Here is a 72,089-nt window from a genome sequence, read left to right on the forward strand (position 1 = left end):
TGTCCAAAGGGTCTGTTTTGACTTTTGTTTATGCTTTCAGTGTGCTGCAGATTGCAAGCTGTGGGTTATGTCATGATGTTGTTTCATAAAATCATAGAATCATAGATCCCTACATGCAGAAGGAGGCCATTTGGCCCACCAAGTCTGAGGAGCCTTGGTAAGTTCCTACAGTGCATCTTGTAAATGGTACATGTGACTACCAGTGTGAGTTGGTGGTGGAGGGAGTGAATATTTAAGATGGTGGATGGTATGTCAATGAAGTTGGTTGCTTTGTCCTGGATGATGGTGAGCTTCTTGAATGTTGTTGGAGCTGCACTCATCCAGGGAAGTGGAGAGGATTCCATCACACTCCTGACTTGTGCCTTGTGAATAGAGGGCAGGAGGTGAGTTACTTGCTGCAGAGTTCTTAGCTTTTGACTGCTCTGCTAGCCACTGTTTTTATATAGCGAGTCTTAAGTTTATGTTTAAAACTTATTTATTAATGTCACAAGTAGGCTTATAATTAACACTGCAATGAAATTACTGTGAAAATCCCCTAGACGCCATATTCGAGTGCTTTTTCGGATACACTGAGGGAGAATTTAGCAACGCCAATGCATCTAACCAGCACGTCTTTTGGACTGTGGGAGGAAACCAGAGCACCCAGAAGAAACCCATGCAGACACAGGGAGAACGTGCAGACTCCACATAGACAGCAACCCAAGCCGGGAATCGAACCCAGGTCCCTGGCGCTGTGAGACAGCAATGCTAACCACTGTGCCACCATGCCACTCCTCCAGTCTAATTCAACTTCTGGTGAATGGTAACCCCCAAAGTATTGATAGTGTGGGATTCAGTGTTGATAATGCCATTGAATGTCAAAGGGCAATAGTTAGATCCTCTCTTGTTGGAAATGGTCGTTGCCTGGCACTTGTGTGGCGTGAATGTTACTTGCCACTTGTCAACACAAGCCTGGATATTGTCTAGGTCTGGCTGCATTTGGACGTGGACTGCTTCAGTATCAAAGGAGTTGCAAGTTGTGCTGAACATTGTGCAGTTGTCAGCGAACACCCCACCTCTGATGAAGCAGCTGAAGATGGTTAGACCTTGGACCCAACCCTGAGGAACTCCTGCTGGAATTTACCAAGACTGAGATGATTGACCTCCAATGACCATAACCATCTTCCTTTGTATCAGCATGACTCCAACCAGTGAAGCGATTTCCCCCTGGTTCCCACTGACTCGAGTTTACTCAAGCTCCTTGATGCCACACTTGGTCAAAACATGGAATTTGATATTGCGAAGAGACTGAATTTATCTTGGGAGAGGTTTACTCAGACATGTTCCTTTTCAATTCCCAATGTGTGGGAGTGTGTGGAATTGTGGATGTGTACTGACATGGGTTAATTTAGCTTCCTAATAGTGTGGTTTCTAATCTTGTTCCCAGCCCCGTTCCTTACTGACTCCAGCTTGATCACCAAAATAGTGTTAAAATGTTGTTAAGATCCAGAATTCACTTGGTAAAAGGGTGGTGGAAGCTGATTTGTTGATGACTTTCAGAAAAGAATTGGATAAATGCTCAAAGGAGAGACATTTCTTTATGACTATGAAGAAAGAGTTGGACAAGTGAAATTAATCTGGTAACTTTTGCAAAGAGACGATATTGACATGATGGCATCTGTCGCTACTGTTCATTCTCTGGATCAACATTCCCCTGCCCCATTCTCTGCCCCTCCATCCTGAAGGGAACAGTTCCTCCAACACTTCAGCCAAGTGACCACTTAATTTGAACAGGCCTGGGCTCCAGACTATTCAACTTTGGAAGTCTTCATGGTTCTGCTCTAATCCAATGCCACACATTTGTTCTGAGTGGATATTGGATTGTGGCAGGAACCCTGACTGACTTTCTCCTTCCAATGTCACCAGTGTCATCAGTTCCTGTGACCTCAGTATATACACCTCAGACAGATGGGACACTGACCCGGAGCTCAATCTGGGATCTTTCAGCTGACATGATCCCAGGCAGAAATTTCTGTTTTGAGAAAGATAATGCACTTGAGACAAGAATGGCGTACAGAAGTAAATTTTTTTGAAGAAAGTGACCTATTAGAGAGGTCTTCTGAAAATGTTTGATAGGCTGGAAATAGAGAATATGTTTCCATTTATGGGCAAAAACAAAACGAGATCCTATAAATACAAAATAGCCCAATAAACTAATAAATCCATTAGGGAATTCAAGCGAAACTTCCAACGAGTGGTGTGAATGTGGAAGTCATTGCTACAAAGAGAAGTTGGCATCAATAGATGGAACACATTCAAGGGTAAGTTAGATAAATAAAAAAGAACAGGAGGATATGTTATTCGGGTGTGGTGAAGAAAGGTGAGAGTTGGATTGGAGCATTAACACCAGAATAGATACGTTAGGTTGAATGGTCTGTTTTTTTGCGGTAAGTACTTTGTGCTACTTTAATTTGGCATGGTGGTGCAGTGGTTAGCACTGCTGCCTCACAGCGCCAGGGTCCCGGGTTTGATTCCCAGCTTGGCTCACTGTCCATGTGGAGTTTGCACATTCTCCCTGTGTCTGCATGGGTTTCCTCCGGGTGCTCCAGTTTCCTCCCACAGTCTGAAAGATGTGCTGGTTAGGTGTATTGGCCATGCTGATTTCTCCCTCAGTGTACCTAACAGGCGCTGGAGTGTGGCGACTGAAGGAATTTCACAGTAACTTCATTGTGGTATTAATGTAAGCCTACTTGTGACAATAACAAATAAATTTTAATTAGGTTTGGTTATTTGACAAGCAGAAGCACCTTAATGTGGGACTGCTCCTTTAAGGACAGAAAGCGTGATCCCAAAGCAATCCTGTTTGGTGTGTCACTTTAAGGGGTAAATCCTTCAGGAAGCATCTTTTAATATTATTCCTGGCTGCTTCTTCCTTTCCTCCACTCCCCAACTGCAAATAGTGTTACTTCCTCTCCAGCTACTTTGCGGTGCTTTTAATGAGTATTTTTAATGTTTTTTCACATGGAGGAATGCGAAAGTGAAATTTTAAAAATTGGCTAAAATCAAACTGCACTTCTTTCACTTAAAAAACAACGCTTTAGGAGAGGAGAGTAACTAAAAAGAAGCTTTAGATTCTGAAAGGTACCCAGGAGCAGAGGAAGATTAACACCATTTTTGCTGCGGTTATTAACAATATTCCTTTTTGGGGAAAAATAAATATTCACCAATGAGGTTTAATATTTTTGGCCAACCTTGTGCAGACTTTCCTCCTGTGGCTGTATAGTGTGATTCTTAACTGGAAAAACACACAGTGAATTCTCAATGGGAGCAGGTTGCCTCGATAAGGTCCACATTGTTACAGACGCTGACTGTCCAGCTATATAAACCCAGCAATTTCAGAGCAGCTAGGGCTAACCACTCGGGCCTGCGAAGAAACCAATAGTTCCTTTGTCATCCGTCAACACTGTTGATGCCAAACTGCAGTTCAGCAGACAGCCCCACACAAAATGAATGCACTAAACGGTGCCGTTGTTTCTCACTGTACATCAGGCTGTACCACAGATCACCGGATCTACGTATTAACATTTTAGAACAGGTACGTCCTGTTTGTATAGGGTTTTCCAGCTAACCTTTCTGTGGATCAACAGGAGATGCCCAGGTCCACAGACATCCCTTTCCCTTTGGACTAGCTGTTGATTTGGGATAGGAACTAGAGAGGAAATATATGCCACCTTCACCCGTGGCTGGGATTCTCCGGTGCCACTGCAATGAATGGAATTTTGCTTCCATGCCAAATTCTCCATTCCTGCTGGCAACGGGGCACAAAGGGAAATTATTGGACAGGATTCTTTGAAACAGGATTTACTCCCATTTGGAAATAAGTGGAGGTATTAGCAAGAGGCAACATGGTTTTTGTGTCTCACTAACTTGATTGAGTTTTTTGAGGAAGTGACGAAGATGATTGATGAGGGTAGGGCAGTGGATGTTGTCTACATGGACTTCAGTAAGGCCTTTGACAAGGTCCCTCATGGCAAACTGGTATAGAAGATGAAGTTCGCATGGGATCAGAGGTGAGCTGGCAAGAAGGATACAAAACTGGCTCGGTCATGGAGGACAGAGAATAGCAGTGGAAGGGGTGTTTCTGAATGGAGAGCTGTGACAAGTGGCGTTCCTCAGGGATCAGTGCTGGGACCTTTGCTGTTCGTAATATATAGAAATGATTTGGAGGAAGATGTAACTGGTTTGATTAGTAAGTTTGCGGACGACACAAAGGTTGGTGGATTTGCGGATAGTGATGAGGACTATCAGAGAATACAGCAGGATATAGATAGGTTGGAGGGGTGGGTGGAGAGATGGCAGGTGGAACTTAATCCAGTCAAATATGAGGTATGCATTTTATAAGATCTCATAAAGATAGGAAATAAACAGTAAATCTCAGAACCCTTAAGAGTATTGATAGGCAGAAGGATCTGGGTGTACAGGTTCACAGGTCACTGAAAATGGCCATGCAGGTGGAGGAGGTAGTCAAGAAGGCATATGGCATGCTTGCCTTCATCGTCTAGGGCATTGAGTTTAAAAATTAGCAAGTCAGGTTGCAGCTTTATAAACGTTAGTAAGGCCGCAATTGGAATATAGTGTTCAATTCTGGTCACCACACTACCTTCTGGATGTGGAAACTTTGGAGAGAGTACAGAAAAGATTTACCAGAATGTTCTCTGGGCTGGAGGGCATTAGCTATGAGGAGAGGTTGGAGAAACTTGGTTTGTTCCCACTGGAACGACAGAGGTTGAGGAGCGTCCTGATAGAAGTCTACAAGATTATGAGGGGCATGGACAGAGTGGACAGTCAGAAGCTTTTTCCCAGGGTGGAAGAGTCAATTACTAGGGAGTATAGGTTTAAAGGAAATGTACTAGGCAAGCTTTTTACATAGAGGGTGCTGGGTACCTGGAACTTGCAGCCAGGGAGGTGGTGGAAGTAGATACAATAGTGAGTTTTAAGGGCTGTCTTGACAAATACATGAATAGGGTGGGAATAGAGGGATATGGTCCCTGGAAGAATAGGGAGTTTTAGTTCAGCCAGGCAGCATGGTCAGGGCAGGCTTGGAGGGCCGAAGAGCCTGTTCCTGTGCTGTAATTTTCTTTGTTCTTTGGATGAGATCAGAGAATCCCGCCCATAAGGGAAGAACAAAACACAGCAAGTTACATTCATATGGAGGCCTCAGACACATTAACAGCTTAGAGTGCTTTCCAAAGAGAAGGGGGGATAGAGACATCAATAAAGATTGGGTGAGAAGGGACATTGTGCATGGTGGTGACGCTCTCTCTCATCTGAGTTGTACAGTTGTGAGTTTGGGCCCCACACTAGTGGCTTGATGACAAAATCTAGGCTTGTGCAGTAGTGGGGCGGCATAGTGGCACAGTGGTTCATACTGCTGCTTCACAGCACCAGGGACCTGGGTTTGATTCCTGGCTTGGGTCACTGTCTGTGTGGAGTTTGTACATTCTCCCCATGTCTGCGTGGGTTTCCTTCGGGTGCTCCAGTTTCCAAAGATATGCGGGTTCAGTGAATTGGCTAAATCCTCCCTCAGTGTAACCAAACATGCACTGGAGTGTGGTGACTAGGGCATTTTCACAGTATTTTCATTCCACAGAGTTAATGTAAGCCTACTTATGACTAATAAATAAACTTTAGTTTTTCTTTAGTGAGGGAGTACTTCACTGTCAGAGATGCTGTCTTTTGGTTGCTTTCTAAAACCAAGGCACTGTGTGCCTTGCCAGTGGATGTAAAAGAACCTGTGGCACCATTTCAAAGAGTGCTGTCCTATTGTTTTGAATAATTACCCTTTCACCAACATCAGATTACCTGGTCATGATCACATTGCTGCTGGGGTGAGCTTGCTGGGTGCTAAATTTCCTGCAATGGGAATGGCACTTTGAAAAGCATTTCATTGGCTGCACAGTACTTGGGGACAAACAAATTTGTGAAAGGTGCCACATAAATTCATGTTGCTTTGTCTTTAAAACAGAGCTGAATGCACATGTTTTGTAAGAGGTGTTTGAAGGAAGGGAGAGAGAGTGGATGGGGATAGGGACATTGGAGAGAAGCCCAGATAGAACACTGGGCTGCAAGGTCAGATTACGATGGTCAATTGGGGAAAGAAGGGAGCAATTAAGGAAAGCAAGCTGGGAGAGTTGTGCTTGTATCTCATCATCATAGATCATCATAGAACGTTACAGTGCAGAAAGAGACCCTTCAGCCCATCGAGTCTGCACCGAACACAATCCCACCCAGGCCTTACCCCCATATCCCTACATATTACACCCACTAATCCCTCTAAGTCACTCACAAGGTGACTCAGATATAGTTCTGTGTGACTGGGCAGAAGCAAACCCACCAGTGGGAATTGATGACAGTGGTAGTTGTGTGGGGCTAGGAGGAGGGGGAGAGAGGGGTTTCCTCGGTACCAGTGGTTCACATCCCCCCTCCAATCTCCAGGATTTAAACTGGTTCCCCTCCTCCTCTTGCACATGACTATGTGTAATATATTGTTAATTTAACATCCACTAACCCTCTGAAGCTAGCAACCATAAACTCGCACCTGTGTAGGCTTTCTCACTCTCTGATGGAAAATTCTAGCAAGTCCGGGAAGAAAAGGAACTACTTATTACCCTAAGAATTTGAATGTTTATTTGGACCTCTTCTTTTCTGGGCTACATTTGGACACTTTCTTAATTCACTTGTTCCTTGCCTGCAATTAAATAATGTGATTAAAATGAAAAGACTAGGGCTGGAATTCTCCGACCTTGTCCACAGCTGGGATTCTCCAGTCCCACTGCAGTGAATGGAGATTTTGGCTGAGCACCAAATTCTCCATTCTTGCTGCGGGTGGTAGCAGGGCATGAACGGCTGGAGAATTCCGGTGGAAAGTTTTTTCTTCCTTCTCCCCTAGCCTTCCCCACCGCCCTGTGAACTTCGCGCTGACGTTTTCGATTCGGCGCGCTGCCTCGAGTGTGATCTCTCAGAAGTGAAAATCTTAAGTCTGAAATTTGCCCAATGCTGACAGCACCAGTTAGGAATGACTAACTGTGGACTCCCAACAGGAGCAATAGCAGCAATGTGCATTCATAGAGCATCTTTAAGGTAGTTGACCCCAAACTGCATGGGAAGGGTATTAGAAAACGTGCCTGTAGGTATAATCAAAGAGTGAATAAATGGTGGAGAGGTTCAGGTGAAAGGCCAGCACTCAGGATTGAGGCAGCTGACAGCATGACCACCAATGGGGGAGTGACTGAAGCATCAGCTCCTCTTTTCACATAGAATAGAATCGAATCCCTTCAGTGCAGCAGGTGGCCATTCTGCCCATCAAGTCTGTACCGACTGTCTGTAAGAGTACTTTACCCTGACTCTATTCCTGTAACCCCACACATTTATCCCATTAATCTTCTTAATCTACACATCTTAGGACATTAAGAGGCAATTTAGCATGGCCAATCCACCAAACCTACACATCTTTGGACTGTGCGAGGAAACCAGACCACCCAGAGGAAACCCACGCAGATGTGGGGAGATTGTGCAGACTCCACACGGACAGTGACCCAAGACTGGATTTTCTCTTTCCGAAAATGAGGAAATGAGGAAATGTGCAAATTCCACTGTGGTCATAAATATAAGATAGTTGCTAATAAATCCTATGAGGAATTCAAGATCTCCTTTACCCAGAGGCAAGATTGTGGAACACATCATTATATGGAGCAGTCAAGACCAAGACAAGAGTATCAATGCATTTGAGGAGAAGTTAGACAATGATATAGTGGGCAAAGGAATAGAAAAGGGGAGGTGAAGAGGTGTGGGAGGAGGTGTGTATGGAAGACAAACACTGATACAGACCAGTTGATCTGGATGAACTGCTGCTGGTCTGCAAATTTCATGTAATTCTACACATTTCCAATATTTTCTGTTTTTTATTTCAGAATTTCAGCATTCAAGATTCTTTTTATCTCAAGCACATCTCATTTGTTCATTTTTTTTTCCTATAGTATATGCGTTCAGGAAAATTGCAACAACGGCTAATTTACAGTAACATTTATAAACTGATAACAAGTTCCTCTTCATACACATTAAAAAGTTCACATACTTGATTTCATTCCAACATGCGGTGATTACATCCATGGCTGGTGCTGAAAGTTATAGCGAATTTCCCCTCCCTCCCCAAGAAAACTCTGTACAATATCAGATTCTGCCTTATAGGGCAGACTGGCAAATTGAGCACATACCCATGGATGCCAATGTGGTGAATGCCACTAGTAAATGTGAAATGTACCACTGTGCACAGGCATGACACAGGGCTGAGTCATGAAGTCTCCTCCTGACCCGATCCCACCCTCATCCTCTCTCCCCAAGATAATAGCTTGGCCACAGGTGAGAGTTGGAAGAGTACCAAGGCAGTGATGACAGATAACAGGAACACATTATCCTCCTGGCTGGCATGAGGAAGGAAATGATGGCCAAACCCTTTATTATGAGGCGGCCAAATGGTTTCCAGTCAACCTACTGGGTTGAGAGTCACCAAGGTTTTCCATTGGCACCTCTGCAATTCCTTTGCCCACTTCAGCCTCCCTAAGCCTTTTGGTGGACTGGAACATCTGGACTGCTGCTGATGAGGGCTGAAGGTTTGGTGTCATTCAAGTGGGATCACCTTGCACGTTAGCATCAGTTACCAATGTCACACCACAGATGCTGATGTCCAATGTTAGAGTGGGAATGAAATATGGAAACAAAGGAATGGGAAAGAATAGTGAGCTCTTCAAGCCATTTCCCGCATTCAATTAGACTATGGCCCATCTTTGTTTCAACCCCAATTACCCATCTTTGCTCCCACTCCTAACATAGCACCAAAGTGAATATTCTGCTCACGTGTCCTGAACTCTTCCACTCCATCTACACTTCCCACTGCCTCAGAAAAGCAGCCAGCATAATCAAAGGCCCTATACACCCCAGGCATTCTCTCTTCCACCTTCTTCTGTCAGGAAAAAAGATACAAATGTCTGAGGACATGTATCAATCAACTCAAGAACAGCTGCTTCCCTGCTGCCATCAGACTTTTAAATGGACCTACCATATATTAAGCTGGTTTTTCTCTGCACTTGATCTATGACTGTAACATACATTCCGTACCCTTTCCCTTCCTTCTCCCCTGTGTACTCTATAAACAGTATGTTTTGTCTGTCGAGTTGAAAGAAACAATACTTTTCAATGTATCCCAATACATGTGACAATACTAAATCAAATCCTGTTCCTTCTCTCCTATGTACTCTATGAACAGTATGCTTTGTCTGTATAGCGCAAGAAACAATACTTTGCACTGCATCCCAATATATGTGACAATAATAAATCAAATCAAATCAGAAGAAATAGATTCTTTGTACCTGCCCTATCAAATTCCTTAGTAATTTTAAGTAGCTTGATTAGAGTCAGCCTTCTAAATGAAATAGAATATCATCCAAGATGATACGTGTCCTCTTAATGTGATCCTTTATGCCCTCATGCATCCCCTCCAAGGCCATCTTAGCATTCCTGAGGTGTACAAAACTGAACACAATTCTTGAGCCAGCTAAGATCTGACCAAGACTCTATACAACTGAAGTATCATTTCCTCACTTTTGTATTCTAGCCCTCTCAGGGAAAAGGGTCAACCTTTCATCAGATTTGTTCTGTCTTTTTTTTGTACTCGTGCTAACTTTTATAGAGTTGTGTACATTAATGCCCAAATCCCTTTGCTCATCCACAGTTTCTCATTTCTCGCCAATAAGGAAGTGCTCCTCAGATCCTTCCAGTTCTGCCCCCTGGTTCTCACACCAATCAGTGCTTGGATTGAGCCTACTTATTGCAGTGGTGGAAAGGGAAAAGAGGGACATCACATTCTGATAGCTGACCCATTGCTAAACTTTCAAATTACATTCCTTAATCCTGTCATGACTAGGAACATCTCAACACTAAATGCATTAACAGAAATTCTACATTATCTGTTGTTACCCAGAATATTATTGCCAGGCATTAGTGTGTGCCTTTGTACTGCCCATAAGATCCATAGAAACCCTACAGTGCAGAAGGAGGCCATTCAGTCCATCATCTCTGCAATGACTGTTCTACAGAACATTCTACCTATGGCTCTATTCCCGTAACCCCACATATTTACCCCACGATTCCCCCTACCCACATATCCTGGAACACAAACGGACAACATAGCATAGCTAATTCACCCGTCTTGCACATCTTTGGACTGTGGGAGGAAACCAGAGCACCCGGAGGAAACCCACGCAGACACAGGAAGAACATGCGGACTCTGCACAAACAGTGATCCAAAGTGTGGATCAAACCCAGATCCCTGGCACTGTAAGAAAGCAGTGCACTGTGCCGCCCTCAAACTTCATTTAGTTTCTCATGATCGACATCCAAGAAAATAATTTTGCAGATGCTTTGTAAAGAAATATTTGACTTTTAAAGCCAATGATGTATTTCATTACTCAGCTTTTACCCTCATAAAAGGAGTGATTAAAGTTCACCAATTCACAATTACTAGAAGGAAGACAGTTTCATCTTAGACAGCAGTTGGCGCAGCCAATCTCTTCCCAGTTAAAGGGACAGCACATTGTAAAATATTTGCTGAGGACTTGAAGCAGTGGGTAGATTACTTTAATCGCTGGGACATTGAGTGTTGTGGGAAGTTTTGGCAAGACTCAACCACTTCAAAACTTTCCCGTTAAGGCCATAAAACTCTGTATTGGATTGTCTGCTTGCTGATGTCAATAAGTGCAGTGATACATTGTAAGACAGGGGCCCTGAAACTGATATTTGTATGCAAGTGGTAGATAAGTAACGAAAACCAAGAACAAAGCCACCTCCAACAGGAAATGTACTGGAATGTGTTTCTATCTGTTTTGAATGGAATGTGGACAGAACCAAGGCTTTGGAACCTCCAAGTCTACACAAGGAGACTGTTAGGTTGCCTCAACAGAGACTAGTCACTTGTTGGTTATCAGACAACTGACAAATGTGATTTGAACCCATTAAATTCCCAGAGGTGTTTTTGAATGGCAAAGCAAGCAACACAAATAGTAATAAGATTAGAAAGTGCACAGTGGCAATTCTATTGACGAATGTATGGATACATCCCACTGAATGGTGAATTATGTCTCCCCCAACAGCTTCTCCCCTCCTTCTCCACCTCCATTCGGAGATTTGGCACATTCTCTGTATTTGTAGCTGGTCTCCAAATAACACTTTCTAGCACCTGTTGATGTGTGAGTTATTATTGTATCATTGCCTGTGCAATGGACGTTTGTCTTCGGAAACAGTGTAAGGAGCTGCACTGGGCACACGCGCCAGTATCATGGTCTGTGTTTCCAAAGCCCAGTTCCCTATGCCAGGCACAACCCTCAACAACTGTTCACTCCAGATCCTTTGGGTGAAGACAGAGTGTTAGAGGATGGAGCTTTGATGGGCTGAATGGCCTTAATCCTGACTGCATGCACATTCTTAATTCTGATTCAAATCAATTGTATTGCTCTTTCCCTGTGCTCTTCGTAGTCAAAGTAACAGAATTTTCAAGGCTTTTTGTGGCTTTGAAGAGACATTATGGCTACAATTCTCCGAACTCGTCTGTGGCTGGCATTCTCCAGTCCCGCTGCAGTGAATGCAGTTTTGGCTGAGTGCCAAACTCTCCACTCATGCTGGCAGTGGTGGTGGGATGAACAAGGTTGGAGAAGCCTGGCTGATATACTTTGAATCACAATGTACATAGAGCTTTGCCGCAGCCAGATATGGTCTACTTTCACACCTCGGGTTTTGTCACATATAAGGCCTGATATTAACAGTGTAAATGAATGGTTTTTGGAGTGAGTTCAACAATACAGCGTTCTGCAAGATGAGCAAAGTGGATGTGTGGTCTGCCTGCCTCTGTCTGGGAGTGTTTATCCCTTCCTCTTTCCCAAGTCAGGAGATAATTTTTTTAAAATTTCCAGCAGGACTAAGATTAGACAAACATTTATTTGGTGTTCAAGCCTCTGGACCGTGTTGGTTTAAATAAGATTGCTTATTTGCTGACAGAAGTTTGAAAGCTGTGTGATTTATCATTTCACTTTAATAGGAAAGCAGCTGTTTAATGCATCGCGATTGACATGGATTTGGCGGTGGGTTCTGATTGAAGCAGACACTGAGCAGAGCTCAAATGCTACCTGTTCCACTTGCTCCCTCACGTAACAAAAGGTTAGAATGTCAGACCACGATGTTGTGGTTGCAGGTTTGAGAGTGCAAGTGGTTTGTAAATGGTTTAGGGTTTTTTTTTATAGGGTTTTTTTTTAACAAGTCTCGCGCTCATCAGCAGCGTGGATTTGTGGAACTGTCCCCCAAGGGTCAATGCTGATGGCCCTGACGATCTGCAGAAGATTCTCTGCAACATCACATGCTATCCCATCCCCTGATGGGTGGTGAGTGAATGGTGCCATCAGATCGACCACCAGCACATTGGCAAACATTACCAAGGCCTCAATTTCTCTCTGAGCATTTGGCCAGTGGTACAGAGGGCCAATCGTGATAGTATTCTGGATAATGTAATGTCTGCATGATCAGGAGGCAATATTTTAATGGGTTTTGCTCCGAAATGAGCAAAGCAACTGTAACATCAGCCATTGGATGTAGAGCAAGGAATGCAGTAAGTCCCATGGTAGTGAAGAGAACCTTTCTGGAGCCATGCCTCAGCTTAATCTCCCTGACTCCCTTGACTCACGCCCTTCCTACCAGGATTACTCCCTGGCACCGTCTCTGTTTCAGTTAAGTGGGCAGTGTTGGGCAAGTGGATTGCGATGGTAGTGTGAGCTGCCAGTCGCATGGACAGTGTGAGTCACCAGTTGGATTCTTGGCACCGAATCACTGCAGTGAACGGGAATGCCATCCAGAAGGAAACACTTTGGAACCAATTTATTTGCTTGAGTTAATTTGGAGGCGATGCTGAAGCTGGCTTAGCTTCAACAGTGATTTAGTTTCTGCACCATCGAATATTCATGTTTATTTATTACCAAAGGTCTTTTCAGCAATTGGAACCATCAGAAAACCAACTGTACCTGCAATACTCAATATGGCACAAGTCCCGTATTTGTACCTTTTACTGATTGCCCAATAATTCAGTCCAGTGCTACCTGCAACCACAGGACTCCACTACCATATCCTCATACTGTTTATAGACCACATTATTCGCAGAGTCTATGTACAAAATACTAATGGGGCTTAGTTTTGTGGGTACACAGCAACTAGGTGGAGTCGATTCTGGGTCCATGGAGTTCATCAGTGTCTGGATAATGGCATGGTTTGTGGGTTCTAAGTGAGACCGAAGGGGAAAGTCACAGACCCCCTCACAGTGATACGCTTCATAGTCCAAAGGAGCAATGATCCAGTCATCCCAGCCCATCTCCTTGAAGTTCACATGGAGAGGTCTTCTAGTGCATCTTGGCTTGGCCTTCTTGCCTTTTGCTTGGCGGGATGAGTGAGGGGCTCTTCTCTTCCTCCTCTGGTTGAACAGAAATTCATAAACAGTCTTGTCATCCTGCCCAGATCTGGCTTTGACTTCATTGAAGAACAGGTCTCGTTTTTTGGTCCTGCCAGACACCAACAGGAGAGCTTTCTCCTTGGTTTGCCGGCCTGCTCTGCCAAAACCCAAGCTTCTTAAATCCACTGACCTGCCTCTGTCCAAGGCCTCCAGTTCAAAGCAAAGTTGAGTCAACAGCTGCTCCTTCCTGGACATTTTGAAGAGCTTCCAAATGTTGAAGACTTCCCATTTGGGTGCATCCAAAATATCAACAGAGCGAGAGTCCAGTATGATTGGCTTCTGTCTGTCTGCGGGGCACTTGGATATTCTGAGATTGTACACACTTCCTGGGAGTCGTGACCTCCTAGGATCAATCGGTCGGGTCCTCAGGATCCGTAACTCCGCTCCCAATAACCCTTCCTTTTCCATAGCACTGATGTTGAAAATGTACTTCTGTTTCCTCACAAAAGTGTGGCGATCATCTGAGAAAAGAGAAGATAAATCAGACATTCAAAAAGAATTAATAACCAAGAAAAATATCAGAAAAATTAAAAGGTACAAAACTCAGTCATATATAGGTTAAGTTATTGGACTAGTAAACTAGACAAAATAATTGTGAGCTCAAATTCCACAAAGACATTTTGAGAGTTGAATCCTTCAGTTTAAAAACACCTGGATTTTTTTAAAAACTACTAACTTTCATTAAAGAAATTGGATAAATATTTATAAATATAAAATAATAATAAATGGCGGCACAGCAGCACAGTGGTTAGCACTGCTTCTTCAAAGCTCCAGGGACCAAGGTTCGATTCCCGGCTTGAGTCACTGTCTACGTGGAGTTTGTACATTCTCCCCAGGTCTGCACGGGTTTCTTCCAGTTTTCTCCCACAGTCCAAAGATGTGCCAATTAGGTGCATTGGTCATGCTCAATTGCCCCTTAATGCCCTGAGGCGCGTAGGTTAGTGGGATTAGCAGGGCAAATATGTCGGGATACAAGGATAGGGTCTGGGTGGGATTGCTTTTGGTGCAGACCCGGTGGGCTGAATGGCCTCCTTCTGCACTGTAGGGATTCTATGATGTTATGATTTCTAATTGAAAAGGAAATGAGTTTGCAGGACTTTGGGGAAAGGGCAGAGTCATGTAGCTAATTGGATAGCTTTGCCAAAGAGCTGGCATTAGCTCGAGAGGCTGAATGGCATTCTTGTGTGGGTTGTATAACTCAATGATCCATTCCAACACCACCACTTGGTGAAGCCCAAGAAATGCATGTTAATTGTGCTTGAATCAAAATCCATTATGTAAAGGGGAATGGATATATAAGCCTGAATTCTTCAATGTCAGAAACCTCGCCACTCAGTCAAATCTCCATTCACTGCAGTGGAAAATCCCAGCCCCGGGCAAGGTCAGAGAATTCCAGCCATTGTCATTGGTGGTGCCAGCTGTGGTTCTGTGGAAGGACAGTCACCACAGAAGTTTGAGGGTTTAGGCTGTATCTATAAATCTGTCATTATCTTGCTGCTGTTTGTGGGACCTTGGTAGTTGTAAATTGGCACCTTCCTAAATGACAACAGAGATTACATTTCACAAGTGCTTAGTTGCCTGGAAAGTGCTAAGGGATGTGCTGCCATGGGATTGTGAGTCCTTCCTTTCGAAACCTTTTAACGTTTATGAAATAAACACCTAAAAGGGAGAAAGAAATGACAGCTAGAATTCACGTGAAAGCTTTTTTGGGTCTGTTCCTATCTCTGACCACCAACACTGGCACTGCTTTATCAATCCACGCATGGATAAAATATGTAGGAGAGCAAGCAAAGAGAAACAGCAATGAGGAGAAACAGAGGAGGTGAAAAAAGACAGTGAAAAGTCTTGAATAATGATTCAAGTTACATCCCACAGACATTAGGACACTATAACATAGCCCCTCCAAAATCAGTGTCTACAGACCTACACAGAGAGAGTTTTGACGCAAATAACAGGATATATCAGATAAATATATGGCTGAAGAGATGGTGTCAGGGAGAGGTTTCTGATTCCTGGGGCATTGGGACCGATTCTGGGGGAGGTGGGACCTGTACAAATTGGATGGGTTATACCTGGGCAGGACAGGGACTGATGTCCGAGGGGGACTGTTTACTAGAGCGGTTGGGGAGAGTTTAAACTAATATGTCAGGGGAAGGAAACCTATATAAGGAGTCAGAGAAGGAAGGAGCAAGGACAAAAACAAAATGTAGAAAAGGGAAAAAGAAAGGTGATAGGCAGAGAAATAAAGGGAAAAGTTCAAACAGGGCTATAGAGAAAATATTTGGAGCAAGGCAAACAAATGTTAAAAAGACAAGCTTAAAGACTTGTGAGTTAACGCATGGATCATTTGCAATAAAGTGGATGAATTAATTGCGTAGATAGATGTAAACGGGTACGATATAATTGGGATTACGGAGGCATGGCTGCAGGGTGACCAGGGGTAGGAATTGAAAACCCCAGTGTATTCAATATTTAGGAAGGACAGGCATAAAGGACTAGGTGGTGAGTGGCACTGCTGGTTAATGAGGAAGTTAACACAATAATGAAAAAGGTTATTCGCTCTGACAACATGGGTAGAGTTGAGAAATGCCAGGGGTAAAAAAACATCAGTAGGTATCATATATAGACCCCCAAACTGTAATGATGATGTTGGGAATGGCATTAAACATGAAATTAGTGATGCATCTGATGAGGGAATATCAGTGATCATGGGTGATTTTAATCTGCATCTAGATTGGGCAAATCAAATTAGCCACAATGCCATAGAGTAGGAATTCTTGGAGTGTATACGGGATGGTTTTCTTGACCAATATGTGGAGGAACTAACTAGAGAGCAGGCCATCTTAGACTGAGAATTGTGTAATGAGAAGGAAATCATTGCCAATCTAGTGTTTTGAGACCCCTTGGGAATGAGTGGCCATAACATGATAGAATTTTTTATCAAGGTGAAGAGTGAAGTAGTTGATTTAGAGACTAGGGTGCTGAATCCTAATAAAGGAAACTATGAAGATATGAGGTGTGAGTTGGTCTTGATAGATTGGGGAGAGTTACTTCAAGGGATGACAGTGGATAGGCATTGGCAAACATTCCACGAATGCATGGGGAAACTGCAGCAATTGTTTATTCCTGTCTCACACAAAAGCAAAATGGTAAGAGGGCTAATCCATGGCTTACAAAGGAAATTAGAGAGCGTATCCGATCTAAGAAAGAAACATATAGAAAAATAATAGGTCTGAGGATTGGGAGCAGTTTAGAATTCAGCAAAGAAGGACCAAGGGATTGATTAACAACAGGAAAATACAGTGCAAAAATAAGTTTCTATAGATATGTGAAGAGAAAGAGGTGAGTGAAGACAATTGCAGGTCCCCTACAGAAAGAAACAGGGGAATGTATAATAGGAGACAAAGAAATGGCCGAGCAACTGAATTGGTTTGTCTTCACAAAACAGGACACAAATCAGATGCCAGAAATGTTGGAGAATGCAAGATTTTGTGAGAGGGAAGAACTGAGGGAGATCAATATCAGTAGAGAAATGGTGCTGGGAAAATTGATGGGATTGAAGGTGGATAAATCCCCAGGGCCTGATAATCTACATCCCAGAGTACTTAGGGAAGCAGCTCTAGAAATAGTGGATGCACTGGTGGTCATCTTCCAGGATTCTATAGACTCTGGAACAGTCCCTGCAGATTGGAGGGTAGCTAATGTCACTCCAATATTCAAAAAGGGAGGTAGAGAGAAAACAGGGAATTATAGACCAATAAACTTAATATCGGTAGTGGGAAAAACTCTTGAATCCATTATCAAGGATCAGACAAAGTCAGCATGGATTTATGAAGGGGAAATTGGGCAGCATGGTAGCACAGTGGTTAGCACTGCTGTTTCACAGCTCCAGGGTCCTGGGTTCGATTCTCAGCTCGAGTCCCTGCCTGTGTAGAGTTTGCACGTTCTCCTTGTGTCTGCATGGGTTTCCTCCCAGTGCTCCAGTTTCCTCCCACAGTCCAAAGATGAGCGGGTTAGGTTGATTGGCCATGCTAAGAAATTGCCCCTTAGTGTCCAGGGTAGCAGAGGTTAGAGGGTTTAGTGGGTATAATATGTAGGAATATGGGAATAGGGCCTGGGTGGGATTGTGTTTGGTGCAGACTCAATGGGCCGAAGGGCCTCTTTCTGCACTGTCGGGTTCTATGAAATCATGCTTGACAAATCTATTGGAAATCTTTGAAGATGTAACTAGTAGAGTTGACATGGGGAACCAGTAGATGTGGTATATTTGGACTTTCAAAAAGCATTTGACAAAGTCCTACACAAGAGATTATCATGCAAGATTGAAGTGCACGGAATTGAAGGAAGTGTATTGAGATGGATAGAAAACTGGGGTTGGCAGAAAGGAAACAAAGAGTAGAAACTAATGGGTGCTTTTCAAATTGACAGGCAGTATCTAGTGGGGTGCCACATGGATTGGTGCTGGGCCCCCAGCTATTCACAATATATATTAATGATTTGGATGAGGGAACAAAATGTAACATGTCAAAGTTTGCAGATGATACCAAGCTGAGTGGGAGGGTGAACTGTGGCGAGGATGCAGAGATCCTTCAGAATGATCTGGACAGGTTGGGTGAGTGGACAAATCAATGGTAGATGCAGTATAATTTGGATAAGTGTGAGGTTATTCACTTTGGAAGCAAAACAAGAAGGCAGATAACTGTCTGAATGACTGTAAATTGGGAGAGGGGAGTGTGCAGTGGGACCTGGGTGTCCTTGTGCACCAGTCACTGAACTTAAGCATGCAGGTGCAGCAGGCGGTAAAGAAGGCAAATGGTATGTTGGCCTTCATTGCAAAGGGTTTTGAGTTCAGGATCAGGGACGTATTGTTACAATTATACAGGCCTTGGTGAGGCCCCACCTAGAGTATTGTGTACAGTGTTGGTTTCCTTTTCTGAGGAAGGATGTTCTTGCTCTCAAGGGAGTGCAGCAAGGGTTTACTAGGCTGATTCTGGGGATGGTGGCACTAATGTATGAGGTAGATTGACTAGGTTAGGATTGTTTTTGCTGGAGTTCAGACGAATGAGGGGGGATCTCATGGAGACTTAAAGAATTCTAACAGGACTAAGCAGGGCAGGTGCTGGGAAGATATTCCTGATGGTGGGAGAGTCCAGAACCGGGGGTCACAGCCTGAGGATTCAGGATATACCATTTAGGTCAGATTTGAGGAGACATTTCTTCACCCAAAGAACAAAGAACAAAGAAAATTACAGCAGAGGAACAGGCCCTTCAGCCCTCCAAGCCTGCACCAAGCATGCTGCCTGACTGAACTAAAACCCCCTACCCTTCCAGGGACCATATGCCTCTATTCCCATCCTATTCATATATTTGTCAAGAAGCCCCTTAAAAGTCACTATCATATCCGCTTCCACTACTTCCCCTGGCAATGAGTTCCAGGCACCCACTACTCTCTGTGTAAAAAAATCTGCCTTGTACATCTCCTTTACACCTTGCCCCTCGCAGCTTAAACCTGTGCCCTCTAGTAATTGACTCTTCCACCCTGGGAAAAAGAATGGTGAGCCTGTGGAATTCAATACCGTAGGAAGTAGTTGATGCCTGTATTGAAGAGGCACCTGGATATAACACTTGGGACAAATGGAATCAAAGATTATGGGGAAAAAGCAGGATTAGGATATTGAGTTGGATGATCAGCCACAAGTATAACGAATGGTGAGCAGGCTTGAAGGGCCAAATGGCCGCCTCCTATCTTCTATCTTTTATGTTTCTATGTTTAACTTCCTACACAGCTGTGTGTTTATAGGAAAACTAGACTTAAAACACATGCTCACAGAAACAAGATCACAAGAATTCAGAGCAGGAGTAGGCCATTCAGCCCTTTGAACCCACTCTGCCATTCACTAAAGTCATGGCTGATCTGATTGTGATCTTACCTCCACTTTCCTTCCTACCCCATAATCCTTAACTCCCTTATCGATCAGAAATCTATCGAACTCAGCCGTGAATCTATTCAATGACTGGGCCTCCACTGCCCTCTGGGGAAGAGAATTCCACAGACTAACGACCCTCTGATAAAACAAAATTCTCCTCATTTCAGTCTTAACTGGAGACCCCTAATACTGAATGTCTTCAACTGATGCCCATTCCCCCCACTGCCCACTAACATTGTCACAGCTAAGCTGCCATTGGAAGCCCTGGCAATGTCAATGTTCAAGTTAAACTGATCCCAGAAATGATGGCATAGTCACCAGGAACACAGTCAATTGTCATTGCCTGTGACAATTCAATCCAGTATGTCCATCCAGACAGACCTTCTGTACAACCAACACACATAACCTTACACTCTACCAGTGGATGGCACTAGCACATTCAGTAACAACCAACAAAATTGGGGTGTTTAAAATAAAGAGAGGACCTATTTCCTAAAGACAACAACCAGTGGGAGAGACAGTTCTGTTCTGAAAAATATGGAAGGGTCGAGTTTTCAAAGACTTATTTCCATTGCATAATCTCATGCAACACAAGTGGAGAGTAGAGGATCAGATGTGGCGTTTAATGCATCCAATTTGTGGCATTTCTGAATTTGCAACAATCAAAATTGATGGCAGAGAATATAGGCTTGCAGCAAATGTTTCTCTAATTCCAGGAGGGCTTACAGTCTCACTAATTTCATTCTCCCAAGAAACCTTTTCTCTTGGGGCACAATCACAATGGATTTACTCTAACAGTACGGTATAGACACTGATAGATGCTCATTCCCCAGCATTAGCTTTAAGAAGCACTTTGAGAGACAATCCCTGAACAACAGTGCTGGGAACATGGAGGTCCTAGGCTGTAAGCCCAAGTGTGAAATAGTGTGAAAGCTCACTTTGTCATGTTGTCCTTCCCTGCATTATTTAATGCTGAGCTATTAGGAAATTCGAGGAGAGTTAAAATTTAAGACCAACACTAAAATGTTTAAACCTCACAAATAGCAACACTTCTGTATTGTTCACCTAGATGAAGTGATGCCCAGTGGTTTCATTTTTACAGCTGGTGGCACAGTGGCACAGTGACCCAGGTTCAATTCCAAGCTTGGGTCACTGTCTGTCTGGAATTTGCATGTTCTCCCCGTGTCTGCGCGGGTTTCCTCCGGGTGCTCTGCTTGCCTCCCACATTCCAAAGATGTGCAGGTTAGGTGGATTGGCTGTGCTAAATTGACCTTTAGTGTCCAAAGATATGTATGTTAAGGGGATTAGCTAGATAAATGTGTGGGGTTGCAAGGATAGGGCAGAAGGTGGGCCTGAGTAAGATGCTCTGTCAGAGAGTCAGTGCAGATTCAATGGGCTGAATGGCCTTCTTCTGCACTGTAGGGATTCTATGATTCTATGTTCTGGAAGCTACTCCCCTGTGGTTAAATACTTTAAATTCTGATTGAAGAGATACAATTCACCAGTAAAACAAGCTGATGTTCGTTTGACACAAAACTGCACTCAGCCCTTGGTAACAAGACTGCAGTTCTCAGGGGTGACATCAGCAGCTGTTGGCTAAAAGCCATTGGCTTGTTTGTTTGTGTATTTTGTATCATTATGAGCATTTTCTTCCGCTCTTTGTTGGAGGGATTGGCAAGCTGATTACCAATCTGCTGAACCAGGTCACGAATGCTGCTGTTGTGGCCAACAAGTCCTAGAGTGGGACTTCAATCCAGAATTCCTGGCCCGTCAACTGGTGAGACACAAATCCTCTGCCCTGCTGGCTGTGAAAGCATGGCTGAGATAATCTGCACACATTCCGTCATTCCAGGATAGTGGACAAGTGTGAGAGAATCAGACAGGGAAGACCACAGTCTGAGGATGTCACCAGCCACAGGAACAAACCATGGGAACCATCTAGAATACATCGCATTGTGTGGCCCATTAACTGAACGTTGACACCACGCCAGTTCCTGTTTTCAGCTGTGTGGATTTTTCTGCTACTGGTGCACTCCCCAAAAATGTCCCCATTAAGACATTTACCACATGTGGTAAACCACGATTCATAAAATCATCCATTGCTATGTGAATGCCAGGCGTGTATCATAGCTTTACAATTACTTTGGTTTCCTTCACTGGCCGCACTATGTTAATTATGGATCATGGATTCTGAAAGTATTCAAACACCCATCTCCAATATATGGTTCTCTTGTTCAATTTGGCAATTCATGCACACCCTTCCTCCACTCTCATCCTCACTGTTCCAATGTTTAATGAGTCACCCGAGCCTAACATTCTTTTCCACAACCTTGTGGATCTCTGCCCTTCCTTTAATTCCTTTCTCCGATGATCTACAGCTTTGGCAGCAGCATCACCAATGCTTTTTACATTACCTCAGTGACTCCCTGACTGTTTTCAGTCTTCCCGTTATCCTGTGCCGTGTATCTTGACCCTACACCTCAGTTCCTCAATGCAATAAGATGATCCTTTGGAATCTATATGATCACATGGCCGGAGCACAGCAATAGGTCTTTCAGTTCCTTGAGCCCTTTCTGCTTTCCAATTAGACCATGGCTAATTTGTATTTTAACTCCAGCTACCTGCTTTAGTTCTAGAGCCACGAATACTCTTACTCAACACAAATCTATCAATCCCAGTTTTTTTAATTAACAATTGTCTCCCAGCTATCAACATCCCAAGGGTTACCATTGAACAGAAACTGAATTGGACTAGCCATATATATACCGAGGCTATAACTACATGTCAAAGGCTGGGAATCCTGCGGCAAGTAACTCACTTGCTGACTCCCTAAAGCTTGTCCGTCATTTAAAAGGCACAAATCAGGAGTGTGATGGAATACTCCCCACTTGCCTGGATAGATGAAGCTCCAACAACACTCAAGAAGCTTGTCATCATTCAGGACAAAGCAGCCCACTTGATTGGCACCACATCTACAAACATTCAGTCCCTCCATTACTGACGCAGCAGTGTTACCATCTACAAAATACACTAGAGGAACTCACCAATGCTCCTTTGCCAAACTCAAGACAACTACCACCTAGAAGGACAAGGGCAGCAGATACCTGGGAACACCACCACCTGCAAGTTTGCCTCCAAGTTATTCACCATCCTGACTTGGAAATACATCATCGCTCCTTCCCATTGCTGGGTCAAAATGCAGGGGGTTCTCTCCCTAACAGCACTGTGGGTATACCCACATCACATAGACTGCAGCAGTTCATGAAGACAGCTCACCACCACCTTTTCCTGTCAAGGACAGTTAAGGATGGGCAATAACGCAAAAGACATGCGGTTTAGGTGGATCGGCCATATTAAATTGCCCCTTAGTGTCAGGGGGGTTAGCAGGGTAAATACGTGAGGCTGCAGGGATAGGGCCTGGGTGGGATTGTTGTCGGTGCAGACTCGATGAACCTAGTGGCCTTCTTCAATGGGACTTCTGTGAAATGTTGGCCTATCCAGAGACATCCACATCCCTTGAATGCATAAAGAAAACTTCAACAGCAGTTTGGAGAGAGTACAGATTTGCTGTGTGTGAAGGTGATGCTAATTGATGCACAGAATGGTTGAACTTTTAATTTTAAAGCTACATTTCCTACTTTGTTCAGGACTCCCCCACCTGAGGAAATGGATCCTCTTTCATTATTTTAATACCCAAATTTTACTGTTTGTTAGCGAATGTGCTAGTGACATCTACTGGCAAAGTAAAAGTTGTAAGCATTAATTAGGGGAGGTAGTGGTGTGGAGTGGTTTCTCACTGGAACACAAATCCAGGGAGCCAGAGTAATCCTTTGGGAACCTGGGTTCAAATCTTACCACAGCAGATGGTGAAATTTGAATTCAGTAAAAATCTGGAATTAAAAGTTCTAGCGATGACAATGAAACCATTGTCACAAAAGCCCACTTGGTTCATTAATGTCTCCTTAATGGTCAGATGAGGAAAAATCACAACACCCAAGAATGTGCTGTACTAAACATGTCTGCTGCTTCCAACCAGCAACACCCTCATTGTGTTAACACATCAACCTGAATGCTTCCCTCTGAGCTGGGAGATCGTAGATTCAACCCTGATTCAAGGTTTGTTTAGAGTTTTAAAGTTTATTTATTAATATCACAAGTAGGCTTACATTAACATTGTAATGAAGTTACTGAGAAAGTCCCCCGGTCGCCACATTCCAGCGCCTTTTTGGTGGTTACACTGAGGGAGAATTTAGCATGACCGATGCACCGAACCAGCACGTATTTTGGACTGTGGAGGAAATCGGAGCACCTGGAGGAAACCCACACAGACACGGGGAGAGGGTGCAGACTCCGCATAGATAGTGACCCAAACTGGGAATCGAACTCGGATTCCTGGCATTGTGAGGCAGCAGTGCTAACCACTGTGCCACCAGAGCACATAGTCTGGAGTAACAATGTATTGCAGCTAAAGGGAACATTGCTTTATTGTACATGTTGTCTTCCTGAGATCCTATTCACCTTGTGAGGTGGAGAGGTTTAGCAATGTAATGGTTGGAGAAACTGGGACTGGTTGGAGAAACTGGGACTTTTCTCCTTGGAAAGATGGAGATTAAGGGGAGACATGATAGGGGTATATAAGATACTGAAGGGAATAGATAGAGTCAATAGTGATAGGCTGCTCCCTAGATTGGGTACAATTACGAGAGGTCATGATCTAAGGGTGACGGGGGAGAAGTATAATTTGGATGTGAGAGGAAGGTTCTTCACACAGAGGGTTGTGGGGGTATGGAACGCACTACTGAGTAGGGTGGTGGAGGCAGGCACGTTGGACTTGTTTAAGGTCTACTTAGATAGACACATGAGCGAAACAAGGACGGAGGGTTATAGTAGGGGGTATTAAATAGGGTCAGAGCCTCGGGAGACACCGGAAATGCAGACTTACATGTTAACGTTTTTGTCTTTTTATTCCGCAGGTGGAGGTCCACCTTGTTGTCAAACAAGGGGTATGCACACGGTGGGTCGTGCGTGGGCTGCTCTTGGAGGTTCCGGGAGTGGCCTAGTACTTCATGTCGGTGTGTGTGCTTGATCGTGGACCGGTAGACGGGCGCCGCAACAGCTCAGTGACTATCACTGCTAGCTGTGCAGATACATGGATTTGGGCCTGTGTCTGTGGGAGTTTGCGCATTCTCCCTGTGGTTGCGTGGGTTTCCTCCGGGCGCTCCGGTTTCCTCCCACACCCCAAAGATGTGCTCTTAGGCTGATTGGTTTACTAAATTGACACTATTCTCCCCTGAATCTGGCTAAGTTAGGGGTTCCACTCGCAGACACGCAGGGCAGGGTAGGTGTAGGAGGATGCGACGGCGCGGGCTCGTTGGGCCGAAGGGCCTGTTTCCCGTGCTGGGTTGTTCTTTGTTCTTTGTTTTTGTTTTAGAGTTAGAGCCTTGGCAGATGAAAGCACAGTCTCTGATTAAAATCAGGGATAGATTAGGAACATAGTGTCCCCATGGAAGGTTGTGAAGGGGTTACACAGATACAGAGGGGTAAAGCCAGGGTGGGATTTAAAAACAAGGTTGAATATTTTAAAATGGAGGCGTTGTTAAACTAGGAGACAGAATCTGTGCGATGGTTGCCTGAATTGTCCTTGTGTGACCTGGACCACTGGGGTGGCCGGGATAACTGTGAGGGTTTTGGGGAAGATACCACAACTAGTTCGATGCCTTTCCTATTGTATTTCCAGTGGGAGTCATCACAGTGTAGACAATAGATGCTGCTTTGGTTTGTGACCATTCCCAAGCTTAGGAACACAATGGCCATTTCTATTAATCCAACTGAAATCAGTTCACTGCAGATCAATGGCTAAAACTGCAACATTAGTGGTCTGAATGGATCAGTTACAGGCACAGCCGGGCGGCACAGCAGTTAGCACTGCTGCCTCACAGCTGCTTCACAGTGCCAGAGATCTGGGTTCGATTCTGGCCTTGGGTGACTGTCTGTGTGGAGTTTGCACATTCTCCTCATGTCTGCATAGGTTTCCTCCAGGTGCACTGGCTTCCTCCCACATTCCAAAGACGTGTGGGTTTGATTGATTGGCCATGCTAAGTTACCCTATAGTGTCAGGAAGATTAGAAGTGTAAATGCATGGGGATACGGGATGGGGCCTGGGTGGGATTGTTATTGGTGCAGACTCGATGGGCTGAAAGTTCCCATCTACCAGCACTTGGCCCATAGCCTTGAATGTGCCAAGTGCTTATCCAGGTACTTTTTAAAGGATGTGAGACAACTTGCCCCTACCACCCTGCCAGGCAGCGCATTCCAGAAAAATGGCCTCTTCCTGCACTGTAGGGATTCTTCACCTAAACTTTTGATTGATAAATTGTTAAGGATAACAACAGAAATGTAGATTTCTGTGGGCAGTGCTAGTGTATAAACATGTCAAGATCACATTCCCCTCTCTCTGCTATTTTAACACTTATCCATTTATAAGGAACAATTTAATACCTCCATAAAAATAGCACAGGGAAATGATAACATTGCTCAGTGTAATTTCCAGATTGTTATTTGCAAATTTACTGCTATCTTTCCCATGGGAAAATTCCCTGTTAACACTCTGCCTCGGATCACACGTGAAAAATGAGCACTCGGACCAGTTTGATAAATATATAAATGTCTCGTTGTAACTTTGACAGGCAAATTACGGTGGGAAATCAGGAAAACCCCCACAGAAATTCTTTCTGCCTCATTGCTTTGATTTTCTTTTTGAAAATGGGATTGAAAAATGGAGAGAAAAAAGAGATGTGAGGCGTCTCGATCTGCAATGAAATTAAGAGCATGAAACATGGGATGAGGATGCCATTCGCCTGATCAGAGTTATCCATGGATCACTGGTGATCAGCAGTGTTTACAGAATCCCCATTGATAGCATCATGTTTTATAAACCCATTTATAATCTCATTAATAGTGAACTAAAGCTTTCCCCACTGTGTGTGTGTGTATGTGTGTGTGTGTATTTGTGTGTGTGTGTGTGTGTGTGTGTATTTGTGAGTGTGTGTGTGTATAGTTGTCATTGGCAAGGCCACTTATCTTGTGTCTTTTTGGTTGCTTTGACAAGTTGGTGGTGAACTCTCTACTCGAACTGGGACAGTCCGTGTGATGAAGGTATTCATTGGGGCACTCCTGTATTTCCAACCAGTGAAGATGAAGGACATGATAAAACTTAGAGAGAAAGCTGAGAGGTAATGATCAACAGTCAGATTTAAAACTCATGGTTTACAATCAAGAGACATATTTCCACCGTCCACGTGAGCGTGTGACTGTAGGCAATATTTGATTGTGATGGGTGTAACGACTGCTCATTGTTTTCCCCTGTTGAGAAACTCATTGATTTAAAAATATTCATCCTCGTTTTCGAATCTCTCCATGGCCTTGACCTTCCCTATCTCTGTAAACTGTTCCAGACTCACAACCCTCTGAGATTTCCACATGCCTCTCAATTCTGACTTCTGAAATATTCCATAATTTAATCGCTCCACAGATTGAGCCTTTAGCTGCCTAGGTCCCAAACTCTGGAATTCCCTCTCCAACCTTCTGTCTCTCCTCCTTTAAGATTCTCCTCAAGACCGACCTCTTTGACTGAGACATTCCAAATACTCAGCAGCAATGCTGCAATGTGATTGCTTTTGTTCAATGGAAGTAATTACAATCATTTATACTTAGATAGCACGTTTAATGTCCCAATGTGCTCCACCAGTGCATTTTAAAACAGAACTTGACACCATGTTACCATAAGAGAAGGTCAGTGACTGAGAGGTGACCTCTGACCCGACAATCATTGGCCAGAATTCTGTCTGTGCAGAATTACTGGCACGTTTGTCACCACTAAATATTCGTACAAACCAGGAGCCACAAAATTCATGAGCATGTAGTTACTGGGGGGGCATGGTGGCACAGTGGTTAGCACTGCTGCCTCACAGTGCCAGGAACCCAGGTTCAATTCTGGCCTTGGGTGACTGTCTGTGTGGAGTTTGCATGTTCTTCCCATGTCTGCATGGGTTTCCTCCAGGTGCTCCGGTTTCCCACCACAGTCCGAAAGAGATGTGGGTTAGGTGGTGGATTGACCATGCTAAATTGCCTCTAAGTGTCCAGGTGAGTGGCAGGGTAAACACATGCGGCTACGGCGACAGGGCCTGGGTGGGATTGTTGTCGGTGTAGGCTCAATGGGTTGAACGGCCTCCTTCTACACTGTAGGGATTCTATGATGCTATTCTATGAAATTGTGATTGCTTAAAACTTCCCCCCTCAAAACAATGAGCGGAATTCTACAATCTCACTCGGGTAGGGCTCATAAAATCCCACTGAGGCCAACAGAGAGTTCTGTTCTGTGAGTGGGGCGGGTGAGGTGACAAAATCCCGGCCAATGACTCCAAGAACAAGGAAGCTTGTGTGGAACATAAACATCAGCATGGACCAATTGGGCCAAACTGCCTGTTTCTGTTACACTCTGATGAAGGGTCATTCAGACTCAAAACGTTGGCTCTGTTCTCTCTCCACAGGTGCTGTCAGACCTGCTGAGATTTTCCAGCATTTTCTGTTTTTGTTTCAGATTCTAGCATCTGCAGTATTTTGCCTGTTTCTGTGCTGAAACCGTGACATAATTCCATATGCAATACGTCTGCCTCTTGCACCTTCTTCAATGCCAGATATACCTCCCCACAACCCCTCATTGCAAACACTGCACATGGGCTAGTATGGCCAAGTTGAAAACTTAACTCCTTTGTGTGTTCTTAGCCAAGTCCTCACAGCAGCAATGCTGCTGCCCTTTGTTGCGTTGCTTTGCTGCTGAGGTGAAGGTCCTTAGAAACCCACCCTATGTGAGTGGAACTGAGACAGTGCTTTAGTTGACTTGCCTGTAGTGGCCAGACTGTCAGGTGAAGAGGCCAACACATTGCTGCAGCCATTCCCTGCTAACGTCGCACTGAAGGATTAATGATTGCAACATAATTGCTCCAAGTTTATCAGATGATAAATACGAGGTTGATTGCTAGGAAATAACAGTCAGTAATATAAATATATATTATACACAAGGTACTAAAATTTCCTGAAATTTACTCTTGAAAAAATAAACAAGTCAGCCAGCAATCTAACCAACCCTCAGGTCAGGAAGCCCCCTCCTACATCACTGCCACTATCTATGTCTAGGAATGCCAGGAGGTACACTGCAACACTCTGTTAGGCTGAGAACACCAAAGGCATGAATAAGGACCCCCCCGTCTCATTCAGTCCAAGGTGGTAAATAACTCTGTGTTCCTCCAATTCTGACTTCTTTGCCATCTCAATTTCTGTTGCCCCACCATTGGGAACTGTACCTTTAGCTGCTGAGATGCCAAACTCCAGAATTCCCTCCCTAAACTCTGGAATTCTTATCCCAAAGGCTCTGGAATTATCTCCATGATCTCTAGCATTCCAGTTCTAAGCTCTGGAATTCCCTCCCTAAGCTCTAGAACTCCCTCCCTCTGTGTTCCATTCTCTTCCTTTGACACTCCTTAAACTTTACCTCATTGACCAAGCTTTTGGTTACCTGAACTAGAGTTCCTTTATGTGCCTCGATATTAATTACCTTTCAGAGGGTAAAGCTCCTGTAAAGTATATTTCAGTGCATCAGAGATGCTGTATCAGGTAAATTGTCTCTGTCGTTGCATAGATCTGCAATTTCCTCTTAACCAACCTCAATGTAACCTGTTAGATCACAGGAGGATTGAGGCTGGATGGAATAGCAATAGCTTTGCAAGAACCCCAGAGCGAAGGTTCAGTATGGGACACCTACATTTAATTAGACAATGATATTGGCACCAACTTAATCTGGGGTCAAATCCGCACACACGCAATTGTAACAAGGGCATTTGTGCAACAGATATTTGGCCAAATGACCAGGGATCAGTTGTCAATGTTGTATGGTCCTTTCAATCTGCCCTCTTTGGGTATCAACTGACCCATGATTATGTACGATTCCAGGGGTGTCCAGTCCTGCCTTTGCCCACTCGAGAGGAGCAAGACTTGGCAGAGGTGATGTTGAACTTCAGGTTTAGTTGTGCTCCCCCCCACCCCCTTCAGAAATGCCATTAATGATACCGCCCTTCAAATCAACCCTGAAAATTATTTAAACAGGAAAATGTCCTGTTTTTTTCAGACAGTTCATTCTCCCATTCCCCATTCGATTTACTCATGATACAGGTGCTGATGATGTTATTTGCTCTTGTTTGTGATTTCCATTAAAAGGTTTGTTGAACACCCCTCGCTGCTGATGCTGCCTTTCAATGTCTTGCTTTTTTAAATGCTTTTCACAGGATGTGGACCAGCATTTATTGCCCATCCCGAATTGCCTTTGAGTAGGTGGTGGTGAGCTGCTGCCTTCTTAAACTCGCTGCAGTCTCTGAGGTGTAGATACACTCATAATGCCATTGAGGAGGAAATTCCAGGATTTTGACCCAGTGACAGTAAAGGAACATTGATATATTTCCAAATCAGGATGGTGAGTGGCTAGGAGAGAAATCTCCAGGTGGTGGTGTTCTGAGGTATCTGCTGCCCTTGTCCTTCTGGGTGATAGAGGTCACAGGTTTGGAGGGTTTTATCGAAGGAACCTTGGCAAGTTGCTGCAATGCTGCAATTAGGGATGGGCACTGACCTAGCCAATGATGCCCCCCCCACTTAAATGAATAAAAGAAATGGTGTATGCTACTGCCACTGCGTACTGGTGGTGGAGGGTGCTGGCATTAGAGATGGTAGATGAGGTGCCAATTAACCAGGTTACTGAGTCCTGGAGCCAAGCTTCTTGAGTGTTGTTGGAGCTGTACTCATCCAGGCAAGTGGGGAGTATTCCATCACACTCCTAACTTGTGCCTTGTAGATGTAGGACAGGCTTTCCTAGTGATATAGTAAGAGTTTATTGTGCCTGTTTGTGAGATTATATATTTCCCTGGAAATTATAAGGTGCATTCCCATTATATAAATGTTTAATGATTGGAACAAAATGGATTACTGCTTCTGTCAAAGTCACAGATAAAGGGATTTTATCCATTGATAATTGGATGATTTCCTGGTTGAGGCTGAGGGTACTGCAAAGATGCTGAATGAATGCCTTCCATCTATCTTCACAAGAAAAGAGGGCGATGCCAATCTAGCAGTAAATGGATGAGGCAGTAGTGATGTTAGAAAACATAAAGGCACAGTGGTTAGCACTGCTGCCTCACAGGCCAGGGACCCAGGTTCGACTCCAGTCTTGGGTGACTGTCTGTATGGAGTCTGCACATTCTCCCCATTTCTGCATGGGTTTCCTCCAGATGCTCCGATTTCCTCCCACAGTCCAAAGATGTGTAGGTTAGATGTATTAGCCATTTAAATTGACCCTTAGTGTCCAAAGATGTGTAGGTTAGGAGGATTAGTAAGGTAAATGTGTGCAGATAGGGTGGAGGAGGCAGCCTAGGTGGTGGCCTCTCTCTGTACTGTAGACACTTTATGAATTTGATGGATTTCTGAAAGCAGTTAGTAAAATTAAAAGCTACTCGGTTCACTTAAGATCCACCCTGGATCACTGAAAGAAGTCTGGGTTGAATTTGCTGAGCTCCAGCCACGATATCCTCTTTGTAATTTGGAGAGGACTAGAGGATTGTACATGTAACACCTTGGTTTAAAAATAAACCTGGCTACTACAGGCTTCAACCTAAACTTGCTCATAGGGAAAGTTGTAATAAGAATATTCAGGAACAAAATTAGTTGACACATGGAAAATTATGAGTTAACAAATAAAAGATAGTATGGATTTGGCACATGGCAAGTAACATTTTGATTAAACTGGTTGAGCTCCTTGATGGAGAATGTAAAGGGTTGATGAGGGTGGTGCAGTTGATGGAAGGCACTTGATAAAGTATCGCATAATAGACCTGTTCACAAAATGAAAGCCCGTGGGAATAAAGAGACAACGGCAGTACGGTTACAAAATTGGCCTAGAGACAGGAAGTAGATGGTTATTTTCCAGACCAGGAGACAGTGGTGTCCCCAGAGGTCACTGCTGGGATCACTGTTCTTTAGATCTGTGATCTGGATCAAAGTGTGCAGATCAGACAAAAATCAGAAATGTATTAAACGTGGTGAAGAGTGTATAGCAGCCTTCAGGGCAACACAGGTTAGTGAAATGGACCAATACGTGGCAGATTAAATCTAAGGCAGGAAAGTGTGAAGTGACTCATGTTGGTCAGAAGAATAAGGAGAGATATTCTGAACGAAATGATAACATTTTGAAGGAGATTGGGGAACAGAAACCTGGTAGTGCCTGGATACACGTCATTGAAGGTGACATAGAACATAGAACATTACAGCGCAGAACAGGCCCTTCGGCCCACGATGTTGCGCCGACCAGTTAAAAAACAATGACCCTCTAACCTAAACCAATCCCTTTTCGTCCATAAACCTATCCATGGATCTCTTAAACGCCCCCAAACTAGGCGCATTTACAACTGCAGCAGGCAGGGCATTCCAATCCCTCACCACCCTCTGGGTAAAGAACTTACCCCTGACATCCGTCCTATAACTACCCCCCCTTAATTTAAAGCCATGCCCCCTCGTGCTAGCTTTCTCCATCCGAGGAAAAAGGCTATCACTATCCACCCTATCTAAACCTCTAATCATCTTATATGTTTCAATAAGATCCCCTCTTAGCCGCCTTCTTTCTAGTGAAAACAACCCCAAATCCCTCAGTCTCTCCTCATAGGACCTCCCCTCCATACCAGGCAACATCCTGGTAAACCTCCTCTGCACCCTCTCCAAAGCCTCCACATCCTTCCTATAATGTGGGGACCAGAACTGCACACAATACTCCAAGTGCGGCCGCACCAGTGTTGTGTACAGTTGCAACATGACGCTGCGACTCCTAAATTCAATTCCCCTACCAATAAACGCCACGACACCGTATGCCTTCTTAACAACCTTATCAACTTGATTCCCTACTTTCAGGGATCTACGTACACATACACCTAGATCCCTCTGTTCATCCACACTATTCAGAGTCCTCCCGTTAGCCCTATACTCGACACATCTGTTATTCCTACCAAAGTGAATTACCTCACACTTCTCCGCATTAAACTCCATCCGCCACCTCTCGGCCCAGCTCTGCAACCTGTCTAAGTCACCCTGCAAACTACGACACCCTTTCTCACAATCTACCACACCTCCGACTTTGGTGACAGTTCTGATTTTTTTTAAATTTTGATTTGATTTATTATTGTCACATGCATTAACATTCAGTGAAAAGTATTCAGATATGCAGATAAAACATACTGTTCGTAGAGAAGAAAATAAGAACATAAGAAATAGGAGCAGGAGTAGGCCAACTAGCCCTTCGAGCCTGCCCCGCCATTCAATAAGATCATGGCTGATCTGTCTTGGCTCATGAGACAGTGCAGAGTGTAGCGTAACAGTCATAGCTAGGGTGTAGAGAAAGATCAACTTAGTACAAAGTGGGTCTATTCAAAAGTCTGACAGCAGCAGGGAAGAAGCTGTTCTTGAGTTGGTTGGTACGCGACCTCAGAATTTTGTATCTTTTTCCCAATGGAAGAAGGTGGAAGAGAGAATGTCCGGAGTGTGTGGGGTCCTTAATTATGCTGGCTGCTTTGCCGAGGCAGCAGGAGTGTGGACAGTTCAGCACCTCCATGAATTTCTCAGGAGCTGCCCGCTCAAATTGACAAAGCAGTGGCAGTCCCCAACATGGCTGCCACCGTCCTGTGCTGCTGATACCACACAGGCAGCCCCTGAGCACTGGGCTAGCTTCCTAGCCAATTAGGAAGTGACAAGAGACGTCACATGACAGGTGCAGGCTGAGCACTGAGTTGGAACCCAGAATTCATCCAGATACAGGTTCTCAACCCAGAATTGAAAATCCCCTGGATTTGCCCTGACCTCAGGAAAATACAACGTTTGCTTATGGGAAGCACACAACAAAAATCTCCCAGGATGTGTCATCCCCACCAAGACTGAATGGTTTTTGAAAGCGAGTAAGAGAAGATGCCAACTAGGGACAAATTACATTGTGAAGAGTTCCAGAGTTGAGTTGCCGATTGTCAGTCCATGCTTACACTCACAAGCAAGAAGTGGTCACTTGGCCAAAGTAGTGAAAGGCCTATTGAGTGCTGCAGTCAATCTGTGCTGACCAGGGAAAGCACAGGTGGTTGGGTCTAGCTGTTCCGAGGCATTCCATTGTAATAATCTGTGTGTGGCAAATAAACCTGTTTGGAATTTAAACTGGTGTTGTGGGATTTCTTTCTGTGGCAACACCACCAGGCTAAATGGGATAAACCTCAAACAGATCCAGCAACTCAGCACTGGACGGCCATGAGGCGCTGTGGTCATCAACAACAGCAGAATTGTACTCAACCATAATCTGTAATCTCATGGCCCGACATATCCCCCACTCCACCATTAGCATCAAGCCACTGGATCAACCCTGGTTCAATGGAGCATTCAGGAGGGTATTTCAGAATCAACATCAGGCATAGCTAAAAATGAGGTGTCAACCTGGTGAAGCTACAACACAGAACCACTTGCATGCCAAACAGCAGAAGCAGCAAGTGACAGGCACAGCGAAGTGATTCCATAACCAATGGATCAGATCAAAGCTCTGCATTTCTGTCACATCCAGCTGTGAATGGTGGTGGACAATTAAACAACTCACTGGAGGAGGAGGCTCCACAAATATGTCCATCCTCAATAATGGAGCAGCCCAGCACATCAGAGCAAAATATAAGGCTGAAATATTGCATACATCTTCAGGGAGAAGTGCCAAGTGGGTGGTCCATCTCAGTCTCTTCCGGAGGTCCCCACCATCACAGATGTCAGTCTTCAATGATCCCCTTGTGAAATCAAGAAACAGCTGAAGGCACTGGATACTACAAAGGCTATGGACCCTAATAATATCCCAGCCATTGTAATGAAGACTTGTGCCTCAGGTGTTGTTGCGCTAAGCTGTTCCAGTACAGCCAGAACAGTGGTATCTAGCCGGCAATGTAAAAAATTGCCCAGGTATGTCTTGTTTACAAAAATCAGGACAAATCCAAACTGACCAATTACCATCCCATTAGTCTGCCCTTGATCATCAGCAAAGTGATGGAAGGGGTCATCAAGTGGCACTTGTTCACTGATGCCCAGTTTGGATTCCGTCAAGGTCACTCAGCTCCTGACCTCATTACAGCCTTGGTTCAACATAGACAAAAGAGCTGAACTCCAGAGTCAGGTGAGGGTCAGTATCCTTGACATCAAGGACAGAGAGTGTCATCAAAGAGCATTAGTAGATCTAGAGTCAATGGGAATTGGGGGAAAACTCTCCACTGGTTGGAGTCACACCTGGAACAAAGGAAGATGGCTGTGGAAGTTGGAGATCAATCATCACAGCTCCAGGGCATCACTAGAGGAGTTCCTCAGGGTCAGTATCCCAGGCCCAACCATCTTCAACTCCTTCATCAATGACCTTCCTTCCATCATAAGATCAGAGGTGGGGGTGTTTGTTGATGATTACTCAATGTTCAGTATCATTCGCAACTCTTTAGATACTGAAACAGTTTCTGTCCAAATGGACAATATTCAGGCTTGGGCTGATAAGTGGTAAGGAACATTCAATGGCCATCCCCAACAAAAGAGGATCTAACTATCGCCTTTTGACATTCAATGGCATTACCATCACTGAATGCCCCACTATCAACATCCTTGGTGTTACGATTGACCAGAAACTGAACAGGACTAGCTATATAAATACTGCAGCTACTGCAGCTACAAGAGCAGGTCAGAGACCAGGAATCCTGCGGTGAGTAACTCATCTCCTGACTCCACAAGCCTATTCACCATCAATAAGGCACAAGTCAGGAGTGTAATGGAATACTCCCCATTTACCTGGATGGGTGCAGTCCAACAACACTCAAGAAACTGACACAATCCAGGAAATGTAGCCCTCTTAATTTGCACCCCATTCACAAACATTCACTCCCTCCATCACTGACGCTCAGTGGCAGCAGTTTGTACTATCTACGAGATGCACTGCAGGGACTCACCAAGGTTTCTTAGACATCTTCCAAACCCCATGACCACTACCCGATGCCTGGGGAACACCACCACCTGGAAGTTCCCCTCCAGTTCACACACCATCCTAACTTGGAAATACATCGCTGTTCCTTCACTGTTGCTGGGTCAAAATCCCGGAACTCCCTCCTTAACAGCGCTGTGTGTGTACCTACACCTCATGCACTGCAGCGGCCCAAGAAGACGGCTCACCGTCCACCTTCTGAAGGACATCTGGGGATGGAAAGTAATTGTTGGCCTAGCCAGTGACACCCATGTCCCATGAACGAATTAAGAATAATAATTCCACACATTAAAGTAGATGCATAGGATTCAGAGCAATGTCTGATAGAGGAGGGGTGGGATTTTCCAGCCCTGTTCGCCCCAAGACTGGAAAATCCAGCTCAAGGTCAATGAGCCTTTGTATGGCTGCTCCCACCACCCCCCCCTTCCCCCCATGCACCCCCCCCCCCCCGCCCCCCCCCCCCCACCCCCCCTCCGCCTCCCCATGACTCCCATGACAGGCGGGGTGGGAAAATTCTGCCTGAAGTCTTTCCTGAACTTGCTCATGAGATTATCCAGCTCCCTCTCTATTTTACCAGCTTCGTCATCGATCCAGAAGGAATCCTTTTGATCCTCTCAGCAATATTACACAAAAGAAAAGATGAATGCATTTCCTAAAGAGGAAAATGAGCTGCATCTCAACACCCACATTGAAATATACAAAGCCCTCTGAACGGGGGAAAGTGAATAACAGAGCTGTCACTTTATCCATGGGTTCAAATGATGTCATAAACCATGAAACAGAACCTTTGAGAAGCTGTCTGAACCAGGGTAACCTCATTATTCACTCAAACCATCCATTATTATTCCAATCTGCATTCATGGCTTTATGAAATAAATCAATATTCGCAGCGGTTAAAATCCAATAAGCAAAGAGATTGTGGTACACAATTGGATAAATTCCCTGATCCACCATCCCAGTTATTGACTGAAAGCGCACAGGTTACAGAACAGAAGAATCACTGTCAGGCTAATTTCCTCACTCACACCTCTCTCTCTGGCAGCACAGTGGTTAGCACTATTGCCTCACAGTGCTAGGGACCCAGGTTTGATTCCCAGCTTGGATCATTGCCTGTGTGAAGTCTGCATGTTCTCCCCGTGTCTGCATGGGTTTCCTCTGGGTGCTCCGATTTCCTCCCACAGTCCGAAAGATGTGCTGGTTACATGCATGAACCACGCTAAATTCTCCCTCAGTATAGGTACCAGAGTGTGGCAACAAGGAGATTTTCACTGTAATTTCATTACAGTATTAATGTAAATTTACTTGTGACACTAATAAATAAAGTTAAACTCTCAGCAGCTCAATATTGGGAGTACAGTTTCCCTAGACAGAGACTCTCTGGGAGGAGATTAGAGGATTTCTTTTTTGTAACACATGGTTAGTCATTCAGGGAAAGAACATATGAACATAAGAGCATAAGAAATAGGAGCAGGAGTAGGCCATCTGGCCCTTCAAGCCTGCCCCGCCATTCAATAAGATCATGGCTGATCTGTCGTGGCTCAGTTCCACATTCCCGCCCTCTCCCCATAACCCTTAATCCCCTCTCTTATCAAAAACCCATCAACCCACTTCTTAAAAATATTTAGCGAGGCAGCCTCCACCACTTCAACGGGCAGAGAATTCCAGAGATTCACCACCCTTTGAGTGAAGAAGTTCTTCCTCAACTCCATTCTAAACCGCCCCCCCTTTATCTTGAGGCTGTGCCCCCTAGTCCTACTGTCCTTTCTGAGCGGGAAGACTCTCTCCACCTCTATCCTATCCATCCCATTCATCATCTTATACGTCTCAATGAGATCTTCCCTCATTCTTCTAAACTCTAACGAGTACAAGCCTAGTTTATTCAGCCTCTCCTCATAGCTCAACCCCCTCAACTCCGGTATCAGCCTAGTAAACCTCCTCTGCACTCCCTCCAAGGCCAAAATATCCTTGCGTAAGTACGGCGCCCAAAACTGCACACAGTACTCCAGCTGCGGCCTCACCAATGCCCTATATAGCCGCAGCAAGACCTCCCTACTTTTATATTCAATCCCCCTCGCTATGAAGGCCAGCATCCCATTCGCCTTCCTGACCACCTGCTGCACCTGCAAGCTGGGTTTTTGCGACTCATGCACAAGGACCCTGAGGTCCCTCTGCACCGTCGCCTGCTGCAGTTTTTCTCCACGTAAGTAATAATCCTTCCTACCATTATTCCTACCAAAGTGGACCACCTCGCACTTGCCAACATTAAATTCCATTTGCCATTTCCTGGCCCATTCGCCCAGCCTATCTAGATCCTTCTGCAGACTCTCCACACCCTCCGCACAAGAGCAAGAGGCGGCACTAACCTGGATGCTCAGCAAAGGAACTAGCATAGACTTGTGGGGTCAAATGGTCTCTTGCTATAGCAGGTTCATTCACCAGCCTTGCCGAGTTAGCTGGATCTTGGCCCAGTGCTGGGGAAAGTATAGGAAAACTCCAGAAATGTACATCATCTCGAAAAGATGATTCAACAATGAACTTGCAAGAGTTTCATGACCCCATTAAATTGGAACAGACTTGATGGGCCAAATGGCCTAATTCTGCTCCTACTTCTGATGATCTAAACAGCTCTGGTGGGGATGTTCGCTGATGATTGCACAATGTTCAGTATCATTCACGGCTCCTCAGGTACAGAGGCAGTCTGTGTCCAAGTGGATAACTTTCAGGCTTGGGCTGAGAAGTGGCAAGTCACATTCATGCCACACAAATGCCAAGCAATGACCAGCTCCAGCAAAAGAAGGTCCAACCAGGTGTGATGTCATGTTCAGCTGTGCAATATTAAGATAGGGTGCAGTAGTTTGCATTCACCCAGTTCCGAACCACAGCCCCAGTCCATTACTTGCTGACTTGTTAGAGCCAGTGACAATGTAAGTGACCTCTGTTTCTGACCCCTGATTACCCTAGCTGGGAATATGAATGAAAACTCAGCGACTGTATTCGGCAATGTGAAACTGGCAACTTTCAGCTTCTCACTTTACACATGAAGCATGGGCAGTGGTTGGATTCAGAGTAAGTTATTGGAAGGCCACTACAACAGAACATCAAAATGTTGAATGAGTCCAGTGGTGGTGGTTACAGATCACTCCAAGTTGCTGCGCATCATACAGTTTTCCATGCATGTTGTCCTCTAGAGCTATGGACAGTGATGGTCGAGGCTCTAATTTCTTTCCATCACATGGCTGACCAGGCATCCCTCCCACTCTTAGTGCCCCCTATTTGTGTGTGTTGGAAGGATTTTGCAGGTTGATGCTTTCAGCATGCTTTGGCAACATTATGAATGCATCTTCCTTGGCCATCAAATCCTCGAGGCTCGAACCCAGAGCTCCTGGCTCAGAGGCAAGGAATGCTGACTCACTGCACCACAAGAGCTCCATACAATACCGTTACTGTAAATAACAGTCAAAGGATGCTCAGAGTTTAATATACATTGTACGTTGAATAATGGCGAGCTCTGGGCTAGGATAATCAAATGATAAAGCAGTGTGGGCTCCTGTTCTTTTTGGGAGATGAGATCTATCTATACTGGGCAAATAGGCAGTTGAGGTTTAGGTCAATATTTAGTACTTTTGCTTAACTCTAGAATCAGGGAGAAATTCTGCAGGATTCCCCTCAGGAAGACAAACTAATGTATGGATGTGTATGGATTGTTGATGGATTTATCAGTCAGTCCTCACTCCCTACTTCTTTATTTCTTCATTTAAGACAGATACCGATGTATTGTGCATTCCTCATTGCTGCCTTGTGATAATGCCTCAGTTATTAAGGCGGGGGATGGGCAGGGTGGGATGGGGTACACCATTCTGCAGAGCCTGGCTCTCTCCTCTCTGCATTCACAACACTTTGTAAACTGAGCCCCCAGAGGAGGGAGGGTTGAGCTGGATGAACCTTGTTCAGTTTCCAGAAGACCGCAGTTGGGAAGCCTGGTTCCTGGATTACTGGTACGAAGTGAGGGGTGTCCAATGTTCTGTGGCGAATCCATGATGGAAGCACCCCACTAATTGCTTCATCACATCTTCTGTCTCTGAGAACCGGTGAAGGATCATGAGCTCCTTCTAGTGGCCACAATGGAGCACAGCAGTGACAGAAGTCTCAGGGCAGATTTGCAGGGCCAACAAGGTGAGGAGGGAAAAGAGTTCAGAGGAACTGAAGGAACGGTAACGGGAGAGCACCATTCAGACTCTCGAACCTGCTCTGCCATTCAATATCTGATATTCGACCTCAACTCCACTTTCACCCCTCCCCAAATCCCTCGATTGCAACAGATCAGTAATGTCTCTCTCAGCCTTAAATACATTTCAATGATGGGAGCATCCGCAATCCTCTGGGGGAGAAAATTCCAAAGATTCCTAACATTTTCATCCCAGCCCTAAATAATCAGCCTGTTACCCTGAGATGACGCCTGCCCCTCTTCTAGGTTCCCTGGCCTTGGGAAACAACTTCTAGCTTCTACCCTTCAAAATATTTGATGTTTTAATGAGATTGCCTCTCATTCTTCTCAACTCTAAGGAATATATTCCCAATTTACTCAGAGATCTGAGCACTGGTTAGCCCTTTCATCCCAAGGAACCAGTCTAATGAACGTTCTGTGCACTGCCTCTGATGCAAGTATATCCTTAAGGAGACCAAAACTGCGCCAAGTGTTCCAAATATGGTCTCAGTAAAGCTCTGTACAATTCTAGCAACACTGTGTTATTCTTGTACACCAGAGAAATGGATGCCAGCACGCTATTTGCTTTCCTAATTGTTTGTTGTACTGCAATGCTAACTTTCTGCACTCCTTGTATAAGTACACCCAAGCCCCTCTGAACATCAACATTTACAAATTTCTTTTTAAAAATATATCCTGCTTTTCTCTCTTTACTGTCTCATACTTCCCAAGGTTATACACCATCTGCCACCTTTGTGTTCGCTCACTGAACCTGTCCACATCTCATTGCTGCCTCTCTGTGTCCTACTCACAACTTACATTTACACCTAAAGAGAAAATGCTGGAAAATCTCAGCAGGTCTGGCAGCATCTGTAAGGAGAATCCAGATGACCCTTTGTCAAAGCTAAAAGGCATAGAACGCGGGAGATATTTGTGTTGCAGGGTGAGGGAATGAAAGATGAGTCATAGCCACAGAAACCAGGGGAAAAGACTGCTAATGGCAGTCCACAGAGAGAATAAAGGGTGTGAATGGCCAAAGGGCAGAGAAGCTGTAAGCTGTGACAGATGAAGATGATTTTACATTCTCACCTAACTTTGTATATCAGCAAGGTTGGATATATTACTCTGAGTTTCTTCATTTAAGTCATGAATATGGATCATGAATAACTGAGACCTCAACCCTAGTGCTTGTGGCACTGCCCTGATTACGACCTGCCAACTTGAAATTGCCCCATCTTACCCTATTCTTCCTCTACTGTCCAGTAACCAGTCCTCTCCTCATACTGAAAGATAACCACAACTTGATCAGCCCTTATCCTCCAAATAAAACTTCTGTGTGGCACCTCATTAAATGACTTTTGGAAATTTAAGGATAACGGGTGAGATTCCCCGGCCTCCCAGCTGTGTGTTACTCGCCGACAGGAGGTGACACGTTGTTTGCCAGCGATGGGATTCTCATGAGAATTCCCATTGATGTCACCACATGCCAAAGGGAAGCCCAAGGGTGTGGGTGCGCTGTCAGCGGGAGTGGAGAAATTTGCTGGCATGAATGGCCAGAGAATTCCAGCCATTATATCTACGAGTTCCTCTTTATCTACTCTACTCAAAAAACACCAATAGATTTGTCAAAACAGGGTTTCCCTTTCATAAAACTGCTGACTTTGTCTGTTCATACTATGCTTTTCTATGTGCATTGTTGAGAATTCCTTAATGACAGATTCCAGCATTTCCTCAATGACTGATGTCAGGCTAACTAGTCAGTCATTCCCTGTTTTCCCTCCCTCCTTTCCTATGTAATAATGTTACTTTTGCCAACTTCCAATCCGCTGGGACCTTTCTCTATTTGGGGAAATAGGGCAGACATCCAGTATTTCTGCAACTCTCTCTTTTAGAACCCTCGACTGACGGCCGCAAAGCAACATTACCCTCAAAACATGTTTTCTTTGATATTGAAAGAGCTGCAGCTTGGTAATAATTGAAGGAAAGGTCATACAGGCAAGTGATAAATATCTCCCGCTTGCTATGCCTTTTAGCTTTGACAAAGGGTCATGGGGATTCTCCTTACAGATGCTGCCAGACCTGCTGAGATTTTCCAGCATTTTCTCTTTGGGTGTGAATGTAGGTTGTGAGTTGGATACAGAGAGGCTGCAATGAGATGTGGACAGGTTCAGTGAGTGAACATCAAGATAGCAGATGGAGTATAACATGGGTAAGTGTGAGGCAGTAAGGACAGAAAAGCAGAGTATATTTTTAAAAAGAAAGAATTCACAAATGTAAATAGAATAGGATATGTGGCAAATCAATCAGCATCTGTACAGGGGTTATGACAGGTCATGTTTGAGGTTTTATATGTTGTTACTTGCAATTGGTTATATTTTCCAGTGTGGTGTTGTAATCCTTCTGATCTCACTCTGCAGCTTATTAGGAGTCGGGGAAGAGTTTAACGTAGTTTAGTTTATTTATTAGTGTCACAAGTAGGCTTACATTAACAGTGCAGTGAAAATCCCCTAGTCGCCACACTCTGGCGCCTGTTCAGGTACACTGAGGGAGAATTTAGCAGGCCAATCCACCTAATCAACACATCTTTCGGACTGTGGGAGGAAACTGGAGCACCCAGAGGAAACCCACAGAGACGGGGAGAACATGCAGACTCCGCACAGATAGTGACCCAAGCCAGGAACTGAACCCAGGTTCTGGCACTGTGAGGCAGCAGTGTTAACCAGAATGGAACCTGGATCGTGTGTCCTCTGTTTCTTTGTGATTACTTCGCGCAGTGTGTTTATCTACCAAAGTATTGTGTACTGGCCAAAGGAAAGGCAGTTAGGAAATTTAGTGGGATAAAGATTCTAAAATCTTACAGCAGCTTGGGCTCCGTCCTTTCAGCTGTTTAGATGAAAGATCCCAATGACTGTTCGAGGCTTGTTAAAGGTTGAAGGGGTGTGTTGTGTCACACGGATGTAGTCCTGGCTAAACATGCTCATAAAACACAGTGCTACATCCAGCATTGGTCAGGCTCGTATTTCAATTTTTAAATCCTCTTAGTCGTACTGATAACTTTTTTAGTGTGACGTCTAAAACGTGCTGACTAGATCCATTGGCCATGCTAAGTTCTCCTTCAGTGAACCTGAACAGACCCGGAACGGGTGACTAGTGGATTTTCACAGTAACTTCATTGCAGTGTTAATGTAAGCCTACTTGTGACACTAATAAAAAAATGAATCCGGCCCAGTGACTGGGTCTTGCTGGAGATACATGGTGCACATGGAACGAGAGCATGATTAGGTAGAGCACACACATAATCCCTCTATCACACAAACACATACACACAATCCCTCTATCACACACACATTCACACACTCACACAATCCCTCTATCATACACACATTCACACACTCACACAATCCCTCTATCATACACACATTCACACACTCACACAATCCCTCTATCACACACACACACACACACACACAATCCCTCTATCACACACTCACATACACACAATCCCTCTATCACACACTCACATACACACAATCCCTCTATCACACACACATTCACACACTCACACAATCCCTCTATCTCACACACACACATGCACACATTCACATAATCTCTCTATCATACACACACACAATCCCTCTATCACACACTCACATACACACAATCCCTCTATCTCACACACACACATACACACATACACATAATCTCTCTATCATACACACACTCACACACAATCCTTCTCACACAGACACACAAACACATGTACACACTCCCTCATATACACAAACAGACTTGCATGCTCACACATACACACAGATACGCACTGATGTGTATGTACTAACTGTCACACAAATACACACATTCACACTCCTTCTCACACACACATTCTCCCACACACACACACACACACACACACACACACACAATCCCTCTAGCACACACACACTTACACACAATCACAGCACTCCAGCCATCAGGATGGTGGCTTCAGTGGAGGACATGTTGGCGATCGAATGAGAATGTGCACATTTATCATAATGCAGCTCAGCTTTGAACGAGAGAAAGCCCAGACACCCCAGAATAGTTCAGGTAAAAGCACGTCCCAAAAGTGTGGCATTGGCTGATATTTTTAGTTACTTTTTTCTTAATATTCATTTTAGCTCCAGTTTGCAAATGTTTTTACTTTTCCCTCTGCTCCCACTGAAGAAACTGCCCCATGCTGGGGTGCAGTTTCCAACACAGCAGCTCTCTCCTTTTCACCCAGATGGTCATTCTTCAATCAGCTGAAGCAGCAAGGGTCAAGGATTAAGGAGCAAACAGGTGGGATGTGCACTCACCATCTTTGCTGCTTCCCATGGTACCTTCACACACAATCCCCACTGCCCCCTGCTGTGCCCAGACTGAATAAAACAGCCCAAGCAAAACATCCAAACCTTGCTGGCTTAACAGCCTCTATTATTTGACCAATAATATAGCACCCTTCAAATTGCATGCTTTAACCAGAATCCACACAGTGCAGAAAGAGGCCATTTGGCCCATCGAGTCTGCATCAACTCTCTGAAAGAGCATCCCATCCAGACCTTACCTTCTGCCCTATCCCTGCAACTCCACACATTTATCATGGCCAATTCCCCTAAGCTGGACATCTTTGTGCCAGAGGAAGAAACTGGAGCACCCAAAGGAAACCACACAGACATGGGGAGAAGGTGCAAACTCCGCACAGACAGTGACCCAAGGTGGAACTGAACCCGGGTCCCTGGTGCTGTGAGGCAGCAGTGCTAACCACTGTGCCACCCACAGTGCCTCTGTGCCAGTTTAAATGCTACTTTTGTTACAGGATTTTTTTTTAGTGTTTCAGAGGTGACATTTCTAAAACAACCTCATTTTAAACCAAAACACAATGACTTTGCTTGTGATTGGGCCAGAAATCCCAAAAATAGAGACCATCTCCTCACAGGGCCAAAATAAATCAAATTCCATTCTTATGACTTGGATTTCTGGTCCCAGTGTGGGATAATACTCAACAACAGAAAACAACAGGCATTTATGGTGTATCCCTAGTGAAACAATACACCCAGAAGCTCTTAACAGGAGCAATATCAGACAACACTAACACTGGGCCACAACAGGAGATATCAGATCAGGTGACCACAATCTTGGTCAAAGAGGTAGGTTTTAAGAAGCATCTTAAAGCAGCAGAGAGAGATTCAGAGGGTTTTCCGATCAGTGGCCTGGCTTTAATCCAACCCCCATCTCGTTCAAACCATGTGGTGTCTGCTGGCCTGGATCTGGCACAGCTACCAATACTGAAACAAGTGTCTTCATGGAAATAGATCCCTTCACAAACTCATGATGTACTCCATTGTCCATTTCACTATCTTTTGCTCAATTAGGAAATGGGGAAACATGTGAACAGGTTGAAGGGGAGCAAGAAAGAGAGAGAAAGTAGAGAGAGAGACAAATAGAGAGAGAGAATGGAGACAGAAAGATACTTCATTACATTGCCAAAGGAATGTTTGCATTTTCAACTCATTCCTATTTCACCCCCACCCCCACCCCCACCCTCAGCCTCATTCTCACCCACACCTGGCCACCCCAATCCCAGTCCTACCATTACCATTGAGCCACCCTCACATCAGCTCCAACCCCACTCACAGCCCACCAACCCTCACCATCCCCCATTCTCACTCCAGGCCCTTCTGACCCACAAACTTCCCCACACCCTCATCTCCAACCTGACCCTCAATGGCAGCCTGACCCCTACCCGCATCCTGACCCTCATGCTTACCCTGACTCCCACCTGACCCCTTTTCTCCCGTCCTGACCCTTACCCCCACCCTGACCCTTACCCCCACCTTAACCCCTACCTCCACTCTGACCCTTTCTCCACCTGACCCTAGCCCCTGACCCACATACATTCTGACCCTTACCCTCAACCTGACCCGCACCCTGATCCCCTACCCTGACCCTCACCCCAACCTTGACTCTTGCCTCCACTCACACTGATTCTCATCCTCCCTACCACTCCCACTCTCTCCTCATCCACTTCCTCACCATCCCCTCACTCTCTTCCCTGCCCACCCTCATCCTGCTGCCACTCTGACCCTCATGGCACCTTACCCTCAGCCCACTCCTTGCTCAAAAATCCCTCCCACCACCCTAAACCCCAGTCTCCCCCTACTACTCCCCCACAAGCTGAGGCAGTCATTCATTGTCCTTGATAGAGAATTCTTGTCCTTCACACCTTCCCAGTGAAATACCCTAACTCCTGCCCCCAAAAACACCTTCCAAATAATCAAAGCAAAACTCGTGTCTTTGAGAGTGTGTGTGGATATGTAATTCGCAGAGAGGTTTGTTTCAGATATATTTAACATCAACGTATACATTGCAAAATGTATTCCTGCTTTTTTTTGGAAACCGGGTTAGATGGAGAGGGTAAAGTGTGAGTGAGGCAGGTTCATTGGAAACATTTAATTGTAAACTGGATTGTGATCAGCAGCGGGAATATGTACAGGGTAACAGGGAGAATGTGTGGGAATTGTACTGGTCGAATTACTCATTCGGAGAGCTAGCACAGACGCGGTGGGCCGAGTGGCCAACTGGTGCGCTGCAAAAACTCTGGGTGATGCTGTGAGTGTGAGCTGTAAGCAGTGTGAGTATGTTCAGCGCTGGTAACTGTTCCCATAGAGAATGCTGACCATAGAGAACGGTAACTGTTCCCATTGAGAATGCTGAGTTTATTGCAGTCACTCCTTCCTCGGGGACACGCTCCCACTCCACTGGATGCTGTAAACTCCCTCACCTCGAACAGAACAGCGTCTGGAGCTCACATTCCCAAGACCTAAAGAGATTGTTTAAAAATGGGGAGGGTTTGGGGCATTGCCCCGAGGGTGGCAGAGAGAGGCATCTCCCAAAATCACCCACTTGCAGCGATTATTAACCTTCTTAAGGAGTTTGTGGAACAGGCAGGAGGGGTCAGTGTAAGTGGTATCATGTTTACTGTGTAAGAAAGAGCGTTTTTCCAGCATTTTCTGTTTATATTTCCGATTCCCAGCACCCCGCAGTATTTTCCCTATACCACAAATCGCATCTGTTGGGATTTTCACAGTAACTTCATTGCAGTGTTAATGTAATGTAGCACTAGTAGGTAAACTACAAAACTTTACCAGGATATTACTTCTACCTGTGAATCTCCCCCGGCAGCACCGCCCCCCCCCCCCCCATAACACACACACAACTCAATGACATCTATCAATCAAACATCAATGTTAATATTCATAGGTAACAACAGAGCAGCCTGAATTCCAGCCTTTAACTCCTGCTGATTCCGAATTTAAAAATCTTGCTCTCTTGCGCTTTCCCCTTTGAACAGACTGAGGGTGAGAGGATGCTAAGGGATCTCCCCGCTCATAGCTGGGGGGCGGGGTGGGGGGTGTGAGAATCGACTGCTTCAGTCAAGCATCAGTCCAGGGGGATTTAAACAGTTGAAGGAGATAACGGGTTCCCGAACAGAACAAGCAGTCAGTGAATCTCCTCTCTGTTACACTGGGACTGACTGATAACTGGGTGGCTTGTTATGAGGCTGAAAGGGGCCGGGGTGGGGGGGGGGGGGGGGGTTGGGAGAGAGCTGCTTCACTGAATAGACACTTGGTGGGATTGGGTATAAGCATCAGAAAGTCGGACACATTGTTTAAAACAACGACAGCAATCTGTATTTATATAGCGCCTTCAACACGCCCCAAGTCCCTTTCCAGAAACCTCATCCAATGGAATTTGACAGGAAGCCACAGAAAGAGATCTTTGAGGACACAGCTGATGAACCGGAGGTTGTAAGACAGAGACATAGAAAATGTTGCTCCAAACTGACCCAAGATCATTCTGCTCTCCTTACACCATTCCGGGATACAATGATAACGGGAATCGTTGAGGGCCGTCAAATCTTCTATCTCTTGTCAATGAGCAGATGTGATGTCGGGGAGTGTTGGTGAGGGTTACATCTAATTGGTGCTACAGTTATCACCCATCCCTCCAACCCCTCCCCAGAGGTGGGGAACTTAGGCTGCAGAGGGCAGGACTTATCAGTAATGGTGTAAAGCAGAAACTGCTGGAAATACTCTGCAGCTCTGGCAGCATCTGAGGAGAGAGAAACTGCCTCTCATTAGAACATTATCGACCTGAAACATTCACCGTGTTTCTCTCTCCGCTGTCTGGCCGCTTTTCCAGCATTTCCCGTTTGAATTTCAGATTCCCAGCATCCGCAATATTTCCTGTCACAAATTGGAAGTGTTAGAGTATCAAGATACTGTATCTATCTGTCATTGGTCCCCTCATAACACTCACTCACTCACACACACACACACATTGACACACACACACTCACACACACACACACACATATACTGACACACATTGACACACACACATACACATATACTGACACACACACACATACTGACACACATTGACACACACTCACACACACCCACTCACACACACTCACACATACACACACGCATATATACACACACACACATATATTGACACATTGACACACACACACTCACACACACACATATACCGACACACATTGACACACACACTCACTCACACATATACTGACACACATTGACACACACACTCACACACACACATACACATATACTGACACACACACACATACTGACACACATTGACACACACTCACTCACACACACTCACTCACACATACACACACGCATATATACACACACACACATATATTGACACATTGACACACACACACACACACACACATATACCGACACACATTGACACACACACTCACTCACACGCACTCAGTCACACATATACTGACACACATTGACACACACACTCACACACACACATACACATATACTGACACACATTGACACACACACTCACACACACACGCAAACACATACTGACACATATTGACACACACTCTCTCTCTCACACACACACACATGGAATTCCAGCGGGACCGGCAGAGACGCGGCGGTCGTTGGGATGGGAAATTCCGGCCTCAGGACACACACACACACACACGCACTGACACACTCAGTCACACACACACAACTCAATCACAACTATAAATCAGAAATTAATATTAACATCCAGATGGAAGAATGGAGCAGCCTGAATTCCAGTCCTGGCCGGCTCTGGCTGAGTAGACAATCCTGAACCAGGGTCTGCCCTTGGTTTCAATGACGCGACTGAAAGTCTGGTTAACTGGGATCGAGCCAGTAACCTCCGTGTTTGTGTATGTCTGTGTCTGTGTGTGTTTGTGAGTCTGTATGTCCCAGTAAGTGTCTGTGTGCCTGTCTGTGTTTGTCTCTGTGTGTGTGTCTGTATTTGTGTGTGTCTGTGCGTGAGATGTCTATATGTGCGCCTTTATGTGAGATATCTGTCTGTTCGTGTCTGTGTTTGCGCCTGTGAGTGTGTCTATGTGTGAGATGTGTGTGTGTGTGTGTCAGTGTGTGCCTGTGTGTGAGATATCTGTGTGTCTGTATCTGTGTGTGCTTTTGCTTGTGTCTGTGTGTTTGTGCTTGTGTGCTTGTGTGAAATGTCTCTGAGTGCCTGTGTGTGTGTCTGTCTGTCTGTATCAGTGTGTCTGTGTGTGCGAGTCTGCATGTGAGGCAGTGTGTTTGTGTATTAGTCTGTGTCAGATGTCTGTGTGTGTCAGCGTATGTGTGTGTCTGTGTCAGTGTGTGTGTCTGTGTGTGTATCAGTGTGTGAGTCTGTGTGTCAGTCTGTGTGTGTGTGTCAGTCTGTGTGTGTGTGTTAATCGCAAATCCCTCTATTGCCTGTGAAGGAAACTTCCACTCAATGCCACAGAGTGAAACTGAGGATGAAAAATCCGGGGGTGGGGGATGAAATGTGGACATTTTCCGGGCTGGTCTGGAGTGTGAGTCCTGGGCCAGTTGCTGTGTGTTTGCTCTGAGGAGCTGGGCTCTGGGGTGGCTTGTTCCTCAGCCTCAGTGTGAGTGCAGTTTAACCCTCTCACCTTCTCCCCTGTCCACGAAGCTGCTGATGGTGTTTGCCTGTCCCGCCGTTCTCTGCAGGCTGCTGTTGGAGCCGCTCCGCTCCGCCACCGACAGGCTCTTGTAGAGGAACAGCATGTAATCGTGAGGGGTCACCTGGGGGCTGCCAGCCTTCCTCCACCTCCTCGCCGGGCTGCCCGCCGCCCCCTCGCCTTTCCCCCTCTCGCTCTTCGCCGTCCCCTCCCCAGTCCTCCGGCTGCCTTTCCTGAGGCCGGAATTTCCCGTCCTAACGGCCGCCGCGCCTCTGCCGGTCCCGCCGGAGTTCCATCTGGCGGCGGAGGGCAGTCCCTTGCCGGCGAGCTGCCCTTTGCCTGCCGCGGTGCCGGGGAGCAGTGCCGCCGAATGGGGAGGGGGCAGACACAGGCAGCTCAGGTAGCAGATGAGGAGGGGGAGATGTCTCAGTAATTCCATGCTCCGAGCAGACTGGGGGCGAATCCTTGCTGAGTGGCGGCGGGCTGACAATGCACCGACTCCCAAAACTTCCAGACAAATCTCTCCAAGACTTTCCTCCGAACTTTAGGAATCTGTCCCATAGTGGACTCGGCTGAGCACAGATTAAAAAATCCCTGACTCCTTCAGCCAGTATAAAAGAAACCAGAAATGAGAGAGAGAGGGAGGAAAAATCAACTTGTCCTTTCCTTGTTCCTTGTCCTCTTCGCAGTCAGAGCAATGGTTCAATTCTTGCTTCGAAGCTTCATCCCGAGGAGCAGAAATGAGTAATCCAGCCCAGCGCCCTCTCTCTTAAAAACTTCCAACATTTTGAATCATTTCCAATAAAAATATTTCACACTCAGATATTGTGTAAAGGGACAGGTGCCCGTGGTTTCTGCAAACCTGCTCCTAGCAATCGGCGAGAGAGTTCCGACAACATTCTGGATGAGAGAGAGGGAAAGAGAGAGAGAGAGAGAAATCCCTTTAATTACTTGCTGATGTTCAGCACTCGGCCTGTCCAAAGCTGTTTGGGTGCAATATATTTCTTTTAAATAATATGTACATATATATAACTTGGATTTGTCCGACCTACAGTGAGAGCAATGTGCGATGGAGAAGCTTCTTCCAAATCTCTCCCCTTCACTGTCAGTGAGGGACTCACATTCCTTCAGACATTGAAATGGTGACCAAATGTAATTTCCTTTTATTTTAGGAACAACTACATTTTTTAACAGAATGAGCCCTCCCGCCCCCCGTTGGAAAGCTAACACTTTGTTTTCAGTTTGGGTTTGTTTTTTAACTCTGGAACAGCAGAAGGAAGTCCAGGGGAAGATCAGTGGTTTATTGGGATATTTTCTTACAACTCCAGCTAAAACCATAGCAGCTCTGGGTGTCTGTCAATGGGTACATCGCCCCTGTCACTGGGACCCTACTGGGTACTGAGGTCCCCACCTAATGTGACTTGCAGCCGCAGTCAGGGATACTGTTAGTGATTTTTATCAAGAGCTCCTTGGTTGTCCAGTAGTTGGGATTCGGCTCCCTCACCACCGTGGCCCAGGTTCAATTCCTAGTCAGGGAACATCATCTTTAGTGGGTGGCATGGTGGCACAGTGGTTAGCACTGCTGCCTCACAGTGCCAGAGACACGGGTTTGATTGCCAGCTTGTGTTGCTGTCTGTGTGGAGTCTGTACATTCTCCCAGTGTCTGTGTGGGTTTCCTCTAGGTGCTCCGCTCTCCTCCCACAGTCTGAAAGGCGTGCTGGTTAGATGCATTGGCCGTGCTAAATTGTCTCAGTGTACCTGAACAGGTGCTGGATTGTGGTGACTGGAGCATTTTCACAGTAGCTTCATTGTAGTGTTAATGTAAGCCTACTTGTGACACTAATACTTAAATTTTAAAGATAGTTTTGTTGCCATCAATGAGCGCCATTGGATTGTAGGGATACAGAGAGGGTAACACACACAAAGGTGCCTTTAGGTTACAATGGGTAACATCTCAGGATTCAAGTCCCACTTCAGGACTTGATGGTCATGGAAGGTGAATAACATGGCGAAACAAGTCGATTATCAACTTTTTAATCAGCCTGTAAATCTTTCCCACACACCTGATGACAGGCGGTAAGAGTGGGAGAGTTTCCTGGTAAGCCACACTGCAGAAGGCACAGCAAACCACTGCAGTACTTTGGCAAGCATCACCCTGGGCCAATCCAATAGAAGTCCATGGCCCTTTTAGCGTATGAGACCTGAAGGAGGATGGACACAGCCAAAGATTAGAGCCAAGAGGAAGAGCTGACACTGCTCTGTGCTTTTATTATTGGAAGAGGCCATTCAGCCTCTTACGTCCCAGACTAGCTCTCTACAAGGACAATTCACCTGCCATTCTCCATCTTTTCCTCATAGCCCCTTGTAAATCTTTCTCTCAGAGAATAATCCAATTCTCTTTTAAAATCTGCCCCCCCCCCACAGTCTCAGGCAATGTATTCCAAATCCAAATCTGATGTCTTTCAGATGAAATGTCTGCTCAAGTGAATGGAAAAGGTCATGTGGTCACTATTCAAAGGCCAGAAGGCGCTCTCCCTTGTGTTCCTGTTACATTTATTACTCAACCATAGAATAGAACCCTAGAATCCAGAGGGAGGCTGTTCAGCCCATCAAGTCTGCACCGACTCTCTGAAAGAGCACCTTACCCTCCCCTCTGCCCTATGCCTGTAACCCCATGCCTTTGCCCCTCTAATCATCCTAAACTACTCATCCTTGAACACCAGGGAAGAATTTCTCATGACCAATCCACCAAACCTGCATGCCTTTACAGTGTGAGAGGAAACCGAATGCCCGGCGGAAACCCACGCAAACATGGAGAGAACATGTAAACTCCACACAGTCACCCAAGGCCAGATTTCACAGGTCCTTGGTGATGTGAGGCAGCAGTGCTAACCACTGTGCTGCCATACCACTGCAGAAGTTCTGGTCCTTGTCAAATTACTGCTTATGGGAGCTTGCTGTGCACAAATTGGCTGCTGCATTTCCTCCATTGCAGCAGTGACTAGAGTAGACTTCAGTAGCGATTTACTGGATGTGAATTGCTTTGGGGTGTTCTTAGGATGTAAAGGTGCTTTATAAATCCTCTCTTAGAGAGGGGACAGCAGTGTAAGAGAAAGACGGGACTGGAATTAACTTTACCAAGAGAGTAATGAGGCAGCTTTTAAGGGGGTGGAAGAATGCCTTTGTTAATCAATCATTAACAATGTTAGTAAGCAGTGTCTGAGGGGAGGTAGGACGAGCAGAGCTGGGCTGAGGAGGATCAGTGTAAATCCTGGGACTTCTGGAAGTGAGGAAAATTCTGATGATTGCTGCAAGGATGATGAGGAGAAACAATAAGCGTGGTAAAGTTTGGAGCTGGAGGGATGGTTGAGGAGGCCAAGGGGAAAAGAGGTTGGGGGGTGGGGGGAAGGGAGGAGGACAATAAAACAACTTAGCATCAAAACTTGGTTTCTTACATTGAAGTTGGAAGTGTAGAGGATAAATATTGATTAGCGTTTTGATTGTTTTCTGCACCAAAGCATAACCTTTTAATGATTTATCGACTAGGAACCCAAGTCTCTTTGGACCTCCGCTGAAACAGATTTTCATCATTTAGAAAGTACCCTGTTCTATCTGTATTAGGCCCAAAGTGGATGACCTCACATTTGCCTGAAATCCATTTCCCACAGATTTCACAGAATCACAGAATCACACAATACTACAGTGCAGAAGAGGCCCTTCAGCCCATCGAGTCTGCACCGATGCATGAAATGCCTTGAGTTGCCCACCTAATCCCAATTGCCAGCACTTGGCATAGATTTGCCCATTCATTTAATCTATCAAAATCTCATTACAATGTGATGTTTCCATTGACTTTGCTATCGACAAAGCCACCCATTGTTATATCATCAGTAAATGTGAAAATGGAGCTTTTTGTTCCTTCAGCTCAGTCATTAATGAACACGACAAATAGCAGAGGGCCGAATACATCCTCGCAGGATTCCACTAGTCATATCTTGCCAATCAGAGTTTCTGTTCAGTAACCTGACTCTCGGGACGGAGTTCCCAGCTGCGCTTGCCCTAAAACTGGAAAATCCAGCCCCAGGTCAATGCATTGTTCACCCCGGCCCATTCTAATTCCTGTGGCAGGTGGGATGGGAGAATTCCCCCTCAGTCTCCTGCCACTCAAACAATGTCATAGTAAGATCAATTTGCCTAAAAGGTCATGGGCTTCAACTTCAGCTATTCTTTTCTGAGGATCTTTATCTAATATTTTCTGAAACTCCATATAAATAACTTTCATTAGCATTCTCCTGTCCTCTACTTAGAATTGTGGAATTCCTACAGTGCAGGAGGAGGATGTTTGGCCCATCAAGTCTGCACCGACAACAATCCCACTCAGGTCCTATCCTCATAACCCCACGTATTCACCCCACTAATTCCTCTAACCTACACATCCTGGGACACTAATCCCACCCAAACCCTACCCCCATAACCCCACATATTTACCCTGCTAATCCTTCTGACACTAAGAGGCAATTTAGCATGGCCAATCAACCTAGCCCGCAAATTTTTGGACAATGGAAGGAAAGTGGAGCACCTGGAAGAAACCCCACGCAGACACAGGAAGAACGCACAAACTCCACACAATCACCCCAGGCTGGAATTGAACCCAGGTGCTTTCAGTCACCCCTTTAAAAACATTCAATTAGATCCGTCAGGCCTGTGCCAAACCCATACTGATGCTCTCTGACCAGCTGAACATTTCCAGCTATTTGGTCACCTTATCTCGATGGACTCCCATAATTTCCTAACTACAGCCATTAGACTAATTGGCTAGAATCCTCTACTTTTCCTTTCTCACTTGGCTTAAACAGCAGGGTTTCTAACCTAAAGGAGCGGTTCCTGAATCAAATGCACTTTGTAAGATTATAGGACTGCAACATTCAGCTTTAAAATTCTAGGGTGGAAACCATCTGATTCTGGAGATCTGTCACTCTTTAATGTCATTATTTTCTTCATTACTTTTGTTTAGGTTACGTCAATTTTGCTGAGTCCCTGACTCAGTATTAAAATGCTTGGGCTGTCTAAACTACTCTAAATACTGAAGCAAAATCAAAGGTGTACACCATAGAATTGTAGAAACCCTACAGCGCAGAAGGAGGACATTCAGCCCATTGTGCCTGCACCAAAAGCAATCCCACCCTGGCCCTATCCCCATAATCCCACTTATTTTACCCTGTTAATCCCCCTGACACTCAGGGGCAATTTATCATGGCCAATCAACTTATCCTGACTGTGGGAGAAAACTGGAGCACCCGGAGGAAACACACGTAGATATGGGGAGAATGTCCAGACTCTGCACAGGCAGTGACCCGAGGCTGGAATTGAACCCAAGTCCCTGGTGCTGTGAGGCAGCAATATTCACCACTGTGCCATCACGCTGCCCCACCATTTCCTGATTTTCAATTACAATATTACTGTTATGAGTGTTTAATGAATGCAATAATCCTCTTTTGCCTAATATAATTATAGAATCCCTACAATGCAGAAGGAGGCCGTCCAGCCCATTGAGACTATACCAACAACAATCCCACCCAGGCCCTATCCCCACAATCCCATTTATTTAATTTAGCTAGTCCCCCGACACTAAAGAGCGATTTGCCATGGCCAGTCCACATAACCCACACATCTTTGGACTGTGGGAGCAAACTGGAGCACCAGGAGGAAACCCACGCAGACACAGGGAGAACGTGCAGATTCCACACAGACAGTGACCCAAGCCGCGAATCAAACCCGGGTCCTTGACACTGTGAGGCAGCTATACTAACTACTGTGCCACCGTGTTGAAAAAACTGTGTTGATTTTGAAATATCTTGCAAGTTTCTTTTCATATTCTCTGTAGCTCTTAGTGTTGGAAACTTTTGCTGTTCTTTCTTTCTTTCCCATTTGCCACAATTATTTCTTTTGCATGCTATCTTTCTTTTAATATCTTACCACCTTTAATTATCCATGGCTGTCATCTTTGGCATGTAGAGTTCTTGTCCCTTAGGGGTTCAAACTGGTTCCCTAACAGGTCAAATCCTTTCTTAAACACCTCCCGTTGATCTTTGGCACAGTTTACTGTGAAGTCAACCCTCTTTAAGTCAAGATTTTTGGTAACTGCCTCATGATTCTCCCTTGCAAACATTGTGTCAAACTCAATCATATTATGATAGCTATCTAACAAGAGTTCCCACATCATTAGACTGTTAACTAAATCTAGCTAATTACTAAACCTAATTTCTGCTGGTTTGAGGAATCAGGTCGAGGATGTATTGTTGCTCATGTGGGTTTAATTTCTTATTGTAATTACTGACAATGTGTGCATTAGTCCTCATTGAAGATTATGAACTTATGTTCTTATTGTAAGTTACTGACAGTATAAATGTTGGTCATTACTATAGGTTACAGACGGTGTAAATATGAGTCACCGCTGTAAATTAAACTCAGTAAGAGTATGGGTATCCACCGTAGATTAGAACAATGTGAGTATTGGTCTTTAAGGTAGATTACTCAATGTTTGAGTATTGGTGATTATTGTAAGTTACTGACATTGTGAGTAATGAATCTTCCCCTAAATCTGGGTGCAAAAAATTAATTTCAGTGAATCATTTCCATAAAGAAGAGTAAAAATGTAAAGTTCAAAACCTGCAGGCAAAACCAGTCCCTTCCTGGAGGAAGGTTTCTACTGAAATGTATTGGACGGGAATTGCAAAAAGGCTGGAAATCCAGCTGGAAAGTTCCTTCAACCAGGTACAGTGAGACTTAAACCCAACAAAAAACATCCTCTATATTTGATTTGATTTGATTTATTATTGTCACATGTATTAGGATACAATGAAAAGTATTGTTTCTTGTGCACTATACAGACAAAGCATATCATTGATAGAGGAGAAGGAAAGAGTGGGTGCAGAATGTGATGTTTTATTTTTAGGATTTTATCTGCACAACGCAGTTTTAGGTTTGAAGTTTATTTATTAGTGTCACAAGTAGGCTCACATTAACACAGCAATGAAGTTCCTGTGAAAATCCCCTAGTCACCACACTCTGGCACTTGTACACAGAGGGAGAATTTAGCATGGCCAATGCATCTAACCAGCACATCTTTTGGACTGCGGGAGGAAACTGGAGCACCCTGAGAAAACCCACGCAGACATGGGGAGAATGTGCAGAGTCTGCACAGACAGTGACCCAAGCTGGTAATTGAACCTGTGTCCCTGGCGCTGTGAGGTAATATACTAACCACCGTGCTACTGTGCCACCCAGGTGATTGGTTTAAGCAAAGGCTTTTTACCCAGCACTAGATTCTATAAAAAGCAAATCCAGGAAGGTGGAAACAGATTTGATAGAAAAGTCTAACTAACGGACCATTTCAATTTCCCACAGCCAGGGAAATAACCATTCATACCACTGACAGGCCAGATACAACAAAATAACTGTCAACCCCGAGATCTCAAATTTCATCAAACAAATACATGACAAATAGAACAGAATCCACACAACATAATTTCAACAAAACCTTACCAAAAGAAAAAGAGTGACATTGAGAATAAAAAAACAAGGAGAGGCCAACCGTAAATGTGGGAATGAGAAAAGAGCCCAAATGGGTGACATTTGGAGGATGTTGAGTAAGAAAATGGGAGAAAGACTCAAGTGATGAGGAGAATTGGAGAATTACTCCACTAATCAGGATAACTGGAGAATGATTCCAGCGATCTGGAAAATTTCAGAGTGACTCTCGTGATCAGTAGAATAGGAAAATGATTCCAATGATCAGGAGATTGGGTTAACAATTCCAGTGATCTGGAAAATTGGAGAATTTCTCCAGTAATATGGAGAATTTGAGAATGACTCCAGTGATTTGGAGAATTTGGGAGTGACTTTAATAAGTGGGGGTGTTAGAGAATGATTCCAGTGTTTAGGAGAATTGAAGAATGATTCCAGTGATGAGGATATATAGCGGCACAGCGACATGGTGGCACAGTGGTTAGCACTGCTACCTCAATTCCGGCCTCGGGTCACTGTTTATGTGGAGTCTGCACATTCTTGTCGTGTCTGCATGGGTTTCCTCCAGAGATGAGGAGGAATTTCTTCAGCCAGGGATTGATGAATCTGTGGAACTCTTTGCCGCAGAAGGCTATGGAGACCAGGTCATTGATTTCTTTAAGATAGAGATAGATAGGTCTGTGATTAATAAGGGGATCAGGGGTTATGGGGGAAAAGGCAAGAGAATGGGATGAGAAAAGTATCAGCCTTGATTGAATGACAGAGCAGACTTGATGGGCTGAGTGGCCTAATTCTGCTCCTACGTCTTGTGGTCTTATGGTCTTATGGTGCTCCAGTTTCCTCCCACAATCTGAAAGATGAGCTGGTTAGGTGGATTGACCATGCTAAATTCTCCCTCAGTGTACCCGAACAGGCACTGGAGTGTGTCAACTACGGGATTTTCACAGTAACTTCATTGCAGTGTTAATATGAGCCTACTTGTGACACTAATAAATCAACTTTAAATTTTAGAATTGGAGAATTACTCTAGTGATCAGGAGAATTTGAAAGTGACTCTGTGATTCAGAGAGATTAGGAGAATTTAAGACAGGCTTGAATGATTAGGAGAATTGGAGAATGACTCCAGTCATTAGGAGGAATGGAGGATGACTACAATGATTAGAAGAATTAGAGAGTGACTCCATTGATGAAGAGAATCAGAGAATGATTCCAGTGATTCATAGAATTGAGGACTGATCCAGTGATCAGGAGAATTTGAAATGATTCCAGTGATTAGAGAATTAGAGAGTCACTCCAGTGTAGGAGAGAAGTGTAGGGTGATTCCAGTGATTAGGAAAATTCAAGACTGGCTCCAATGATTCGGAGAATTGGAGAATATCTCCAGTGGTAACAAAAATTGGAGATTCACTCCAGTGATGAGGAGAATCGGAGAATGATTGTAATGATGAGGAATATTGGGAATTACTCCAGTGATTCGGAGGAAAAGGGAATGACTCCCATGATGAGGAAAATTGCAGAATGATTCCAGAGACTTGGAGAATTAAAAGATGCCTCCAATGATCAGGAGATTTGGAGAATTATTCAGTTGATCAGGAGATTCTAAGAATGACTCCATTGATGAAGAGAAATGGAGAATTGAAGAGTGACTCCAGTGATTAGAAGAATTGGAAAATGACTAAAGTATTTTGAAGAATTGGAGAATGCCTCCAAGATTCAGGGGGTTTGGAGAATTGATCGGGAGATTCGGAGAATGACTCCAGTGATATGGAGAATTGAAGAATTATTCTTGTGATAAGGAGAAATGGGGAATTTGTGTGTTAATTAGGAGCTTTGTAGAGTGACCCCAGTGATGTAGAGAATTGTGGAATGGCTCTCGTGATGAGGAAAAGTAGAGATTGACTCCTGTGATTCAGGTAATTTGGGAATGATCCCAGTGATAACGAGAATTGGAGAAAAACTCTTGTGATTAGGATAATTTGAGAATAACTCCAGTGATCTGAAGAATTGGAGAACGAATCCAGTGATTTGATGAATTGGAGAATGAATCCAGTGATTTGAAGAACTGGAGAATGAATCCAGTGATCCAGAGATTTGGAGCAAAAATAGAATGTGCTGGAAAAGCTCAGCAGATCTGACAGCATCTGTGGAGTGAGAACAAAATTAACATTTTGAATCAGGATGACCCTTTGTCAGAGCTGAAGATGAGAAAAAATAGGGTGATATTTATACCGATAGGGTGAGGGAGCAGGGACTGACAAAGATGTCATAGACAAAATACAAAGGTAATATAAATGGTGGTGATCCTGGCAAAGAAGGGTGCTGATAGCGGCTATTAAGAGATCAGAATGGATAAATGACAGAACAAAGGTAAGCAGAGTGTTAAAAGACAAAATAAGACAAGCTTCATTTCAGGTGAAGCAGCGCTTCACATGCACCTCCTTCAATCTGGTCTATTGCATTTGCTGCTCCCAATGTGATCTACTCTACATCGGAGAGGCCAAACTCAGACTGGGTGACTGCTTTACTGTACACCTTCGTTCCATCCGCAAGCAGGACCCAGACCTTCCTGTTGCTGGCCATTTCAACACACCACCCTGCTCTCCTGTCCACATGTCCGTCCTGGGCCTTTTGCAATGTTCCAGTGAACTCCAACACAAACTGGAGGAACAGCACCTCATCTTCTGATTGGGCACTTTACAGCCTTTTGGACTGAACATTGAGAGTGCATGAACTCTCCCTTCCACCTTCACCCCATTTCCATTTATTTTGTTGCATTTCCATTTTATCTTATGTATATATTTTCATTTATTTTCATTTCTTCCATCTTTTTTTTTTCACCTTTTTGAAATCTCGCTTATCATCTTTTTCCCACCTATTACAGTCTCCCTTCCACCCACTGCATTCGGGCCACCTGTTACCTGTCCCACGTTATCCTTTCTCTACCTTCTGGGGTAGAAAATCCCTTCACTTCACAATCCTTTGACTGAAGTAATTTCTCCCCATTTTGGTCCAAAATGATCTGCCGTGTATCCTGAGCCTGTAACCCCGTGTGTCAGAGTCCCCAGCCAGTGTAAACAATCTCTCAGCATCCACCCTATCAATCCCCTTCAGAATCTTTTACCAAGTTAAAGGCGCTATATAAATACAAGCTGCTGTCATTGTTGGAGGGTTGGTTAGTGCTCTAGGAGGATGATTACATGGGCTGAATGGCCTTCTTAATCTGAATTTATGCTGAGGCCCTGTGCCTCTGACTGTCCTTGCACTTGGCAATATGTAGGCTTTGATCTGAATCTTTCTGAGTGTAAAGAGCAAAGCCAGACTGAGGTGATCTTTGCCTCGTTTCCAACGTTCCACACTTCTTTCCAACATTTTTACATCAATTAATGGGCCAATAAAATCCTTTAGTTGCCACTTTATGAAAGTAACCAGCAAACCCAAGCCTAGAAATTACTGCTGATTATCTTTGAGAAGGAATAGTTATTGAGCGAGATTCTCTGGCCTCCCTGGTGTGTGTTTCCCATGGGTGAGAGGTGGCATGTTGTTCGCTGGCAGTCGGATTCTCTGGTCCCACTGCTATCAATGAGAATCCCATTGACATCACCCCACTCCGAAGGGAAACCTGTGGGCCAGAAAATCCTGCCGGCGTGAACGGCCGAAGAATTCTGGCCAATATCCTTGGATGATTCCCGGATTGTTAATCCACGAGTGAGTTAAACACTTGTATAAATTTATGGACAGAAGAACATTACAAGAAATTTTAATCATTTACCCACAGTCACCATAAGGCTTCCCACTTTACAGCAGGGGTTATACTTCCAAAATATTTAACTGTGTCCTGGATATCCTAAGGCTATATAAATGCAACACTTTCTTACTCTGCATGACAATTTGTCTGAACATTATTCTCTGTTAAGTTTTAAAGTTTTTTATTCGTGTCACCAGTAGCTTACATTAACACTGCAATGAAGTTACTGTGAAAATCTCTCTGGCACCTGTTCGGAAACACTGAGGGAGAATTTAGCACAGCTAATGCACCTAACCAGCACATCTTTTGGACTGTGGGAGGAATATGCAACTAATTAAACACAGCTACACCCAACATGACTGCAGCGATCTCTCACTTGTGTCCAACAATAACAGATGAATTTTATGTGACAGGAGCCAATAAAGATATGGATGAAATGGCATCCCGACAATCTATCAGCAGTCGCTCCCATCTCAAACCGTTTGATTCAAGGGGTTCGACTGAAGCAGGAAGTTTGATGAAGCAGCAGGAAAAAAATCAAGAACAGGTCAATGGGATTGGCTGGTCTCACCTCAGGTCAAAGGTGACTGGTGGAGTTGGGCTGGATCTTCTTTTTCCAATGGGATGCTCAGCTGATTGGATGCACTGAGGGAATTCTGTCGCCAGTTACTCCCCACCCGTGTATATCTTGGCTCGGAGCTGTGACCCAGTACGAGGTGGATCATGCCCTCCAACACCATCAGCCACTCAACTGTTATTAACTATCAAGGAGACGGCACAATTTCAGCTAGATATGTAATTCCATCACTGACATCACTTCTGTGAATTCATTTCTTTTAATAACCACCAAGTCATTGCCTCTTGATAAAGACCGCACTAAACCTGAAGGAGTTAGGCACTGTGATTTGATTTGATTTATTATTGTCACATGTATTAACATACGGTGAAAAGTATTGTTTTTTGCGCGCTATACAGACAAAGCATGCCGTTCATAGAGAAGGAAAGGAGACAGTGCAGAATGTAGTGTTACAGTCATAGCTAGGGTGTAGAGAAAGATGAACTTAATGCAAGGTAGGTCCATTCAAAAGTCTGACAGCAGCAGGGAAGAAGCTGTTCTTGAGTCAGTTGGTACATGACCTCAGACTTTTGTATCTTTCACCTGACAGAAGAAGGTGGAAGAGAGAATGTCCGGGATGCAAGGGGTCCTTCATTATGCTGGATGCTTTGCTGAGGCAGTGGGAAACGTAGACAGAGTCAATGGATGGGAGGCTGATTTGCATGATGGTTTAGGTTACATTCATAATCTTTTATAGTTCCTTGCGGTCTTGGGCAGAGCAGGAGCCCAGACCAAGCTTTGATACAACCAGAAAGAATGCTTTCTATGGTGCATTTGTAAAAGTTGCTGACAGTTGTAGCTGACATGCCAAATTTCCTTAGTCTTCTGAGAAAGTCGAGGCATCCGTAGGCTTTCTTAACGATAGTGTCAACATGGGGGGGACCAGGACAGGCTGTTGGTGATCTGGACACCTAAAAACTTTAAGCTCTCAACCCTTTCTATTTCTATTGTATTTGATTTGATGCTGACCATGACCTTGCCCACCCTGGGGATGTGGTGTTACCGGAACACATCTCAGCACCGTCCAACACCTTCCATTTCAAACAGATTTGTGAACTCATTGCAGCTCGCCAAATCTGGACATTAAACTGCCTGAAATTTGATAGGCTGACTAGTGAAAGATCAGAGCGAAACCAACCAGTGATTGGACGAGCAGCAATAAGTGGGAAGATAAGTATTGAAGGTAGAGTCCAGGAGTTGGTGCGTGAGGCAATGAGAGGCCCCAGGTGAGGCAGTGAGAGTGATGGGGAGGGGGCCCAGGTGAGGCAGTGAGAGTGATGGGGAGGGGGCCCAGGTGAGGCAGTGAGAGTGATGGGGAGGGGGCCCAGGTGAGGCAGTGAGAGTGATGGGGAGGGGGCCCAGGTGAGGCAGTGAGAGTGATGGGGAGGGGGCCCAGGTGAGGCAGTGAGAGTGATGGGGAGGGGGCCCAGGTGAGGCAGTGAGAGTGACGGGGAGGGGGCCCAGGTGAGGCAGTGAGAGTGACGGGGAGGGGGCCCAGGTGAGGCAGTGAGAGTGACGGGGAGGGGGCCCAGGTGAGGCAGTGAGAGTGGTGGGAAGGGGGCCCAGGTGAGGCAGTGAGAGTGATGGGGAGGGGGCCCAGGTGAGGCAGTGAGAGTGACGGGGAGGGGGCCCAGGTGAGGCAGTGAGAGTGACGGGGAGGGGGCCCAGGTGAGGCAGTGAGAGTGGTGGGAAGGGGGCCCAGGTGAGGCAGTGAGAGTGACGGGGAGGGGGCCCAGGTGAGGCAGTGAGAGTGACGGGGAGGGGGCCCAGGTGAGGCAGTGAGAGTGACGGGGAGGGGGCCCAGGTGAGGCAGTGAGAGTCGGGGGAGGGGGCCCAGGTGAGGCAGTGAGAGTCGGGGGAGGGGGCCCAGGTGAGGCAGTGAGAGTCGGGGGAGGGGGCCCAGGTGAGGCAGTGAGAGTCGGGGGAGGGGGCCCAGGTGAGGCAGTGAGAGTCGGGGGAGGGGGCCCAGGTGAGGCAGTGAGAGTCGGGGGAGGGGGCCCAGGTGAGGCAGTGAGAGTGATGGGAAGGGGGCCCAGGTGAGGCAGTGAGAGTGATGGGGAGGGGGCCCAGGTGAGGCAGTGAGAGTGATGGGGAGGGGGCCCAGGTGAGGCAGTGAGAGTGATGGGGAGGGGGCCCAGGTGAGGTAGTGAGAGTGGGGGGTGGCCCAGGTGAGGCAGTGAGAGTGATGGGGAGGGGGCTCAGGTGAGGCAGTGAGAGTGGGGGGTGGCCCAGGTGAAGCAGTGAGAGTGGTGGGGAGGAGGCTTAGGTAAAACAGTGAGAGTGGCGCTGAGGGTCCAGATAAGGCAGTGAGGGTGGTAATGAGGGACCCAGGTGAGGCAGTGAGAATGGGGGGGGAGCAGCCCAGATGAGGCAGTCGGTGTGATATGGTCAACACATTTTCTTTGAGTTCCTGCACCACGGCCTGACCCAATTCCTGCAACATCCTCCTGCTCTATAACCCTTTAGAACAAAGAACAGTACAGCACAGGAACAGGGCCTTCAGCCCTCCAAGCCAGTGCAGATCACGCTGCCTGCCTAAACTAAAACCGTATGCACTTACGGAGTCTGTATCTTTCCATTCCCATCCTATTCATTTATTTGTTTAGATGCCTTCTAAATGCTGCTATCGCACCTGCTCCCACCACCTCCCTGGTTGGTGTGTTTTAGACATTCACCATCCTCTGTGTAAAAAAACTTGCCTTGCTCATCTCCTCTAAACTTTTCCCCACACATCTTAAACCTATGTTCCCTAGTACTTGACCTTCCAACCTCGGAAAGAGTATTTGGCTATCTATTCTGTCCATGCCACTCATAATCTTGTAAACCTCTATCAGGTCACCCCCTCAATATCCACTGTTTCAGAGAGAACAAATTGTGTTTCTCCAATCTGTCCTCATAGCAAATACCCTCCAGAGCTGGCAACATCCTGATAAATCTCTTCTGTACTCTCTCCAAAGCATCCACATGCTTCTGGTAGTGCAGTGACCAGAATTGTACTCAATATTGTAAAAGAGGCCTCACTAAGGTTCTGTACAGCTGCAGCATGACCTGTGAATTTTTATATTCAATGCCCTGACCAATGAAGGCAAACATGCCTTATGCCTTCCTGACTACCTTCTCCACCTGCGTTGCCAATTTCAGTGACAATCCCTGAATCTCTAATCTTGTCCTATGGCACCATCCCTGATTTGAATCATTGCACCATTGGCAACGATATCCTCAATTATCAATCCTGTAAACACTGGAAATACCTCTGTAAACCCTCCACCCAGCCACCTGCTTCCACCCAGCTGTGACTCAGTTTCAGCACTCTTGCCACTAATTTACAAGATTCTGGGTTCAAGTGCCACACCCGGGTTTGTGCAGGAAAAGCTGTCCCTCCAGTGCAGCACTGAGGGAGTGCCTCATTGTCCAAGCAAAGCGTCATGTGCCTTTTTAGGTGGTGGAAGGATCCCAGAGTACCATTTCTCCCACTGTTGTTGTGTTTCCTATGTGATTGCACTTGAGAAATATAAACAACTTTGAGCTATCCAGTGGCCACAGAAAGGTGCTATATAAATGCAACTCTCTCTTGCCTTAAAATCTACATTTTTTTTGTCTTAACGTCTCCTGATGTTTCTCAGTGCTAAGTTTATTCTCATTATCACTCCTGAACAGTGCTTTGGAACATGCATGGTAAAGGTGCTATATAAATGCAGTTGCTGTGGTTCTGTCCCTACTAGCAATCATAATACATTATCAAAATATCAAATTCAGTATAAAGTTTGGAAAGGGTAAAGATGTTAACATTTTAGATTTAAGCCAGATTTGTAATATTCCAGAAAGGGGATTGAAGGGTACAGCTGATGCCAAATTTTACATACATTTCTAAACATTTATTTGCACAGATGATACATTTACAAACATTAACCTCCCCCACCCTACTGCCAAAGTGGTCCTTCTTATAGGGGTGCAATTAAATCTCTGGTTGATGTTCTCAATCTGTATGCAATTAAACATAATGAATATACAATTAACAAGCCAGACCCAAACTAAGACAAAGACCGCCCACAATAAACTGAACAAACCTGTTCATTGGTAAGATGATAGGTGACTGGTGCAAAGTGTTTACTAAAGACCTGAATGTGTTATAGAACCAGATTAGAATCATAGCAGCAGAAGGAAGACATTCAGCCCATCAAGTCTGCAATGACCACAATCCCACCCAGCCTATCCCCTTAACCCCAAGTACTCACTCTGCTATTTCCCCTAACACTATGGAGCAATTTAACATGACCAATCAACCTAACCTGCACATCTTTGGATTGTGGGAGGAAACCCACACAGATACAGGGAGAATGTGCAGACTCCACAGAGACAGTCATCTGAGGCAGGAATTGAACCCAGGTCCCTTGTACTGTGGGGCAGCAATGCCACTGTACCACCGTGCCAGAGTTTATACTCGGAAAGGGCAAGAAATCTACTTGCCGAAAAGCAGAGCCATGAAAAACTGAAGAGGTAAGAGACAATTCAAAATAACATTAAAAGCAAATTTTTAAAAAAAGCTGAGGTTCTAATGAATGGGAAAGATATAAAGAAGAAAATCAATCTAAACTTTTTTAACAATGATATTCAGAACAAAGGAATCACCTGGAGAAATGTGGGCCCCTTAACAACTGATAATGATGATGTGGTTGTTGAAAATAAGGAAGTGTTGGAAGTGTTGAGTAATGACCCTTTGCCACTATTTCCAATAGAGGAAGTGGACAGCAAGCTGGAAATCCCAGGGAAACTCATATTTAATCAGGTAGAGGAACATATCAAAACACATTAGGGGTAAGTTTTTCACTGAGGGTGGTGAATGAGTGGAATCGGTTGCTGTCAGTGGTGGTAGAGGCGAACTCACTGGGGTCTTTTAAAAGACTTCTGGATGAGTATATGGGATTTAATGGGATTGGGAGTTACAGATAGTTCTACGGCTTGGTAGGTATGGATGTGATCGGCGCAACTTGTGGGCCGAAGGGCCTGTTTGTGCTGTAGTGTTCTATGTTCTATAAAATAAGCGTAATGAAGAAATAATGGCAAGAGAGAAAGGTCCCCAGCACCAGATGGTTTCTGTCTGCAGATTTTAAAGGGAGTAGGCGAGAATGTTGCAGAGGGGTTAATTATAATCTCTTGATCCTGTCGATTGGAAAGTTGAATCATAAAATCATATAGTGCAGAAGAGGCCCTTTGGCCCATCGAGTCAGCACCGATACATTTTAAACACCTGAACTCCCACCTAAACAGTGATCAGCATTGCTGCCTCACAGCACCAGGGACCCAGGTTCAATTCGGCCTTGGTCCACTGTCTGTGTGGAGTTTGTACATTCTCTCTGTGGGTTTCCTCTGGGTGCTCCGGTTTCCTCCGATAGTCCAAACATGTGTGGGTTAGGTGGATTGGCCATGATAAATTGCCCGTTAGCGTCAGGGGTCTAGCAGTGTAAATATGCGGGGTTATGGGGATAGGATCTTGGTGGGATTGTTGTCGGTGCAGACTTGATGGGCCAATTAGCCTCCTTCTGTACTGCGGATTCTATGATTTAATCCCATCTGCCAGTACTTGGCCTTGATGTGCCAAATGCTCATCCAGGTACTTATTAAAGGATGTGAAAGAACCTGCCTCTACCACCTTCCCAGACCGTCACCACCCTGTGGGTAAAAAAAGGTTTGTCCTCACATCCCCTCTAAACCTCCTGCCCCTCCCCTTATCCCATGTCCCCTTGTGATTGACCCTTCAACCTGGGGGAACAGCTGCTCCTTATCCACTCTCTCCATGCCCCTCATAATCTTGCATGTCTCGATCAGGCCGCCCCTCAGTTCTTCTCCACTCCAATGTAAACAATCCAAGCCTACCCAACCTCTCTTCATAACGTTCCACCCCAGGCAGCATCCTAGTGAATCTCCTCTGCACCCCCTCCAGTGCAATCATCATTGGAATGACACCTGGTTACTTTCACCCAAACAGTTGCCCTGTTAAGCAGGCGTGAGGTTCCACCTTCTCAATCTGAGCAATGCTCACACAAAGGCCAGCTTCAATGTTGTCAATGTGGCCAGTTTGATCCACGTCACGTGATAACAGGAAACGGCCGAAGGCTCTGGATACTGCAAAGGCTATAGGGCCCTGAGAATATTCTGGCAATTGTACTGAGGACTTGTGCTCCAGAACTAGCTGTTCCCTTAGCCAAGCTGTTCCAGTACAGTTACAACACTGGCATCTCCCCAGCCATGTGGAAAATTGCCCCAGTAAGTCCTGACCACAAAACGCAGGACAAATCCAACCCGACCAAACATTGCCCCATCAGTCTACCCCCTATCTTCAGTAAAGAAATGAAAGAAGTCATCAACATTGCTATCAAGCGGCACTTGCTTGGCAATAACCTGCTCACTGATGCACAGATTGGTTCCACCAGGGCCACTTAGCTCCTGAGCTCCTTCCAGCCTTGGTTCAAACATGGACAAAAGAGCTGGCCAAGCTAGTGATGCCCATATCCCAAGAAAGAATTTTTAAAAAAGCAGAATGTAGATATATCCTGACTGATACCGTGCCCCTGAGTGATTCTGCAAAACCACTGAAGAATTTTTCTTCATAATGGAGTAAGCCAGTGACAGCGAGAGAGAAAGAGCAACTCCCAAAATATTCTATTAATTTCTGTAGATTCTTGAAGATTAGGCAGACATTGTCTTACATTATCTTAGGGAAGGTCTATCTACACTTCATCCATTTCCATCTACACTTCCTGCTGCCTCAGAAAAGCAGCCAGCATGATTAAGGACCCCACGCATCCCGGACATTCTCTCTTCCATCTTCTTCTGTCGGGAAAAGATACAGAAGTCTGAGGTCACGTACCAATCGACTCAAGAGCAGCTTCTTTCCTGCTGCTATCAGAATTTTAAATGGATCCACTTAATATTAAGTTGATCTTTCTTAAACTCGAGATATGAGTGTAACACTATATTGTGCATCCTCTCTTTTCCTTCTCCCCTATTGACTCTATGAACAGTATATTTTTTCTGTATAGCACAGAAGAAACAGTACTTTTCACTGTATGTTAATGCATCAAATCAATTCAATTCAAGGGGTGGGATTTTCTGATATGCTCACTTCAAGATCGGAAAATCCCACATGAGGCCAATGGACATTTGCATCGTCCGTGTCTTGCTCGCTACGATTCCCGTGGCGGGTGGGATTGGAAAATTCTGCCCAAGGTATTTGAGTTTGCCTCCACCTCATCAAAGTATAGAATCGTAGAAATCCCACATTGCAGAAAGAGGCCTTTCAGTCCATCAAGTCTGCACCGACAACAATCCCACCCAGGACCTATTCCTGTATCCCCAAATATTTACCCTGCTAATCCCTCTAACCTATGCATCCCGGGACACTAAGCAGCAACTTAGCATGGCCAATGCACCTAACCCACATATTTTTGGACTGTGGGAGGAAACCGGAGGAAACCCACACAGACACGGGGAGAACATACAAACTCCACATAGACAGTGACCCAAGCCAGGAATCGAACCCGGGTCCCTGAAGTTGTGAGGCAGCAGTTCTAACCACTATGCCACCAAGTAATACTTGACACCCACAATTTCTCACTGTTGATTAGTGGACACTTGCTCGGATATTCTAGTGTACCTCAGTGAAAAGCAAAAGTGGTCAGAGGTTGGTTCCTAGCTGTGAGTTCCCTCCTGCCCCATACCTACCCACCCCCTCTACCAACCATGACCAAACAACCGAAAGGCACTCCTCCAATATCGACTCGCTATAGTGTCTCTTGTTCCATCTGGTTTGGAACTGGCTGGGTTTGTTTGCGAGGTATCATGATCTCCGCTGACATGCCAGATTGACGAGTCAAAGGCGAGTTATTTGTCTCAGGTGTCAGAGGGCCCCAGATGTCTTTGGAGGTATCCCCCAAACCAGGAATTAGCAGCTCCAGGACGGCAGAGGGGAAAACAGTCAGGAAAAATGTGGGGACGGGGTCTAGCAGAGGGGACGAATTGGAAGGATTCACAGCAGCTGCTGTTGGATTGAGGTGAGTGTTATTTCTGAAACCGATTGGCAAACGGCACAAGTTGGAGTGCTGGCGGAGAATGGAAATTCTAACTTTCAAGATACAGAAATAATAAGAGATTAGCCCAAATATTTCATTAAATCATATCCCAAACTGTTGGCTGTCAGTTCTGACTGAGCACAGAGGTAATGATGTGACTGTACCAACAGTGGACAGAATTTTGGAACACCTGAATAAATAGTGTTGTAATTAAGGGTCACAAGATTTTGCCTTTTATATTAGCAGGAGATTACAATATAAAAACACAGCACTGACTAAGCACTGTTGTTACATTTGGACAGTAACTAGATTACATTGTTAAGGCTGCAGTAAAATCAGTTCCTGTCACAGGGGATCAGGAAAGTAAGTTACTGCAGAATTTTAAGTACTCGTCAAAATTAGCAGGAATTTTCCCTTTTAACATTTTCTTGAGGAATGTTATGACCATATGAAATTGTCTTTCCCTCTCGCCATTTCCACCATCCTCTGGGTAACAAAAAAGAAATCCAAGGATCCAAATAAAGGAATAGGCCATTCAGCCCCTTGAGCCTATTTCATGAGCACAAGAGTTCTTTTTATTCATTCGTGGGACAGGGGTGTCACTGGCTGGGCTGGCATTTATTGCCCATCCCTAGTTGCCCCAGGGCAGTTGGGAGTCAACCACATTGCTGTGACTCTGGAGTCTTGTATACCAAGTAAAGATGACAGATTTCCTTCACTAAAGGGCATTAGTGAACCAGATGGGTTTTTCCGACAATCAACAATGGTTTCACGGTCATCTGTAGAATTACAATTCCAGATTTTGTTTTAATTTAATTCAAATCTGCCATCATGGGATTTGAACCCAGGTCCCCGGAACATTAGCTTCTGGATTAATAGTCCAGCAATAATACCACTCCAATAATTACCTCTCCAATGCCTAGCCCAGCCTTATCTTGTCACCTCAAGCATATAGTGACCAGGAGAAAGAAGAGAAACAACTTGCATTTGTATTAATAGAAGCATAAGATCAAAGCAGAATATTGCAGATGCTGGAATCTGATGCAAAAACAGAAAATGCTGGAAAATCTCAGCAGGTCTGACAGCATCTGTGGCGAGGGAATATATACTTTGATGAAATGTCACCCAGACTCGGAATGTTGGCTCTGTTCTCTATCCACAGATACTATCAGATCTGCTGAGGTTTTCCAGCCTTTTCTGTTTTCGTTGCATTAGTATAGCGCCTTTCATTTCCCATATGCTTTACAGCCATTGGAAACACGTGAACAACCCTTGAGGGGTGGCAGACCCAGCATTCCCTGACCATGCACTGCTAACACTGGGTGACAGGATTGAGAAATATTGCATTTTGCCAGCACAACATTCATCTCAGGAGATTATTCACAGAAGCTCAGTCCTGTGGGATGACCCCAGCTCTCTTGCCAATCACAGAACAACATTGATGGTCACCCTGGACTTGACGCTTACTCCTCACATTACCTTCAAGTGGGAGAAATGAACACCTTTAGATGAGGAAAGTGAACATTTGTTTTTTCTCTCTATCTCAGCTAAGCAGGAAATGACAGCTCAGCAGAGTTGTTTATGATGTGCAGTCGAAGGGTTGTAGACAGATGGCCAGCGTTGTGAATGAGAGCTGGGTATTTGAGTGGCCTCTTCCATCATGACATTTTTTAAAATTAATACTTTGAGCTTTGTGTGAAAGTGTGATTTTTCGCAGTGTTTAAATCCATTCTCCCCCAACTCCTCAGGGAGTAATAATGTAGAACAGCAGTGACATCACTTCCCTGTGGTACCAGCTTGGAGATCAGGATTATTTAGTTAAAGGCACTTGCAGGCAGATTAAGTTTGTAAAAGGGACAATAACAACAAAATCCAAATAAGGTAACTCCCAGATTTAAAGCTTGAGTATTGTTTGAATGTTCTTGCCCTGTAATTGTACCCATACATTAGTCGTCTCTCTCTCTCTCTCTCTCTGGAAAGAGTGGGGGAGCAGTGATGCAGTGGTATTGTCATTGGACTAGTAATCCAGGGTAATGTTCTGGAGACCCAGGTTTGAATCCCACACAGCAGATGTGGAATTTGAATTCAATAAAAATATGGATTTAAAAGTCTAATGAAGACCATGAAACCATTGTCGATTGTCATAAAACCCCATCTGGTTCGCCGATGTCCTTTAGGGAAGGAAATTTGTTGTCCTTTCCTGGTCTGGCCAACATGTGACTCCAGAGCCACAGCAATGTGGTTGACTCTTAACAGATCCTTCAAGGATGGGCAC

General features: G+C 45.0%; 1 protein-coding gene across 1 annotated transcript; it reads right to left on the bottom strand.

Moving 5' to 3' along the window:
• Positions 1–13,040: 13,040 nt before the first annotated feature.
• gdf5 (growth differentiation factor 5) lies at positions 13,041–50,524 on the bottom strand. The gene is made up of 2 exons (XM_080204371.1): positions 49,849–50,524; positions 13,041–14,040 (listed from the first exon to the last, which is right to left on the bottom strand). Exons 1-2 carry the CDS (start codon positions 50,294–50,296, stop codon positions 13,169–13,171), a joined length of 1,320 nt encoding a protein of 439 aa, XP_080060497.1. The 5' UTR covers positions 50,297–50,524; the 3' UTR covers positions 13,041–13,168.
• Between the last annotated feature and the right edge of the window lie 21,565 nt (positions 50,525–72,089).

The sequence above is a fragment of the Carcharhinus amblyrhynchos genome, chromosome 16 (genome assembly GCF_965287045.1).
Source record: "Carcharhinus amblyrhynchos chromosome 16, sCarAmb.v2.hapA, whole genome shotgun sequence".
Taxonomy (NCBI): domain Eukaryota; kingdom Metazoa; phylum Chordata; class Chondrichthyes; order Carcharhiniformes; family Carcharhinidae; genus Carcharhinus; species Carcharhinus amblyrhynchos.

Coding starts and splice junctions, on each gene's coding strand:
- gdf5 (XM_080204371.1), bottom strand. CDS start 50,296: ATGGAATTACTGAGACATCTCCCCCTCCTCATCTGCTACCTGAGCTGC. Junction 14,041..49,848: donor CTTCGTGGACAGGGGAGAAG/GTGAGAGGGTTA, acceptor CTCTTTTCTCAG/ATGATCGCCACACTTTTGTG.